Raw genomic sequence first — 69,602 nt, forward strand, 5'->3', positions numbered from 1 at the left:
GAAATAATGCGTGCTCGACATCATTGTAAATAGCATACTTTACTTTCATCAAACCCGTCTCTAGTGAGACTTAACTAATCAGCTTGGTGGTATATTCGGTATTCAAAAGGCTGCATTATGTTCTTTGTGGGCAACCTATTTAGGGTTTATCAAATAGAGACCCTTTAGGGGTAAGAAGAGATGGCCGTTAGAATACAACAAATGTGCCATGAACCCGCAAAGATTCCCCTTTACGCGGCACACTCTCATCTACAGTCTTTATTATTCGCTTCATCTCAAAACACAAGTGTGCAGAACTTTATACGTACGGGCGAGGAGTCTCTTTATTCACAAAGACCCAGGCAATGGCGCGGCTTATTGATGGCCAAGCCGGATACTTTGCAGATCGGATATTTCCGACCCAGACTATGTAAATTTTGAGTGTGATACATGTTTCGCGAAAGTGGTATTGTTGTTTGCAACGATGAATGGATGTTTCATAAACATAGTGTGAATAGTTTGCGTTAGCCACTTATTGGGTGCTTCGTCAAGAAGAAATAGAATGACAGAAATCTGACCACAATGTTTCTCTGAGAATGTTCCATTTCAAGCGCGTTCATTACATAGCGTGATACTAAAATTTAGGCATGACAACTACTAAAAGTGATCCATGGTACTCAGGAGAGCGGGTAGACGAATATACTATGGCAGGTCAGAGAGAAAGTTTGGGCCAATAACTTTAGCTAATAATCTAAGTGGTGATATACCTTAGGTCGCTTTTGAAATCGGCGGTTTGCTAAATTAAATCTAGTGAAGTTATTAGCCTAAATTGTCCCTGAGACCTACTTTACCTAGCTCATATATGTTTTGTTCTTTCTTCGTGACGTCGAGCCCGCCCAGATTAAAATCCCACATTCACAAACATTTCTTACTTGACTCCTATCATCCTATCCATAATACGCAACCCCTACTGATTTCAGCGCCACGAGAACCCAATCAGCTCTGCAGAATATTTCCGTCTAGGCAAACCTGCAATATGTTGTCGAGACTCACAAAGCTCTTGTCCGCCAATACCTCAACCTGGAAGGCTGATCAACCTCTCATCAAGTACCTGGGAGAGCAGATTTCCACCTTCTGGAACAAGCCAAGAGTCGATCCTCCAAGACTCGCGGCGACGAATCTACCAACTGGATGCAATCTCAAGGCGAATTGCGCCATTCACGTTACAAATCCGATTGCAAATGCGAATGTAATTGCCAAAAGCCAACGGAAACAGCAGGATTGCTTTTGAATACGGCACTTGTTGGTTCAGGACTCTTGTTGGCAGTAGATACTTGTAGCCAAAAGTACCGCTTATTGAGGTGGGCAAGGCAAGAATGGAATGCAAAGTATGAGCATGAGCAGAGCATGCCAAACACAGATCCAAAGAGGGTGCAATTATATTCGTCTGGAGCTCAAGGCTCTGAAAAATGTGGATGGAGACGACTCGGAGATTCTGCGTATGGAAAATGGGCTTGGATTTTGCATAGAGCTAGTGAGATGGAACAAGAGAAGAGGAGAGGAGAGGAAGAAAATGAGATGGGATTTTCAAGGATTATTGGAACAGGGTAATCTTGCAAAAGAAATATGGAACATCCCGATACAGAGAAACAATGGAATGATTCTCGGAGCGAGACAGACGCTGTGCGAAGTGGCTAGAGGAGGGAGTGAAGGGGCGTGAGAAAGTCTAAGCCAGAAAACTGTGATCATAAGCCTTTGAAACACGTGCTTTCTTCCATTTTTATCCTTTTCTAGATCCAAATCGGTATTGCTTTTTAGCCTATTGTTTATCTGTTTGTTTGTTTTATTCATAATCCAATCCAGGCCTAAAAGGCCTATTGTGAGGAACTGATAAGCAGGGTGAAGTAGACACTAGAATCGGTGATATGATAACTTCTAGAGAACTAAGTGAAAGAGGGTGGAAGCCCCTATTATACAATTTCTAATTTACTATACCTAAATGGTTACGAGTAGAAAGGTCGCCTGTCGTGGTGAATCTCCAAATGCGGCTAGCGCGGAAGGATCACTTGAAGCGCGGTGCCTTTCCGTTTTGGAACTCGAGAAATTTCAACCACCAACACTGCATACGAGATGACGCAGATTATGAAGGACAGCTTCCTCGATCTGGAGAGGCATCGGCAGCTGCTTGAGGAGAACGTAGAAAAGCTCCGCAAGTCCCTGCGGCATTGGCAAATATGGGAGGCAGAATATGAAGGGCTGAAAGAAGAAATTTTGGCAAGACAGCCTCCTCCAAACCAAGAACAATTGATAGAGCTTGTGCGTGACTACGAGGGCGAATTAGTCAATCAAAAGGAAGTCACTGAAATTCTGGGTGAGCCAACGCGATCACCAGCACAAGTTGTGAACCTACTCGACAGGCGGATCGATTACGTCGAGCAAAATGCGCGGAGCCTTCAGAAGCAAATCGAACTGGCAGAGAACAAGCTCGCAGCAGCGTCCATCATAAGTCAGCCAGAAGTCAGGAATGAGGAAGGTCTTCCTGTGACCGATATCGTGGAGGAGCTGGATGAGGAAGGAAACATCATCTCGAGTCACATATCAACGCCTGGAAGCGCAAAGCCACAACTGCTGGAGGTCTTGGAGAAAGCAGGTATCCATGATCTGCCAGAAACAGATAGTCCGCCTCAAAATGTACAGATCCCACATAAATACCGGTCAGAAGCCTCCCCAGCAGAGACCAAACCCGCAAAGAAAGGCGTCAAGTTCTCTGCGGATACAAAGATTGGTCCAGAACCCGAAAAGTCACAAACGGCGAAGAGGGTCGAAACCATCATGAATATAGCAAGACAGCAGGGTACAAGGCCACCAGAACCTCCTATTATACCCACCGATGAATCTCCAGAGGATGCCGCTCTTCGCAGAGAGATGCTAAAATATGGCATGTCAGAAGTTGGGGCTGTCGTGGCAGAGCTTGATGTTGAAGAGGGTGACTGGACTGATGGAGACTACGATGATTATGGAGAGGACGAATCAAGTACTGACGACGAAGATGAATTCGGCAGATCGACTGGAAGGGTCGTTGATGATGAATTACGGCAGCAAATGATAGAGTTGGAAGAGAAACTGGGAGTTAGGATGATGGAGAATGCTGGCCCAAAACCAGAAGACTACGATATCGTGAAGGAAGGCATCGGTCGCATCTCAATCAACGGGGAAGACGAAAAGGGGACCGAGAAAGCTACGGCGAAAGAGTCGATCCCTAGCGATGGCAAAGATCCACTGTCTACCCAGGCATCCAAAAAGTCTGTTCGCTTTTCAGAAGAAATCGATGTATCTACTGCTCCCACGCCCCCCTCAAATCTACCTAAGAAGAAAACGGCTCCTATTGGCGACATAGTCGAGCGGACTGCTCCTGCGCAAGCTGCTACGCCCAAGCCAAAGAAAACATCACGCTTCAAATTAGACCGAGCTGGTGGTGATTCTGCCAGCCATGCAAACATGCCTCATCGGCCCGCTAGCAATCCGATTTCAGCCCTAACCTTACAGCCGGCCAAACCTTCCACGCCGAAACCGTTCTCCGGGCCGATTCAATACCCACAAGAAAGAAGCCGAGTTACCCCTACTGGTCCCGAAGGCAAGACTTTGGCTTCTGCAGTAATCGAACGCGATATCCCGCTTAACACATCCGCCACTGCACCCGATGAGTTGGATCCCGATCTATTGCATCAGGAAGTTGCTATCGAGTACCACAAGATGCGTAATATCATGATTCAGCGGGAGGGGGGCTTTATGAAGGAGGAAGAGAGCGAGATCGTGCCGCGTACGGAAGAGGAAGGTGGTCCAAAGAAGATGAGTAGATTCAAGGCCGCAAGGCTAGCGAAGTCGTAGGCGTTCTCTCAGACATCAAGACAAGTCTCAATGTCATCATGATTTCTCGGATTCAGGTGTATCTGCCTTGTACAAGTGTTATACTCTTTTTCCACTATCCTGTCCCATTTTCCACCTCTCGTGTCCAGGTAGGTCTTGTTCTCGTCTTCATTTCTGCGGCGGAACGAACCATTCAACAATCGATGTGGAGCGGTAGACAATCTGCTTCACATTACTGTTCCGTTCCTAGATTAACAACAAGGGCTCTCTGACGCCTTGATCAAATATCAGTGATCTTGGGGCATTCGTTTCACCCTATACATATCACATCTCCCAATCGCGTACCTCTGATGACCGGTAAACAGAGCGGGTGTTCTTTTGACGTAGGGTAGATTATACGCGGCTCCATAGTGAGGGCCAAAGGGACATGTCTGCTGTACATACCTGTAGGTAGGTAAGAACGGGACAATTCTGCCATTCTAGAAGACTCATGCTGCAATTTCAGGCGTGGGATAAAGAAACCAATACATACCCAAACTTGACCTTTGCAATTCTTCACGCTTTGGTCTGCCTACCTATTATAAGCTCTTAAAACAATCCGAGGTCCACCTTGACCTCATTCGATCAAATATACGTACTTCTAGCATCTCGTTCGTACCCAAAGATATCTCCATTGTTGTTGCCCTCGCAACTTCGTGGCTTGTTGAACTTTGCCTGCTTATTGTGCATGTTATCTTGGCAAGGAGTGTCACGCTGCAGCTACGAGGCTATGCACACGACGTCTCGTACCTTATTCTTGTATCTGCCCGCCTAGCAAACGAACGCGATAAAACTTTACATCTTCAACTGGGTGAGTCCAGGTCCGGGTTATCGATGGAACCGTGACATCGGAGGTTGTTGCTAGAATTCGCGATAACCACCATGTTACGCTCACACCTTTTCACCACAACGTGGGCGACAACGGCCCCATCTTCCCCACGCTATCTGTGGTGTTGCCCATGTTATCATGATCGTCTCCGCAATTCCTCAAGTTCTCCAAGCAGGCCTTGCCGTGGGGCCGTTCTCCGTCTCTCTGTAAATGCTGGCCGTTGGTGCTGCTCTTTTCAAACCCAACATTGCCCCGACTATCCTTGGTATGTCAAGTCTCCAGCTCCATTCCTCTATTCCAACAAGCTCAAAAGTTGTAGACAACCCACCGTTCGGAAAACTACTATTATATCCCGAAATCAACAATTCTGGCATACAGGTCTCCAGATAAAAAACCCACACAGGAAACCCCATTTCATCACCAGAAGAAATGGCATCAAAGTGATCGCTGATCCTGAAGCAAGTTCTGAAAGTGTTTTGCTCTCATGAGTCTGTTTAAACTGTGGAACTCAAGTGAACAAGCCTGACAGGTTTAGGCTCTACCTCTTGATCAATCTGGGCGGTTTTACCGGTGTTGCTATTGCATACCTTGCAAAGCATGTTGGCTTCTGGGCAGCTTACATTATTCTTGGGGTGATCTACTTTATGCTCCCAATCTTGCTGTTCGTCAATAAACGTCTCATAAAGGGGGCTCCTATCAGTAGCACTCTTGGCAACTTCATTTCCATCAGCTTATTAGCCTTGAGGAAGGCTGGGATAAATCATTTTGGCCGCGCGGGATACTGGAATCGTGTGAAGCCCAGCGAGTTGGCCAAAGAACGCAAAGTACAACGAAAGATATATGTTTCCTATTTAAGGGTTTTGTTGTGTTATGGGTAATTAAATCACTACGAGAGATTGCAAAGGCCCAATAATGCGGTTCAAACCCTTGCTCCTCAGGGAAGCGCGACAAAAGGATGTTTTGCCAAAGAGTTTAGCCAGATATTGCAGATACTATAAGGAAATGCCTACCTTAGCTTAATAATGAAAATGGATGAGAAGAGTTAGGGGTATCAAGTTTTTGAAATTCATTCTTCAGAGCGCACAGCGCTACTGGACACTCTCCCACGTAGTTTCGCCCGTCAGAGCAAATGACTCGAATCTCATACCCTCCCCGTTCGTTCCGCCTTCCCTCTCCCATTTCCCCCATGCCCCCTCATCAATCTTCACCACGCTGTTCCAGCCTCTCACCAGACTCCTCCAATAACACACCTCGGCCGCAGGACTCAGCATTCCCTTATCAACGGTGCTTTCTCTCTGTCTGTTGGCAATGCCCTCCGCGAATTCAGGGTGCGCGCGAAGCCACTCGATGGTCTGGTGGAGATCCGACCAGTCTGGCTCAACGAAGATGATGTTTGCTGTTGATGGGGAATAGGAGTCTGGCCAGCGGGGATTGTGGGGTGGAGGTGCGGTCTGGGAGTTGTAGGATGGGGAAAAAGGGAGGGTGGAGGAGAAGAGTGGACGCAGCTGATGCGTGGTATGCATCATGTAGCTGGGTGGTGGAGTAAGGATAATGGAGCGGCAAGCTTGATGGAATGGAAGCCGTCCTGAGTAAGTCACACCCTATGACACTTTTAGTCAAATACTAATCCAAGAATGGAAAGGGCATTTACCTCGGTATAAATAATATACTTGTACTTGCAAAAGTCTTCGATCCCGATCGAGTTTTTTGCCTTTATGCCATTGGTCTCCCATCTCAAATCCTCTACATCTGCCCAATCCTGGTCCTTTGTCGCTGCTAGCAAATTCGGTCTCAGAGCTGTATTCCCAACAGAATTAAACCAAGCCGTTCCTCTCCAGATTGCTTTATCAATCTTCTTCTCCCACGGAATTCTGTGCTCGATGGTGGAAATTCCGTCAAGAGCTTGGTCCATAGTCCCAAGGAATGGTTTCGGCCAAGACCAAAAACTAAAATGCGGCATGACCCAGTAATTTCCTTTGATATTTGGATCATTCGATCGCGAAAAGGACCATGCGTCCTGCCGTGGGTAATCTATGATTGAGAATGCAAAGACCGTGTCTGGGAGGGGAGTTGGAGACGTGACGAGTGCTCGATGGATTTGATACAGCACTGATTGACGTTCCTGCGAAGCATTAGTTCCCATCCGCGCAACTTTGAAGTGCCGACCTACATGAAGCATATCTCTCGACGGTCGCCGTTCAACGGAAATCACGTAGAGCTAAAATTTCCTCCGAAGTCAGCGATGCTCTCTCTTCTCGAGGTCCAGCACATCGCACCTTTCCATCTTTGATCCTTGCCTGCACCAACCCTTGGTAATCATCGGGCTTCTTGTCCAAGATGAATGGTCCTCTCGCAACAGTATCATCAATCTCCTTTGTCAATCCCGGAAATGTAGCCCTACATTGTTGCTCATTCAGGAACAGCGACTCCGTTGTTTCTTTCGACGGGTATCTTGAAAAACTGCCCAGCACATTAATCGAATTCGTAGTTCCGCAAATAGTGCACGAGAACTGCCAGACCATCAATAGGACTACGCAGAACAAGACAAGGTGAACATTTCTTCGGCGTACAAACGCCATGGTTCCTGAATGGCGGTATCTTGCATCTCCAAGCAATCGATAAGGACAGAATTTTGGATACCGCGAACTTTCACGTCTTCTCTGAAATGGAGGGGTTCTTGTGACTTTTAAGTGCCCGCCGACCGAACAGCCTAATATACAACAAATGAGATATCATGGCGGAGATGATGCCACGCTGGCGAGATAAAGTTGCTTATATAGGAAATTAAAGCCGTCAAAGCCGTGGGGTGCTGGTGTCATTTAAATAAGGAATCGAGCCGTTTGAGAAATTATGAAGTGGACGACAATTTCCCCGCAGGAGGAGGGCAGGAGGGGTCTGAGATAAGGTACCGAAGTACTTAATCTCCGAGCCCTCACGTGATTAGTAAACCTGCAGGTACTGCACGTTCAATGCATTAAAGGGAGGAGATTTTCTGTATTTATTTATTTATTTGTTTAGTCCATTACAGTGCTGTACGAGTCAAAGGCTATGTAACACTTTTAGGTCCTTTCTGCCTAAGCTAGATACCTAATCCTTAGATAGTATATCCTCTAGTCCACTATAAAACTCCCTCTATATTAAAAGCATAGAGCCCTATAGATACCTATTTGGCGCAGTATTAAAGGGCGGTTTATCCCCTGATATTTCCATCCCACTAGCCATTTGCTAGCCTTTTACATATACTGCATTGCTAGGAAAACAAGAAAACCCAGGTTTTTAGGCCTATTAGGGATAAATATTTAATATGCCTCTATACCCCCTCTTACTTAAGTGATCCTCCCTAAGTTTCACCTCTAAGCCCGAGCCGCAGGTTGAAGTCGAGTCACGCTTAATGCTAGAATAACTAATCTTGCAAGAGGAGTAGATATTGTAGTATAGTAGCCGCTAGCCTAGCCTCTCTATCTCGTAAAGGGCCTAGGAGGCCGTAAACTCGCTGAAAGAGAGGTCCTCCTAGCTAGTAAAAGGGGTGCGTAAAGAAGAAGAGCGATAATCGCCCATATTAAATCAAATAGAGGGCAGAAGTTAGAGTGAGGGCTTATACTTTTGCGATACCCAAGCATGGTTTCACTCCCTTAGCTTAAAAATGATAGCAGATGTTAAATCTAACTAGGACCTCTATAACTGTTATTGCCACATTTCGTCCCTATGCCTCCTCCTCTGCTCCCTAGGAGCCTGTATAAAGTTATCGCGATTAAAAATGGGAGTGTAAGACCTTTGAAAATTCGGATTTATTCACCGTAGACAGCAGCATGCCTCGCAAACGCGTAACAGTAGCAGCGTAATAGCAAAAGCGTGACAGTCGAATAAGTCGAATAAGATGCAATAGTGTGGCAGCGTAGAGTGTAGGAGGCTCGTTGCCATTATCGTGACTCAATTTCAGCTCTAGGATCGTATTGCAACGTAGCAACATCGCGATAGCAAGGTCACCACGCCACTCAATCCTCAGGATAAGCGTACAAATACACTCATCCACAGGTTCGTAGAGGGCACCGCGTACAGGTGTTGAGTCTTCGCCCTCCGGAGATTTTCTGTAGACAGTCATGAACTGGACTGGACTTGATGTTGTCTCGGTAATTCCTGATTCCTTCAGGGACTACTAAGAAGCGAGGGCATTCCCATATAGGTAAGATCATGCGAGACCTGCAACATGCCGAGTAATCCACAGGCTCAGCACCACACGTGGTGGATCACGTGATCTTTCTTACCTTTTTACCCATCCCCAGATCAAGGATTGTTTGACTTCTTGAGGTTGATCTTTCAATATAGTATTAAGGTTAGTGAGCCGCATAAACCTTCTACGGTACGGTCTAACCAATTTTAAGGTTATGAAGGATCGGCAATCTTATTTCCCCACAGCTTTAACGTCAAAGTTTCAAACTTCCCATGAGGCTTGGGCATTGAGCATCCTGCGTTTGCGGCACTGCAGTACTTAGCAAAACTTCATTCGTCCATCCAGTGCAAAGGCTTTCTTTTACGAAGTACGGAGTCGAGGGATGATGTAACGTCCTTCTTTGAGATGGCATATACTGTACCCAGAAATAGCTTCACCGACCCGCTTTTCAGCAATGCCCAACTCAAGAATCGCGGACTCACCGAGTCGTGCCGGGGTTTGTAGAAGAGGTATAACTATGATGTGTTGGTCTGCTGGCAAGAGTCTATTATTTTTCAAGTGCGATTCTATAACCTGAATTTATCATGAAGTCTTTCTTTGCAATCGGCTCTGCCGCTCTTCTCCCTCTACTGTTCCAGTCCGCAACATCATCACCCATTGCAGAGCCAGGGCCCTCACTCATCCAGGAGAGAGCCATCTGCAATGTGAGCTTTTTACGTTTGACCAAGCAGGATGCAACCAGCTGGCTCGGTACAGTTGATCACAACATCAATCTCCTTTCCTGTAAGTCCCTCTAGAAGCCGGAAAGGAACATCCTCAGACTAATCACACATGATAGATCAAGCCGACAAGCCGAACGCCTACCAGCAAACGTCGTCGTGCTATGGCTGGAATTGGGGCGACGGATGCGGCTGGGCTGTAGCAGGAGAAAATAAGATCGACGAGGGCTGGACGATCCAACACGAAGGTTATACCGCATACGACGATTATGATGCACCCGTCCAGATCCACGGGAACGATTGCGAGGGAACAGTCCTCGAGTGCAAAGGCTCGCACGGCTCTTACACAATCCCCAGTAAGCCCATCAAAACGTGGATGAGATTATACATCATAAGCTGACTGACAATGACAATCGGCAGACCCATCAGGCCCAGCAAAATACTTTTACCTGAGTGACTCAAGGTGTGCTCTCAAGGGAGTGAACGTGGATGCGTTATTCGGAGCCAATAACGAGGGTACAGAGCTGAAACAGCTACTCGATAAAGAGGGCAACGACCAAGGCTTCACCGGAGACTTCTCGACTCTCAAGAGCGACGGTTCCGTGCCCGATCCGGGACCATACACCTGCACGCACTCCCCTGAGGGAACGTATCTTGTCAATCAAGAAACAGTGTGCCAGCAATTCTATGTAAGTAGTTGCATCAGCATCAGCTTCAATCAGCAAGCTATACATATATAGCGCACAGCCAGCTAATCCTGTCTCTAAATAGACGTGCGTCGATAAAGCCGCTAGCATCACCGCGTATTTCCCTGACAGCGCCAACATGCCTGCGACTGGAACCTCTCAGCCAACTGTGGACTCGCTTGGCAGTGAACCAGGTACATGCTCAAAGGACTGCAGCAAATGTAACGAGGACGGGTGCCCTGCTGGTACAGCTGGTTGCTGTGGTAACGGGACTTGCTGAGGTTGAAGACTGTGTGATGCAATGACTTATAGAGTACAGACTTATATACCCAACATGCAATTTTTGTAGCTGTACATATCTTAAAAGTGCCAGTAGAATCATCGTTGCGGCCTTTGATAAAATTACGCCATATCCAAAACGTCTTGAGTACTCGAGATGTTGTTGTACAATGGCATCGAGCTCCTCAAGATCATTCCAGGAATCTGTATCTTCCAATGTTAGGAAGATGACTTGTTCTTCTGAGTGGCGATTCTTGTACCTTTCCTTCCATTCGCCTTTGAAATGCTCAATGGTTCCAATTATAGCTCTGGTCAAATGCTGTGGACCGCAGCTGTTGCCAAAATTAATGATGTCCTGAAGGCTCAGAGGAAAGCCGTGGGTGGCTTGGGTTAAATTTTGGGCATTAGCTCTTCCATCCATAGCAAGAGTGCGCCTTGAAGCTTTGGCTTAAGTTTGATGCATATTTGCAGCAGTATGAAGTACTGATCGCGGTCCAAAAATGCGCTTAAACCGAGATTATAGGGAGTTAAGAGACTTGCAAGCTTTAGTACTACAGCAAGGAATCGTTCATCATCGGTTATCCATGTCGTACTTTCTTGTTTGTGTTTTAGATCATCCTGAACATACTTATTAGTGTGATAATAAAACAAGAGCACCAACTCATCATAAACGAAATTCTTTCTAAAATGCTCTTCTCAAAAAGGTGTTGGATATCTAGAGTAGCCATTTGTGTAAAGAGTTTCTGGGAACATGACCTATCTCAATGACTGCTAGAACGGGCTGCTTGTCCCTGTCCAAGAAGGATACTACAATCGATCGATCCTCTCCTTCGCTCTTGCAATATTATTCGGGAACACCTTTTGAGGCTTCCACACAATCCTCCGATCAGAGGATTTGCTGTCAAGACCACATCTGCTGTCATTTTCTCCTTTCCGTAGTCTCGGAACATGAAACAAGAAAACAAAATATTTGCGACGAAACACCAAAACACAAAACAAGATGTCAATCAGTAAATACTATACTTCCAGGGAGAATCATTCCCCTTTAATGGATCTCATGTCTCTTTCTAACGTCTTAAAGAAAGGTGAACCAAGGAAGATCCCATGGGAATCTATACCCCTTCCCCCGTATCTCCCATCACTTAAATACCCCCTACCACCAATACCAAACCCCACAACTACATAATCCCCCTCCCCTCCCTCTTGATCTCCCATCCAACTCATCTAGTCACATTCATGGCCCCATTCCATGGAGATGAAACCTAATTACCCATTCCTCCTTCCACCACCACCTCGACCTCGACCTTGCCATACCTCCTCACAATCACAAGTCAGTCATGAAAAACACAACTACTCTACCTATTTCGAATCAAAATCTTCTACTGCAAGTAGACGACATTACTGTTGTCAAGAACCCATTTGCTGTCAATCTCCTCCTCTGAACCCCGTCAATTCCAATCTCTCCAAACAAAACAATTTCCACCCATCACCCATCACACAAACGTAAACACAAAATCCGTAACTGACACCCCACACCCATCCGTCCCCTTGTGTTCGCTCTGAGGAAGTGAACATGATCTTGAAACCCCAAATTCCTCTCCAATGACCGAAAACTTGTACTCCATCCATACACTTATTTACTTACTCAAACAAACCACCGCATCACCTACAACAAGCAAATTAACCCCTCCTCACTCCACTTCACTCCACATCCACATTCAACCCCGCACCTTCCCTGCCTCCCTCCCTCCTTCCTTCTCCCCCCATTTCATTTCCCCTACCAAAATGCAACATCAACCATCCAAACAGACTCCTAGCAAGAGCACTACACCGTTGCGGGGAAATGTCTCTCATGAGCTAGGAACAGATAGACATATAAACCTTAAGCTGCTGGAGTAAAGACCCACATTGTCTTTCATAGTGTTCTTTGGCGAGGTTCTTTAAACCAGCACTTGAGGTTGACGTTTTATCAACACATCACATATCAAATATTACCATTCTCACAGCTACATTCAATATTTATTCCCATTCGTTCATTCATTGCTCTCTCTTTCTACCCCAACCTACTCCACCCCACCACACCGTCATCGGCCTGTGACCCTAATCCATGACCCTAGCAACACCACTTGTTGATACAAATACACTTCCCCTCGCTCGCTCAATTCCACATCCCATCCCATCCATGGGTACTCTTCGCTCTCTCCCAAACGCCAAAACAGAAGACAAAAAAGACAGCGTGAACCAGAATGAGAACCAGAACTAGATTCTTCCAAAAACCATGTTTTTTTCATTCTGTGCACATATAAGAGGGAATACGTTCTTTCGTAAGAATGCTTGGCTTTGAAACCGCACCATCATGGGTCTTGTATCCCCTAGCTTTCCACTATAGTTCATCATCATCATCTCTGTGTATATCCTCGAATCCGGTAATCTTGCACCTGCAACTGGCGTCGTCTCGTTCCTCATGGGGTTGTGGTATTGTCGTTCAAAGGGCAGGATTATACGCTTTGAGGATATCCGCTACCGGCATTCGGAGGTGGGCTATTGACCATGCTGTTCCTCTTGTTCCGACTCTTCTTCATCTGGCTCTTCAGTGCACTGGAATCCAAAGGCTTGAGTAGTTCAAAGCTACATAGCAACTCTGTCGAAACACTCATCACCGCGCCATAATTGTCAAACTCCCCGCAGTAATTCGGAGCCGAGAACACCGTGACCAAAATGCGATCCTCGAAGAACTCGTATCCGTCTTCTACAACCATGTGTGCTCGACATACGAGGTCGAAATCATGTCGCGCTAAAAAGTCCGATATGACCTTCTTCCCGAACGAATAACTGACGCCACGCTCGCTCGATTCCCAATCTTTCTCTTGGTCTGCGGGGTCGGCCCATAGGAGGTCGTTCAGTAATCCGAAGTCGGGTACGTCGGTTGGTCGAGCAATATTTCGGATGTCGTCCATATGGCTGAGGGCTGGTGATAATCCACCGTGGACGCAGAAAATCTTTCCTGCAACTATAGCAGCAATTGGCAGCTATAAAAGTCAGCAATTTCTTCTGCAGGATTAGGTGGAAGGACTTACGCAATTGAAGCTATCTACAAAAGTCTTCCAAACCTTCACATTGCACCTTCTCTTGCACTCATCGTAGAATCCATAGACACGGGTAACGTTCGCACATTCATGATTACCTCTCAACAAGAAAAAGTTCTCTGGGTACTTGATCTTGTAGCACATGAGAAGGAGAATGGTCTCGAGGGAATGCTTGCCCCTATCGACATAATCACCTAGAAACAAGAAGTTTGCACTTGGGGGAAAGCCGCACATCTCAAACATACGTATGAGATCCGAATATTGCCCATGGATATCACCCACAATCTTGACTGGAGCTTCTAGCTCAATCAGAGGTGGCTGTTCCAAGAAAATCTCTCTGGCTCGAGAGCAGATAGAGGTGATTTCTGCGTTCCTTAAACAAACACCTTTCGTGCTCTTGCCAGCATACCCGGCATCAAGAAGCCGTTTAATATAGTCATCCACATCCGAGTCCTTTATGTCGCTCAACGCAATGGATGAGGCATTTTGGCTGCTGGAGATAGCGTCTGTACTTGGGGAATGTGTAGATAAAGTATCGTCTTGAATAAGATTAATCGTGTCTGCTCTCTTGACAAGAATCGATTGCCCGGCCCGTTGCAAGTGTGCATGTGGATTCGTGGCCCCGGAAGGTGGTTGATCTGAGACGTGGTCAACTTCGCCACTCCTTTGCGCGGCATCTACATCATGATGTCCTTGGCGCATAGACGCAGATTGGATTGGAGATGGGGGCGGTTGAGGATCTTCAAGAGGGGAAGTGACATCTTCTTGAGAGTCTTGTACTGGGGATGTGGTTGTGGAGGGCGAATCTGGCGTATCTGCGCGGTTGCCCCGCGACATCGCTGATCGAGAACTTCTCCCAGACCGGACTGACGCCGCATCTGACTTATCGCCATTGGCCTCGCCATTGCTTAATCCAGCAGTCGAGTTGCGAGGGCTATCGGTCTTGGACCCTGGTATCTTGGAGCGCAAGGCCCCTCGGATGGATCTGCTGGATTCTTTGGTATCTGCCTTGGTAAACGAGGGATAAGACTGTAAAGGGTCTGTCGTTTTGTCCAATGACGTCTGTGATGCTGAGCCCTTGGGGGTGGTGGCCCCCGAGCCTTTCGAGGATTGGTTTCCCATGATTAGGTAACTTCGCTGTTTGGCGGTGTATATGTAATTGTAGTTCTCAGGTCGCGATTTTCGGTGGACACCATAGGATGATCCTTCTTTTGTGTAGTCGGCGTGGATCTGAAAACTAGGTAGGAGAGTAGTTCCGTGTTGTAGACGGAGTTAATGGAGGTGAATGAGGGTAGGTTCGGTCGGAGTTAGAGATTCGAAGGACCGGGTATGTCGGTTTATTGACTCTTCTTCTGCGAACAGATAACGGTCCTCGGAACCCGTGTCGGACGTAAAGGTAGTGTAGTTGCAGCAAGTGCTTGTTCGTGGTATCGCAGGATATGAAACTGGAGACTGCGGTTTGAAGGGAAGACCGGCAGTGGCCTAAGAAAGGCTAGATGCTTGAGTCACAGTTCGTCAGCAAAGCTTTATCGTACTCGATCTGAAAGGCAGAAGTGAGGGCGGATCGTATGAAGATGCTGCGCTTTGTCGGGGATCTTTTGCTTTTGAGGCTCAAGGAAGGGCTTCGATATGGATGTTCCTGACCGATTATCGCCAGCCAGCCCAGCTAGATTAAGTAGTTGCAGGGATGCGTTGGTGGATATATTCGCGCATGGGTGGGGGGATAGCAACGAACCTTCTTCAGTTGACAGCAAACAGTAGGTATGATAATTGAACTCGGACGTGGTTTACACCTGAGATAAAGAGACCAGAATAATGCAACGACAAGTGATAGTCTGCACAACAGCTGACGGTATTGGACCCGAGGGCAAACAAGGTTCAACAGCGTCGGGACTTTTCTCTTGTGCTTGTGTATACGATAATAAGGCTTAAGGTGGAGAAGACAGAGAAGATGGAGCAGAGGGAGGCTATGCCACCAAGTTGGTACAGTATTGTGGGGTTGAGTCGTCGTCACAACGAGGACGCTGTGTACCGTTGGACTGATTGGAAAATTGACGCCAATGCTTTTAAAGCCGGGGCTAGAAACGTGTCCGTCGATTGAGGCGACGAGGACGAGGACGTGGACGAGGCAGATACAATTTGATTGGCAGCGGCAGAAGATAGGGAGGGGTATCAAAAGCTTGGTGGACAATTTGTACTTGATGTTTTGGTGTTTGATGTCTGGAGGCTCAAATCATTGATGCTCAACAGATTGTATGTACCGGTACAGTACATGTATCGTCGGAACTCGCAACTTGCGCAAAGCAAGACATCTGACAAAATACCTAGCCTGGCAGCTCTTGGCGAACGAGCCAGCCCAGCCAACCATACCGGGCTTGATAGCATCTTCCGAAGGCATGGCATGCTCCGTGGCACTAATGAGAAAGATTCAAGAGCGCTCCAACATCTTTTTCTTTTTTTACTACCACTATTCAAACACAAGGAACATCTGACAATCCCTTGAAAGTTTTGGGGAATATAGCATGTTAAGCCTAAGATTTCTTGAACTGTATTATCTATCCGTTTCCTGTCTATTCACACATGGTACATCATATGGTGGTGACATAATTGATTATTTGCGGTCAGACTTGAAGCAATTCACAAGCAAAACCATATGTTAAGCCCTCTGCTGCTAAGCAAATCTGGTTATGGTTATTTTTTATGCATTTAGTCTAAATCATTTGATTGACTTTTTCCTTTTTCCATACGGGTACGCGCAGCCAGACGGTTTCTCACTATGGCATCCAGCGACGACGAGTCGTCTCTCATGGAGCTCGACGAGCGTAATACACGGGATGTCATAGAAGAGGGCGAAGAGGAGAGGAGGAAGGAGAAGAAGATTTCTATTAGTGGGATCTGGAATCGACTTCATACACAGTTGTCGCTGCGTCAAAAAGCCGGACCATCACTAATCGCAACCACGCTGAGCAAGCTGAGCAGCACAGCACACAATGTCGCCTATCACTCTCCTCCAAACCCACGACCCAGCTACTTCCGCTTCCTGGACCTTCCCGATGAACTCCAGCTCCATATCCTGAGCTATTCTTTCCAGGCACGTGTGTGCGAGATAAAGGACCCGGATGATGAGGACAAGATCAGATACAGACACAGTCCTAAACATACCATCTATGCCACACCTCGCATTGCCCTTGCAGACGTCAGTCACAAACTTCGCGCCATGACCTATGAGTTGCACCCTTACTGCTTTGAATACGAGTGGCAGGGTTCAAAAGGTCGTTATCCTATTAGGTTCAACGTCAAAACTCTAGTTCTCTAAAAAGAAGTGCTTAATATTCATGATATCTATGAAGGTTCTATCTATGAAGCAGAGCTTCCTTATATACACATAGGTATGACTCACACGTCATACCTCTACTCATTCACACACATAAAGACAAGAGACTCTAGAGTCCTGTGAATGGGGCACGTGATACATCACGTGACCTATGTTCAACAAAAACGGATGTGCTTGTCATGCCTCAAGTAGGAATTCACTTCCAGGTACCCAGAAATATGTTATAACCACATACTGATCAATCAACACAGTGGCTCCTAGAAAAGAACGACTTTGAAATGCCGATCCTAGCAAAAGTAAAAGACCTAATCATAACATGCCATAGCCCTCGCCCCCGCCATGTAGGCATCAACCGTCTCAGCCATTTCTCTTCAGACGCGATAATCCATCTCATCCACGCCGGCATCTGGAAATACGATTCTCCCGGCTATACTTTCCTGAAAGGAAGGGACAGCGAAGACCGACTCATCACTTCCAGAGGTCCGTACTGGGTAGATGATGCTTGGAGTGCTTCTCGTACACGCAGAGGCTTGAGACTGTTGAGTGTGTTAAGTGGTAGTTCGGTTCCGTTTGTCTCCGCGGCTAGGATCACAAGTATTGGGCATAGTGATAAGCAGACGGGTTGGAGTTACAGGATGGCTAAGCAATGGGAGTATCGGAGGGCTGTGAAGAGGTTTGAGAAGGAGGAGAGGAAGATTGAGCAGGAGGTGCGGAGACGTCATGTTTTAGCGCTACAGATGGTAGGGGAGGAGCAGTTAGAGTGAGCACAGGTAGAGTGACCAGTGACCAGTGAATAGGAGAGATTATCAATTTTGGACATACAGTGGACAAATGAGGGGTATCAATGTATCATACAATATAATTATTACAACCCCAGTAGCATACATGCGTGCTGGTTAAGAGTATACAGCACTTCGTCCAAAGTTACTTTACTAAACTATAATAGGAAGCCCTTTCACTTGTTTTGCCGTCACTAGACTAGATACTCATCATATCAAGCCCTTTCTTTAAAGAACAATCACATCACGTGCACCAACCCCCACAACGCACTAGCCACCTCTTCTTGTCTTGTTCACCAGGCGAGGCAAACCCCCCTCCCCCCCTCTCACTCACCTGAAACACCTCCATCTCCACCCACGTCGACTTCCACAAGCAACGCATTCACGAGTCACCACCCAGATCTTGATTTGTATGAGCCTCAACCGTCTGACGCGGATAAAATGGATACCAATAACAAGCTTAAATCTACAAAAGTAGAAGTCTCGAAGTCTAAATACGCAATGCCTCTTGGTCCGTAGGCGGGCGACGTACCTCTGTAAGGCTTTTCGTGACAAAAATAGAAGTCCGCCACTGCGTCGTGCCTGACAACGAAAAGCCGCTACTCCGTACTGAGGTCTGGTGTACTGTAAAGTGGAACAGGCAAGGCGTAGGGGTAACGGGTACGCCGTAACCACGTTGGTTATGCGCATAGGGAAAGGGATTGTTTGTGAGGTTAGAAGGAAGAAAGATATTAGGAGGATTAATTATATGGAAAATCGATAGGGATCCACAGGAATACTGAATTCTTTTAATGTTATTGTTATTCCCAGTTTTATTAGAAGAAAAGTCTTGTTCGTATTTACATGGTACTAGTATATTCAGTCCTATGGTGCGGCGACAGTGGGGACTCAGCCCCAGAAGCGGTCGATCCTTACGAGTCCCGGGCGCTGAGTCCCTGACTTGCTGACTGCGCCATTATTTCTCTCTCCTGCCACTTCTGGCCCGTAAATATAAACACGAAACCCGCATCCTCCTTTTCCTCCTCTCATCCTATACCCCATCTCACGAACAGTCCATCCATCCATCCATCCATCCATCCATCCATTTGTTCTCCATCCTCAACCAACATCTCGACGACATCCATCGATATTATCTCGATTGATCGTCAACACATTCGTTCCTCTACTCTCGCTCACGAAAGAATAAGCAATCCATAACCACCAAGATGGGCGTCGGAAGATTCGCCTGTGTGATCCTGCCATTCGGCCTCACACTGGCCAGCTTGATCTGCATCCTAATCGCAATGCTCGCCGGTATCACCAACCACAGCCTCGACATGTTCGACGTCGATACCAAGAACATGTCCATCAGCACCAACGACCTAGCCAACCTCGAGAACTTAGCCAAACGCATGGCTTCTCCCGAACCTGACACCCCCCTCTCCTACCTCACACAAGCCGCTCAAGGCTCAGCTACTACTCTCGCCGAGCACTACGCTTCCGGCACAAACCTCACAGCTACGGATTTGGGACTCGCGGATAGTTACAAAGTTAGCTTGTGGAATTACTGCTCCGTAACAAGCGGCAAGACAAACTGCACAAAGGGCAAATTCGACTGGGCAACCCACGCAACGAACATCACTCTCCTTGAATCCGTCGCCAACGCCGCAAGTGGCGTTTCCAACACCACATTGCCTAAGACCCTCGCTGACTCCCTCAAAACCTTCGCCAAGGTAACCAAGTGGACAGAAGTTGTCTACATCATCGCCATCATCCTCGCAGGTGTAAATCTCGTCTTAGGAATCTTCGCATTCTTCTCGCGCGTCGGTTCCTGCGTCACCTGGTTGATCTCCGGTCTGTCCACAACCGCAGTCATAGCAGCATCCCTCATGGCGACTATCGAGTCCTCTGTTGTCGTAGCCGCTGTGCGCTCTACTGCCAAAGCCTACAACGTACATGCAAGTCTCAACACGTCCTTCCTGGCCACCACCTGGTTGGCATGCGCCTTCAGTATCGGAGCGGGTCTATTCTGGGCATTCAGTATGTGCTGCTGCGCGAGTGATCACCACAAGAGCAACCGCAAGAGCGTGGGAGATCATGAGAAGCTTATTCCAGGTGGAACTGGATATCAAAGGGTCGATGATACGCACCATTTCAACAACGGCCAGCAGACGGGTGTGTTTAACACCGGTGTGCCATTGAGGAATGTGCAGCCGCAAGCTCACGGCGGTGCTTATGAGCCTTATTCCCATGCTGCTATCTAAGTGTTTGAAATTTACAAAGGCAAACGGAGTGCCAGAGCCGTGGAGGTGATATGACGAGGAAGAAAGGAAAGGAAAGGATATCGGACCTGTCGATTTAGCGTGCATTACCCGGCGTTATTGGATGGAGGGGAGGATATAATTTCTATGATGAGAACAATGTATGAGTTGGATTTGGAATCTGAAACCCGTCAGATGCTAGCTATGAGTTGATTTAGAATAAAGATGACCATTATACCCTCCACCACCACCTCTTTTCATCATCATCATCTTCTTCTTCTCATCGCCCCCTCGCACTCTTTCCCATCCCCTCTCCTACTTTCCATTTTCACTACTGTACCAGTACAAGAAACCCACCAAGCGGCGGCGACCCAGAAGTCTAGGCCGTACTGTATGTAATAAGTAAGCACTTGCAGCCGTTCGCAAAACCCAGCAAATCATCTCACATCCATACCTGTTGGTATCACATAGTGCACTTTGCTGGCCTAGTAACCTGTCTTGTATTGCCTTCGCTCTGTTTGGTGGTTTGGTTTCTGGGTGTCTAAGTCTAAGCGTGGAAAGCAGAGCGAAGAGGTGATGTGATGCCTCTGCGTCGCGTAGTCATTCACGCTAAGGTCACATGACTGTACCGTGCCTCCCGACAATATCCATATCATCATGACCCCCAAGCACTTATCGCATCCCGATTCCTAACTATTCCAACTATTCCAATTCAAGCCAAGGCAATCCAGGCTAAGGTAAGCTAAGACAAAGAAAGCGAGATCTCTCCGGCCCCAGACCTTCGGGTCAGATTATCCTATCTATGTACATACAGGAGTACTGTAGTGGCTAGCGTACATGTACGATTTGTGTCGTTCCAGACTTCCAGTTGTCCTGGTACTTGTACGGGTGAGTGAGTGGCTTGAATCACGGTACGGTACTAGGCTTTATGTTGGCATAGGTAGGTAGGTAGGGAGTGTATTTTAGATATGCATGAGTGAGGGTTTGTGTTGTTGTGTGGTGGGGTGGGGTACTACTTACTATACTGTGAATAGAGAACTTGATATAGGATATTGGTATTTCTAGCATGTATATATATGTATATCATCTATAGTCCGCGTTACTTTGCTTGTTTTTCTTGGGGTTTACTTGATTTATATGATATAATCAAGTGATACACCCTCTTCCTACCTACACCTGCTCAAACAATAACCAATCCCTCTGTTACAGACATTCAACCCCCTTCCTGATATCCATCCATATACTATCTCTCGTACCCCACACTATAACTCTCAGCCTCTTCAGCTTCAACGCCCATTTCCCTAAGCAAATTATCAAAATTTCTCAAGGCATCAAACGTATCCTTTCGCACTTCAACGTTCATCTCCCTAAGCATATTATCAAACTCCCTTAAATCATCAAACGTATCCTCCCGCTCCCCATCTTTATCCTCGCCAATAGATAACTTAGCCGTGCCTTCATCAAGAAACTTTGCTAGTAGACGAGGAAGGAGGGGCTTGAGGTACGTGAAGCTGTAGGTTGTGAGACGTGGAGCTTGTGTCTGCTTGGGGGTAGAGGATGTAGTGGTATTAGAGAGTTGGATGAGGCTGGCGCGGCCCGACAGGGGTTGAGTTTCGTTGGCTGTTATTTTGTGCTGTGGGAGAGTCACTGGTGTAGTTTGTGTAGTGCTGCTTTGGTGGTGGGGTGCGCTTGATTGCGAATTCTTGGTCTGGATGCTGGATTCAGCTAGTTTTTGAGACAAAGCTTCCTGTTTGGGCTCAATATGCAATTTATCGGCTTGTTCTTTTGAAGTAGTGGTTGGAGTCACTGCATTACTGCAAGTGACTACCTCAGCTGGCGTTCCTGTAGCTGAAAGCCTTCCTTTTTTCTCGTTTTGGGACCAACCAACGGGTTTTCCCAGTGGTGTTGAGTCCAACAGATTTAAGGGAGGTGGATTGAAAGCATTGTTCTTACTTCGAGACGGATCTGGAAGAAGGGCTTCTCGTTCAGTCCTTGGTCGTCCCTCGTCTTCTATTATTCTGTCCGATGCAGCGGAGGTATGTGGGACAGCAGTAGCAAAGTGGCTGCCATTCGCTTTTCCTGAGTTGGCGGATGTTGGTTTCTCTCTGGGTTCGTCCTGAATAGCTTGGTTGCTTTTGTAGTTGATGGCCGACTCAAGGGGGTTGCGAGTGGCCTTCTGGCGTGTTTGCTGTGGACGGAAGAACTTGAAACTGATTGGTCGCTTGTCGATATTTCCGCTATTGGTTTCCTCTACTGTCAAACTCGGCGGATGAGCCTTCACTTCCTGGTCAAGACAGCATTTTCCAGCACCAAGAAATACGGACTCTCCAATTGACGCTTGCGTGAAAATCAACTTACCCTCTCTATTAACGACCGGTTCCAATGGGTTGCGCACTGTTTGTTGGGGCACCGATTGCTTTGTTTTGGAGAACTTGAAGCCGTATTTTGGCCGAGTGGATCGCTCTGGAGGAGAAACAAGTTCTGTCTTTTGATTTGCCTGGACCGCAATATCACTCAAACTTAGTCTCGAGGTAGGCGTACCGGCATCAACGCCTGCTTGTTCAGGAAGAAAAGTATCAGGGGGCTCGAGGGACGAAGCGGGCCGGTTTTTGTTGTTAATATCCTGCTTGAGAGAACCTGGTGGACCACGAAGGGAGTACGAGAGCAACCATTCTGGTATAACGACCTTGTAACTGAGCTTCCGCAAAGGGGACACTTCTGCACGATTACCCGGAGGGCTGAATTTATTTTTTGCCAAAGCTCTGGATATAGCCTTTTCCAACGCTTCAATGCCTGCTGACTTTCGTTCGTTGGAGTGAAGCCTCAATTTAGCAGGAATGGCTGGCTCCCGGGGGACCTCGGATCTTGACTTGGGGCTTGCTAAGGCCTTTGACACCACCATCTCCGCAGCTGAGGTAAGGTGTTTTGGGGGTCCAAGTGCACCTTGGATTTCGTGTGCTTTGCGAGTTGCCCCAGGTATTATCTTCGATGTAAAAGGTATCGGTAGGGGAGGATCTTCCCTGGCGACTTTTGCTTCAAGAGGATTTTCAAATAATCCCACTTGCTTCTTCCGAGATATCGTGAACTGTACCTTAGATGGCGCTGAATTGATAGCTCTCAAGTTCGAATGAGCTTCTAGTTCTGCGTTTGTGCTGAAGTGAGGAGACACTCCCATGGCGTCTGGTTCCCATGGGCTGCTGAACGCGCGTGCTTGCTTTTGCAGTGGCAGCTTGAATGCTAATTTTCGAGATGGAGCTGTGACAGTTGTTTCATGGTTCAATGGTAGATCCTTCAGAAGCTGTGTAGAAGAAATAGCGACAGGGATAGATCCGAAGCTGGGTGTGGAGGGATATGTAGATTGGTCATAATCCACATTATTGCCTCCTAGGGGAGGACATTAGAAACACACATATTTAGATCTAGGAATCAGTCAGTACTCACCTTCAGAGTCCAATTTGGACAAGAACTGGTCTGCAACAGTGTTTGCGTACTCGTCGACCTAAGTGATAAACCATGAGTTGAAGGGACAAAGACACCTGGATTCAAAAGCATACTTCAACTGTCCCACGGCCTTTGGCGGCCAAATTGTTTTGACATGCTCCATTCGATTGAAAGATAGGGAGGGATCTTTGATCTGTAGGATTATCATGATGTGCATCCATAGCCTCCATCCTCCCGAAACCCCTTGAGTCATATCTATTCCCATCATCATCTCGGTCTCGCTTTCCCTGCTGATGCTGCCGGTTTTCGCCTGGTCGTGGCCTAGTGGACTACTTCTTTTCTCCCTGGCCGCCTTCCTCTTCGTAGTCTAATTCTCGGAGACTTCCACTGGAATCGTCTTGGTGGAGTCTGGATCGCTTCGCAGATGTGTACCAGGAGTCACTCTCTTCACTGGAGACGCGTTTGTATCGGCCCATCATCTGTGAGTAGAGACAGTGTTAACATGAAACGAAAGGATTCCAAGAGAGGATGCAAAGCCTTATGGAGAAGCACGAAGCAATTCAACTTTTACGCTAGAAGGAAGAAAAGCTTGACAACACACCTCGAACACCATCTCAAAGGCTTCTTTTCCGTTGAAGGTGGGTGGAATCACAATAGACAATGACAGGAATAGAATCGAACACCCGCGCATCGAGACATAGCGAGACAGGCAGAACAGCCCCAGAGGTGCTTACACGTGATACTATAAATGTGTGAATACAGTGAAATTATATGTGGACGTGCTAGTGAAGTTGTGTCCTCGTAGTTGTGTGAAAAGGGTTGCGGTTAGGCGCGATTGCCCCTTTTGTTTACTTTGCGTTAGCCGAGTTTTGCATAGCTTGAACATTACATTGCTTGATAGCACTATATTATAAGAGTGGTGGATACAAAGAGAAAATACGTTGCAATTTTTTGATATGTCGCACATCCTAATTATAGTATGAATATAGAATTTTGATATATAATGTATTTCTGGGAGAAGTCAGCCCGATGAGATCGAAAAAAGAGCAAGTGCCGGAAGATGATCAGCGATCCGGGGCCCATTGTACAACGTTTCTTGCATTTGACTACACAATTACATATAATTTTGTTACTTCAATAAGAAGCAAATTTTACACTTTTGCCCTTTTCCGTTTCGCCAGCCCCTTTTCCTTGCCCCCTAGATTTTCCTTTCCCCCGTATCCCTATATGCCCCACTACTCGCGCCCTCATCATCCGCCTCCTCATCCCCACCACCCTCAGCCTCATGGTCATCATTGTCCACCACCACAGGTGCAGCCCTCTTCTTCCTCCGCTTCTTACCCTTCTCAGCCTTCTCCTTCTCCCTCTCTGTATAACTCAAATCATTCTTCTTCGCCCACTCCGCAGCCTGATCCCCAAAAGTCTGCGAGCCAAAGCCTCCTATCTGTTTCTTCGCCTTCAGCTTATTAACAGCCTCCTTCATCCTCTTACTGCCCGCAGTTTTCTCTTTACCATTCGCGGTCTTTGCACCAGCGCCAACAGCGCCCTCAAAGAATCGTGTGATGTTGCTTTGTGTCCCCTCCGTCTCGCGACGATTCATGTCGCGGATCACAGGGACAAGCACTTCATCGGTGCGTTCTTGTGACCAGCCAATCGTCGCCATGAGGAAGTCGCGCAGGCGGTCGAGATCGGGGACGCCCCATTGGAAAGCGTCTGGCGTTGAGTCAACGTCTGGCTTGAGGTATGCTTCTGTGACTGCTGGAGAAGGGAAACCTGGTGGTAAGAAGAGCTTCGTGCCTTGAGCGCGGCGGAATTTCTTGCGGAAAACGGTCGGTTCTTTCGATATGGCAATAGCATGAGGATTTCCCTGAGTAGAGGTCCACCAGTCTCTAAATTCTTGGATGCCGCTGGCGGTTGGAAATTCGGAAATGATTTCGAGGGCCGTGACGGGACCTACGCCGGGGAGGCCTTCAGTGTAATCCGAGCCGAGGAGATGGGCGATTGAGATAAGTTGGTCGCGAGACAATGTGAGTTCTTTTTCGATGTCATTTGAGAGGTAGCATTCTACGAATTTGTTGCTGTTGAACATGTTTTTGTAGACTCGTGTGCCACCAAACAGGAAGATATCACAATCGTCTGTAACGACTCCATCGACGAGACCAAGACGAACAAGCTCGGCGCATTGTGCTTCTGCCTCCATTGGAGCAGTGATGTAAGGGATGCCGAACAGACGTAGGAGTGCCTGACATTCGGTGACCATGATTTGTGATACCTCATCGGCGTCTCTGCGATCTTTCTTCTGTTGATTTCGAAGAGCTCTGAGTTCGCTCTCGTACGCTTCTTGATTTTCACGCTCGGATTTGTTGTTCAATGTGCTTGCGAATCGTGCATGCTCTTCTGCCTCGATAGCTAATTGAGCAAGCAGCTCCTCATCATCAGGATCACTAAAATCAAATTCGTCCATTTCGGAATCGTGCTGCGATCTATCCTTGGTTCTTACTTGAGTGGCAGAGTCCAAGTTCGATGGAGCTTCAATTCCATCTGACATATTGCCATCCTCTAACAACGCACTTAGACTCTTGACACTGTCATTGACGAGCACATGGTTCTCTGGCGTTCGATTTGGAGGTGGCATTTCCACATCTTCGAATTCAGGCGAGGCAGATTTGGATTTGGGAGAGCTAGCATCTGTTCTGCCGCCAGGTGGATTTTCGGTATCGACCGTCTTTGCCGATTTAGTGGTTATGTCTCCATACTCGCTCTCTGACCAGTCCATCGCCTCATCTTCTGGCTCGTTTGCAGCAGGTCGGTGGGGGTTATTCTTGTTCGACTGCTCCTCAACCGATGGCTGTCTATCGTCCGGGATATCGGAGACTGGTGGGTTGGCCCTGAGACCCTCAGCAACATCTCCCATATTATCTCTAAATGTCTCCGCTAGTGGCGGCGCATCAACGATTTCCACGTCGCTGCCATCGTCTGACGATTCGATCTCAATAGGCCCATTGTTTTGCTTAAAGATGCGTTCGTCCTCGAGTGCTCTCTGCCTATCCTCTGCATTGAGCTCAAAATCCCGCTCCTTTTGCTCCTTCACTTGTGATCTGATATCACTAGTACCCACAAGCCACGGTGGTAGAGGCCTGGAAGCTTCTTCCTCTCCATTTTCAAAACCACCAGCGAGATCTTCTTCAGCCGACTCATCATTGTCAACAGCCGCTTTTTGAGGTTCAGTTTTCTTGCCAAAGATCGAACTTCCCAAATCGAGCTTCTCGAACGGCAAGGGGCCATCGAAAGGATTCTTCGCATTGGAAACAACAGGGGCTACTTTCCGTCGTTCTATCGCCGGAGCTTTCCCCTTTCTTGCTTTTGCAAGTGCTGCTTGAAGGTCCATATCGCTATCGCTGTCACTGATGTCCGCTGCCTTCCGCTTTGGAACGGCAGCGTTGGCTCTGTTGTTGACAATATGCGCAATCATTCCTCCGCTAGAATTCGTAAGCGGTTTGGAATTAGGGACCGCTCTCTGCTCATATTCTGGCATAAGGACATCTTCAAAATCTTCCTCCTCATCAGCCTCGGATTCATGAGCATGATTTTGCTGCATCGATAGAGCAATTGCTTGCTTAAGATGTTCCTCTTCATCCATCCCATCAAATTCCTGGTCTCTTTGAAGTGACATTGCAATCGCAAGATTCAAGTCTTCCTCTTCATCAAATCCACGGCCATTCCCAGCCGATACACCAACAGTTGCCTCATCGTCAACGAAAAGCGAATCAGGTTCTATCAATTGAACTGTGGCCTGTCTCGAGCTCTCCCCATTTCTTGAAGCATACACTTGTCGCCTCTGATCAGCCATTTCTTGCGCTTTGAAGTCTCCATATGACAAATTTTGTTTCTGGGCGCCATTTAGTTTTGGCAACCTATTGAGACCCTCCACAGGAACATCTTCAAACTCATCCTCTGACTCGGATGGTTCTTCGTCCCTTTTTGATTTCTGATGCAAAGCGTCAATATCGATTGGCTTTTCCCGCTCTCCCACGGATTTGTCCAGGCTCACAACACCCAAAGCCCATCCACCTTCAACACCGTCATTCTTAACCAACACGTACTCTCTATCTCTTTCGCCCGCAATCCTCGCACCTCCTACGCCAGCCATTCCATCCTCTCCATTCATCCCATTTAGATTCATTAGTCGTTGCGTTAATTCATTTCTTTCTCTCACCCTCTCAATCTGAAATCTGCTGAACGCCATTCGATCCGGAAACATATCTTCTAATTGATCCTTACTTAGGCCCATACGCAACCTACTTCTCAATCTCGCCGCATTCAGGATATTGTATCTGTCGACGGGAGGCAGACTCATAAAGAATTCGCCATTGAAATCGATCTTGCTGAAATCATAGAGATTGACATCTTCTCCATTGTGAAATTGCCTCGCATAATCTTCCAGATCTTCCGCGCTCATAATCCGAGGGTCATTCGGTTGACCCATACCTTCAATACCATTATCCAAATCTGGTAGATGATACGCGTCCGTTTTCTTGAACTTTCGATTTGCGGTTCGCTGTTGTACATTCATGCCCTCTTCGCCTACGTATACAAGCTCCTGCTCATCCGGAATAGCCTCTTCTTCGTCATCAAGAGGTCTCATCCCCGCCTTCTCACGCTCCCTATCTTTCTTCCTTCGTTCAGCCTCCTCCTCCCCCCTCCTCTGCATCTGTACAGCAAGCAGCTTCCCCGCCGTCCTAACCGCATCTTCTCTCCTGCCCTCTCGCCTCTGTTTTCGCCCTTGTATAGTTTGCCTCTTGAGAATCGGTGCCCCGCCATCGAATACAAATACTGGCTTAATACCGAAGAACAGAAGCTTGCAGATCCTTCTGAAGAACCCGACAACGTGCGAGTTTCGCAGCGCGTTTCCTTCCTTGTCGCGGACGGCTTTCAGAAATTGGTAGATCCAGATGGAGGCATCGACAGCGAGACGCTTGCGGTTGAGGGTTGGCAGAGGGGTTGGGCGTGCACAAGGATGTAGGATAGGCCAGAGGCCAGTGACCCCCATGTTGGAGGCTTCCTAAAACCCGCAGGTTTGTCCTTGAAGATTCGTATCGTCGATGTGGATGACGCGGGAGCTTAAGGTCGCGGTTTTGCGGATAGAGCGCGTTGAAGGGCGCATTCCACCATTTTTGTTGCAGTAAAATTCCGTAGCTAGTTTTCACTTCGGAATGCGTGTTGAGGATATATTATAGAGAGAGAAATGTCCCATCGTTGCCTTCAGTGCTGCAATTCAATGACTCTTCGCCGCCAGAAACCTCGTCCTTATCTAATCGCCGCGGGTCAAAAAAGCGCGACGTCGTGCAAGCACTTCCACATCACACAACTCCAACCCCTCCTAAGAACCGCCCCTCTCTGCCTAAGACCTTCATAGCCATCTCACCATGGAGCAAGCCCAATCAAAAGATTATCTAACTTCTCTCCTGAACAAGAACCTCCGCATCACCACCTCAGACGCCCGCATGTTTCTAGGGCAATTCAAATGCACAGACTCTGTACTTCCACCTTTCCTCTACATCTTTTTACAGCATGCTTATACGTTCTGAAGGACCGAAATATAATTTTGGCCCACACATTCGAATACCGCATCCCACCTCCTCCCAAGGATCTCGACGAAAGCAAAAAGCCAGTCACGCTAGATTTGACGAGCAGATATCTGGGTCTGGTGGTTGTACCTGGGGAGTATATTATACAGATTGAGGTTGAGGAGTTTGCTAGTCAGATGAAGGGGAAGAGTTTGAGCGGCAATCAAGCTGCTTTGAGGGAGGAGAGCCTTGTGTGAAGAAGGGCTGAGAATTGGTAACGGATACAACAAACTCAGTGCCGCTCTTATGGAAGGAAGAAAGGAGGAAATGGTCTAGAATCGCCAATGCTAGAGGCCAGGAGCCTGGGAATGACTCTAGAAGTGGATGCGGAGAGCTCCAATTTACAAAGACGCGAAGCAGGGGAAGTCATATGGTAGGCAAAATGGAGGAAGAGATTCAGCTTCCTGGCTCTGGCTCTTGAGCCCAATGCTAGTGTGTCTCATGATCAGTAAGATTGTCATACTGAATTGAATGAAAACCGGGAAGCTTTACTTAGGAGGATTATACGGGTAATGCTGACTGTGCTCAGCTTCACAGTTCAAGTTGACCACTTCATCGACAAACAGACAAACAGGTGCTCATCACTTCTCCTATGCAACACTTAGTATGATCTATCTGACAAATCTTCAAACCTCCCGCTTCGCGCTCCCTTCGATCATTTCCAGTCACTGTGAGCCCAGAAATCCACATTTGTATTTCTAGAGAGGAGATTCTGTGACTTGCATCGGTTATTACACTTATTCCTTGGCTTTGCTTGCTCTGCTCTGGCGTCATAGTAGTGACTATATTTGATCAGCCTTGAATAGTAAGGTACTGTATGTATTTGCTTGAGATGACCAACTCATCCTCTGCTATACCAGATCCCTATTTCAGAATCGAAATTTTCGAATGCTGCTGTGTTCTTTTGGAATTGCCCCGCCAAAAATTTACTCCATTGCAGACCTTCCAATTGAAAATCACTTGCTTTACAGTTATGAAATCTGTGGGCAACCTGACATACTCGGTGACTGCCGCTCTTTCTGTTGAGAATGTCTCAAGGACGTGAGCCAGAATCTAAACACTCAAAGACTAATACGGCCACTTTATCATTTGGAGTTGAGCTTAATTTCTCATCGCAAAATTTGTATTGAATGTCGCAAATACGCTTCAGAAACGTGGAGTCTATAACGGTTAGAAATGCAACCATGAAACCACATACAGATTACCGGGCCGACTAGTGCACTAGTGAAACCAACAATAGCTAAAGGCATCATGTAAAAGTCGTTTCAATTGAAGTTCAACACTTGAGTATACTACTAAGTCCCGGACTAGATCCGATGAGAATTAAAAATAATAGAAATATGTAAGGAAAAGTCGTCTCCAATCTCTCTCCCTCTATATTATAACTTCCTCTCCCCCTACTTCTCCATTGACATTGCTATTGCTATACCTCTAATAATAAGTATTTCCAGGGGTACCTTTTTTGCCCTTACGCTGCCGGTTTCGGAGCTCTGTGAGGTATGGCAACGCGGTATCTTTCCCTGGTAGAGTGTCAGGCTTATTAAATATATGCTTAATCGGGTCCCTAACGTTTCGGCATTTAATAAGTCCTATCCAAGGATGACATTCGTAAAAGGGAGGACGCTCCCATGCTGACTGAAATCCTGGGTGATTCGTATGCTGCAAACTTGCTTTCCAAGCCTCGTAAACCGGTGCCATATTTATAACGACTTCTTTCTAAAAAGTCTCTTTATCCATTTCAAAACTAATATCTGCCTAAAGTGAGTCTGCAATCTGACTGGTTTAAGGATTGCCACAAATTAAAAATCGCCAGCGTTTAACCCACCAGGGATAATATCCAGCCATTTCCTAATCTATAATCGCTTCTATCTTATCATCTTTTACAATAATATTACTGAAATTCAAATCTGCGTGAGTAAGAGTATATGGCTCTCCTTTCAGGAAGTTGGCTTTAAGTTCTTGAAATTTATTTTCAACTAAATGACGTATTAGCATAGTAAATAGCTGGGTTTTAAGATAGATCCTAAGAGCGTTGGAGCTGTTCTGAGAGCTTGCATATCTCCTGAAAAAGCTATAGGCTCCTCAGCTCTAATGGAGGAAAATTGCTTTCTTGCATAAAAATAAGCTTAAGCTCACCTAGTACTAGGTCTTTTGTTTTGTGAATCATGGAAAGTCCAACTCGGAGTTCGTCGGCTATACTTTCAAGCCATTCATCAGCTGTACGTCCAATCTTCTTGCATGTTAGCGGACGCTCTATATAGCAACTAGCAATTAGAATATCATCGAGTGGGTTACCATCAACCTTTTGCGCAACGCTATTTAGTGATATGAATCGTCGGAGTTCTTTAATTGCATCACCAAGTTAGTCTTTATAAGCTCCTTTCTTTTCTAGAGAGAGAGTATTCCAGATTGTATCTAGACGTACGCCTTAGGCCTAAGATATTATCGTAAAGTGTATTAGATCCATAAGTTCGCTTACTTGTAGATACTTCTTTGAAAGAGGAATAGTCAGATTCGGCTGTTTACGGAGAAAAATCTGGACCTCATGCTCGTTCCCTTCTCTATGATTATTTGGCTCGTCTCGAATCATTAATTGAGATCCAAGCTCCCATAGACTGCTTAACAAATTAGCATAATTAAACCGCTTTGAATAGCTAAGGGACTTGGGAGCTGTTCTAGGAGCAGCAACCCATATACTATAGAACGTCCTTTCTTTGCTCATAACACAGCTGTTGGCTCCAGAGCTCCCACGGAAGATATAGCTTTTTTAGATAGGAACTTGGCTTACCCCATATTACCACGTATATAAAAAATCCTAATCCGTGACCCATAAGATGAAATAACTTGGTGGTAAACATTCCAGCCGCAAGACTAGCATAGTTCAGGATAGCTGCCATCAGGTAGCTTAACATCGTCTATGCGAGATTTGCCTCTAGGTGTTAATATATCTAGACGCTCGATGGATTTAAAGAAAAGCTGCGTAGCTTCTCGTCCTGCAGGTAATCTTGACTCAAATTAAGGAAAATCTCTAGTAGGTTTATATATAAGATCTTTATATACATTTTCTGAATGATTATAATCGCGTTCCATGATGTTAAATAGAGTATTAATATATCAAAACTAAATATAAAGCTGATTTTATTAAAAGCTAGAACTCCTAGAAATAATCTTTGGTTTTATAGATTTCCAAGTTCTTTATTGATATCCCTTTTAATAAAGGGTATATAATTCAGTAAATATTACGTGATATTTTAATTACTTGATTAGTTCGCTTAACTTTCTTTATCTCTTTTCCTTCTTTATTATTTAATAAAGAAGGCCTAGAAGCTAATTGATAGTATCACAGGTTAATACGTGATGACCGAAACAGTACTTTTAATGAAACCTGGAGATATCTTCTGCTTGCGCCCAGAGGCTGACCTTGGAAGTCCAAGCAAGAAAATATGGAGACACAATCCCTTGGAATACCGTGGGAAGACCAATTCGAAGGGCAATCCAAAATACAAGAAGCCGGTATTGGACGGTCGAATGGAGCCCCATGTCTTTGCCCGGTTCGAACGCATCGAAATACATGTCGACCTGGACTTATCCGGCGGAGACTTGGTGGTAGCACAGATCGAAATTGATGAGAATTTATTAATTGATGCCGACGACATCAAGAACTACAAATCAATCATACGACGCACGAACTTGTTTAAGGATTTGGCTATAGTTCTAGCTAGATCGCCCATGTTAAAAAGTCTCCAACTGTTTGTGTCTGTTGAAGTGGATGTAGACTATCCCATGGATATTCCGGAAAGCGAAAGCGAGGACGCGGATGAGGAAGCAGATGCTATCGAAGACAAATACATGCTCAAAGTCAACAACATGGCCACGGATATTCTGATAGAGAGTGGCTTGCTCGACCCGTTGAAATTGCTGTCGAACATCGAGAAATTTGACCTCAAAGCTTCTGATATGGACAAAGTGAACCCTGACTGGTCAGGCAACATGTCTCGTAAGCTTGGACCTAGAACCGCGAGGGTAGTTCAAGAATTAAAGCAGGCGATTGAACGCAAGCCGTGAGCAACACGATGCTTACTTTACGAGCACCCAATGCATTTTTTACCCTCGACTATATCTGAACTTGTTACTTGGGCGGACACAGAGGCTTTGTTGGTTTGAGAGAAGGAAAAAAGGCAGAAGGGAAACATAGCATTGGTCAACCTTCTGTTGGCTCTGATGGAAATAATCGGCTTTCACATGGAAAAAAGTGATTTGGCGATCACCTATTTATTGTAAAAGACTGAGAAACCGGGGAGCTGAATGAGAGTTATTGGCCGTTACTTCGTATTCTTATAGAGAATTAACCAATCTGGTCCTGAAAAGAACCTAGGACGGTCTCCGCAGCTTGTTATGAATCTTGGGGAAGACGCGGTCCGCGCTGCAACGAACCTTAATGAGCCTTCAACCAGTCGATGGGACGATCGGCGATCAGGATTCAGGGGAATCAGGGGACATTTCAGGATGGCTACCCCTATTACACGTGATATTAATTCCATGTTGGGTTAGCGTTAATACAATCAAACACCAGAAGCGCCATTTCAAACATCATCTTATTCTAACTTCAGCCCCTCAGGTGTCTCTACGCCCACGCATGCCCGCACAATCAGCAGTCAGAGTACTTCGTAAGGATTTGTCAGACTTAAAGCTGACGATGAACTCTCGAAATCTGGGGGTGGTCTGAACTGTTACCCACGGGGATGGATTGTTGATGATCCGAGGAAAGCAATCTCTAGATCCCTTCACGGTGTCTCAGAGCTCTATTTCCGCGCCCTTGGCGATCCACTTTCAAATACTTATCCATGTCTTCTGGCCGTATCAACGGTCTCGATCCCAACCGTTGCTAGGGTAGCTCAGAGGTACCCGGCTGCTAATCGTCAAAATGCAGACCTTATATTATTTGATCATGGCTGTGCTGGATCTTGTTCTTGGCAATTTATGGCTCGTGAAAGAATGTCGTGTTTCCTCTCTTCTACACCGTAGGTCAACTTCCGTTTTGGCCGCGAATAAGACGCTCGTTATTGAAAGAAAAGTATTTCGAATCCTTCTCTAAACGTGTTTTGGGCCCGTTCACTCGTTATAAGTTTTTAATTCAATTTCCCTTCGGTCTATGTGTAAATTGATTGATCTTTTCTCCTTCGACATACACACCCAATCCAAGTTATTATGTGGTTCAGCTCTTCACTTGCCTATACGGCTGCCATCTGTACGCTTGCTGGTCGAGGTGCAGATGCTGCCATTACACTAGACTTGACATCAGATGCGTCGATAAAGCAAGCAGCAGCGTCCGCAGCGTACAATATGATGAGTTATTATACTGGGAACCACACAGGAGACAACCCGGGGAATTTACCTGCACCGTATTATTGGTGGGAAGCTGGAGCGATGTAAAGTTTCCTATCCTGCGAAGGCGAGACAGTCATGCTAACGTTGCTTCCCCCCAGGTTCGGAACCATGGTCAATTATTGGTACTATACGGGCGACAAATCCTACATTGACGTGACATCACAAGGCCTATTAAGTCAGATTGGAGAGGACTATGACTACATGCCGGAGAATCAAACGAAGACAGAGGGAAACGACGATCAAGGGTTCTGGGGATTGGCAGCGATGACAGCGGCGGAGACAAAATTTCAAGATCCACCTGATGGGCAGCCGGGATGGCTCGCACTTGCCCAAGGTGTTTTCAATACACAAGCAGCTCGGTGGGACGGAGCGAACTGCAATGGAGGACTCAGGTGGCAGATATTTACCTTCAATAACGGGTACGACTACAAGAACAGCATATCGAATGGTTGCTTCTTCAACCTTGCTGCGAGATTGGCTTTATACACGGGGAATTCAACGTATGCGGATTGGGCTACTAAGACTTTCGACTGGGTCAATAGTGTGGGGTTGATGGGGTCAGATTTCAAGGTCCATGACGGTACACGAATTGGAGACAACTGCACAGCCAAGGATAATAATATGTGGACGTACAACTCAGGTGTATATCTGCTCGGTGCTGCAGCAATGTATAACTATGTAAGCTTCTCGCAGCTCGATTATGGACTTTCAGCTAACCGAATCTTAGACAAACGGCAGCACGTTATGGCAAACCCGCGTACAGGGCCTTGTCGATGCCGGGCAAGATTTCTTCACTGATGGTGTCCTGTTCGAGCCCTGCGAAAGCAGTAAATGTAATATCGATCAAAAGTCCTTCAAGGCGTACTATAGCCGGTGGACGGCAGCAACTACACAGATCGCACCCTTCACCAAAGACACCATCATGAAGCGGATATCTACTTCAGCAACAGCAGCAGTGAAGACTTGCACAGGAGGGACTAACGGCAATGGCTGCGGCATGAGTTGGACAACGGGTGTAAACGATGGAAGTCTAGGCGTAGGCGAGCAAATGTCGGCCCTCGAAGCTATCCAGAGCAACTTGGTAGGAAGTGCTGCGGCCTGGGTCAGTGCCGTGAAAGGTACGGGTACCAGTGAAGGAAATGCAGATGCAGGTTCGGACCAAACGCACGATGAAAGCAAGGTTACTTCGAAACCAATCACTACAAAAGATAGAGTTGGGGCGGGGATTTTCACGGCTTTAATTTTGATTGGTGTTGTGGGGGGTTCAGCTACAATGATGATTTCGGAGTGATTTTGGGATGGCATATTTGGGGGCCCAGGTCTTGGGTCTCATTGAATAATTTGTAAATACCACGCAGACAAAAGTCTTCTGCTTTTCTGTTTCTTCATTAAGGGCCGACGTCGAGCTATGCGTTCCTTTGTACTTTTTCCCTTGTTGCCATCACTTAGCCTAGCTTCAGAGGCATCTTTAGGTACAGTATCCCAGAGTTGGGCAGGGGGCTGCTGCTTCCCGGCGTTACCCAAAGGCGTCACAATGTCACTTTCATCAGCGAACAAAACTGCATCAACGCAAAGAACACTCCTTAATTCTCAACCTCCATTCTTCACGTTCTAAATATCTGGGTTCTGCTCCACCCAATCCTTCCCCAAGCAAACAGGAAAACGATCCCAAACCGTCTTGCACCCCGGCGGATCATCCACCTTTACGACCTGCAACGTCTTCTTTAGGTCGCCTTTAGAGAGGTACTGGATTTCGTATGCCTTGTTGTCGCTATCGCTCTTTGGCATAAGGACGAGGCGGTCGAGTAGGGATTCCTCGATCGTTGTGTAAGGGCTGATGGGATTGATGCTGGCGAGCCCAGACCATGCTCGATTGCGGATGCCGTAAATGATGACGTTTATTGTTTCGAGTGGCATTTTGGTTCTCTTGTCTGAGGGTAAGTCGGTAGCGGGTGATTCTTGCATTTTGGAGCTTGGACGGAAATGGGGATGTGGATGTGGATGTGGATGTGGATATGAGGGAGGGGAGTCGTGAAAACTGGCAGGAGTGTATAGGGGTGGGGGGGATTTGAGTCACCAAACGAGGAGGGACATATAGGTAAGTGAATGGATGTCCTCTATGAATGTTCAGTTATATATATGTAGTGTTAACATTCACTATAGGACTCCAAAACCTAGTCAACACCCGACCTGCACTTCAAAACTATAGTTGCGGGCGTTAAGCTCAGCAGTTATTGTCTTCCAGCCTAGTCATGGATGAAGTTTTTCTATCAAGCTGGGCAAAACCATACCAAACCAATTACAATTTTAGTGCTGCTCAGGCTAAATCAACTGCATTTCAAAGAGCATGCGCTCCCCGAGCAGCAGTGCAAGGTCATTGTGTTTCATGGCATGTCCGACACATTCATTCGAGTCTGCAGCCCATACTAGAATTGAATGCTAAAATTTTGGGATTTTTTGATGAATGACTGGAATAGTTGATTGTTCATTGCTACCAATTAGTTAATCTTTTGTTGCTTGGTTGGTTGGCTATGAGTAACAAGATGTCTCGATTCACGTGTCCGTCGAGTTTCTCTTTCGGGGTGAATGTCATGCAACCTCATAATTAGAGACCGTATCATACACGGTGACAACGATGTTAGCCACTATGCGTTCTTAGAAATTGTGTTGGTTTGCACAGCATACCTACCTAGGTAGATAGGTAGGCAGTAGCCGCAGCGTCAACTGCTGATGATAAGCGAGGCGAACCCCCTAGTACCCCTTTTTGATAGATTGGACAATGTTTGCGTTGGAACAATTATCGCCTGCTTAGAGTTATTAGTTGAGGTAGAAACTAGTGAATGGCGAATGAATGACATGAATGGCCGTGGTCCAAAAATAGGTTTCCTTGTGCTAGATTCAACGGTAAATTTAATGCCCGCTTTCTCTTCTTAAGAACTACTTCTTGTATCTTACTTTCAACCTCAGAGGTCCAGAAATAATCATATCCCATCTGACATTCAGCAAACCACCACAAACACCTCAAGATGGATGATCCAAAAGTTACTGCGATTCCCCTCATTCTCAAGGAGCAGATGAAGGCAGTCCTGGACAATCCCGAAACATGTGCGGAACACCGTCAAGAGATCCTCGACATGAGTCGTCAGTTGACAGCCAAGTTGGAAAGTTCGCTTGAAGCAAGATATAACATTGCTTGCTCTGTAAGTTCCACACCGTTGAGCTTCTTTTTCCAATATCACTTCGTCATGACTGACTGTTATAGCCTATGCAACTGGTTGTAGCTTGCATTGGCCTCGATCACGGAATCTTCAAAATAATCGCTGAGAACGGAGACACTGAGCCAGAGAATGCTATTGCATTTCATCAGTCTATGACCGGACACCATGTCAATATTCCAATCTGGCTTAAGGACTACCCCTTCGATGCTAATCATGGCATTGCTAGTACTCCTGAGACTATCTTGTTCGTCGATATTGGAGGAAGCAATGGTCACCAATGCGACCTCCTACGACAGCAGTTCCCCACACTGCCTGGAAAGATCATCCTCCAAGACCGATCGCTTACTCTGGCGAAGGCAACAGCAGGAGAGACGATTGAGCGGGTGAGCTATGATTACCTCACTCCACAGCCAATTCAAGGTATTCTCCAAAAGTCTATGATACCATGTATAAAATACTAAGATGACCTACAGGAGCACGTGTCTATTACTTCCGCTGGGTTCTCCACAACAACACCGACGAGACATGCCTCCTCATCTTGAAGAACCAGATCTCCGCGATGACTTCGGAGTCCGTTATCATCATTGATGAGAAAGTTCTTGCTGAAGAGACAGTGACTGGCGTCGCAGATGCGGGGAAAGGCATGTCGGCCACTCTGAGCTTGATGATGTATGCATTGTGCGATGCTGAAGAGAGGAAGGAGTCCCATTGGCGACGTTTGTTGGACGAGGCTGGCCTGGAAGTCAAGGAAATCCATCGATATACTGAATTTGGAGATGCGGTTATCGTTGCCGTGAAGAAGTGAAGCCTTTGCTGATGCTTTTCGACAAGTATGTTGGCAATAGCAAGCAGAGAACACTTGAGCGTACCGTTTCTATCTAGGCACTGCAATTAACAGCAAATATTTTGGAGAACAATCATATTATGATCTCCTGATAACATTCGCTAGAATACAATCTGGATACTTGAAATTTCCCACCAAACATCGAAGTGATAGATAGCTAGCTCCAAGTAATGCCAAATGGGGTCCGCACAGCAATTTTTAGCGTACATTGGCGAATGGCGCAAAGTAGTTTGTAACTGCTATCTTCCACTCGAAGAAATCTCCCTAACTTGAAAGATGTATTTTGTAGCTTTGTTCTTGCCCGTTTTCAGATTCCTCAGTCCATCACCCCCCGCCCCACTTCCAGCCCTCCTGGTATAATTTCAGATGGATATCTTGAGATCAAATCATCTTTCAAAGCTTTTCCAAACGAACGAAGCTAAACAAAGCATTTCTCAAACATACTCGCCACAGCATTATAAGATGTTTCAATATAACTTGGAATACTGCTGATATCAATATTTGACAATACTAGAGTCATCTTAGAACCTCTTGTTAGGACCCTCCTGATATTTTGAAAGTTGTCATTACTAGAGATCGCATCTGACGACTATTGTACCACATGGTCAAATGCATCTGTGGTGCCGACTTGGTCCAAATGATATTTTATTTTGTACCAAGATTCCAATTCATCCTTTTCCTCTTTGAGAAGCCCTGTCGTTGTCATTGACGGGAAATGCACGGACCTTCGTCGCGTCTCTCTTGTCGCGTCTTCCTTGTTGCATCTCCATTCTACTTTCTGTCAAGAAACCCCTTTTTATGAGGCCGCATCAAAAAGATCCAACCCTTGACTTTCACCTCGACTTTTAGCCTACAAACTTGAATGAAGCCTACCTTTAGGGACTGTCGAGATGGCGTCTATTCCTAGTCAGCAGCCTGCTACCAAAGAATCCGACCACTTGGTGGACCTCGGTCCGCAAGAGCTCAAGGAAGGCCTCGAAGAATATCTCACTAGTATTGAAGGCGATGGTTCATTTGCACTCTTCGAGCCTCTCCAAGACCCACCAAATCCTGGAATTCACCTCAAAGAAGGTGGATTGGTTGGCCTTCCCTTGTCCAACCGTGATGCCGAAGCTATTATTGCCGCCAGTCATCAAGCACCGTTTGGAAAGGGCGAAGAAACCCTTGTCGACACTAGTGTGAGGAAAACGTGGGAGGTATCTCCAGGCTATTTCGAATTGAAGAACCCAGCTTGGCAACCATTCATCAAAACTGTCGTGGCGAAAGTGAGTGCTGGGCTTGGGGGTGGATGCTACCGGCAATGGCGTATCCGCGGAGCTTTACAAGATGCTATTGTACGATGAGGGGGCTTTATTCAAACCCCATCAAGAGTAAGCTTTGGCAAAAAATGTTCCCCAATGTGATCATAAGCTGATATACATGAAAGCTCAGAAAAGGCTCCCCGTATGTTTGCGACACTAGTCATCGCTCTGCCATCAAAGCATGAAGGAGGAGAAGTTCGAGTTACACACGCAGGGAAAACAAGGGTGTTTGAGACAGCAAAGTTCTCCGATTTTGGATCATCCTTCCTGGCGTGGTAAGACTATTACTAAAGTTATCTCTAAATTATGATTATTGACTGATCTGAGGTTTTCGGACGTTACACACGAAGTGAAGCCCGCCGTCTCGGGTCGGAGAATTGTCCTCACGTACAATTTAGTCCATCAAACTCTTGGGCCAAAAGAGTTGGGGGCAAATACAAATGTGGCAATGTCCAAGTTGAGGTTGCTCCTTGTAGCATGGATAAAGGGACTCGAAGAGGATGACACATTCCCATCTACTCAAGCCTTCTTATTTGAGCATCAATACACCGATGCAAGCCTTTGCTATGATGGCCTCAAAGGCCATGATCGCGACAAGTCGCCTCGCATCTACGTGAAGCTTGCAACGAACTCGGGTTTATTCTTTACCTCGCTAACCTCGATCATACAGTCACCGGCGGCTGCGATGGCTCTGATGTTGACGACGGTTGGGGTTACGGTGGAGGGGGAGGAGGAGGAGATGGAGAAATACATGAAATTACCGACGAAATTGAAAGAGAAACGTCCTTGAAAAGAGCGGTGGAATTGGATGGAACGGAAATCGCTACGGACTTACCATTCGACGAGGAAACTTTTATTCAAACAGATGCCCTCGCAGACGTAGACCCTGATGATGAGGACTACTCTGGTTTCACGGGTAACGAAGGCGTATCGACGACTCATTTTTACCATCGAACTGTGAGAACATTTTTCTTTTGTACCCTGAACCTCTCGTGATCTAACTACAATCAATAGGTGGTAATTTTGATACCGAGAAGCTATAGGATAGAATTCTTCCTTGGCCCATATAGGACTACAGATGAATATCCCTATAGCTTTCACTTGAAGCAGGCTCGGAAGCAGAAAGTGCTAGAGTGGATCGATCGACTCTCTGCGAAGAACATCCATGATACCAGCGATCAGTCGAAGAGAGAGGATCTCGAACAAATTTGCAGAATGGTGATCCGTCATACGAAGGCATGGATATCAAAGCCGGCACCAATAGCAGGCTGGCGCGCCGATTTGCCTCCATTCCCCGACAATGTTCTGATGCGAGTCGTAACTTTGTCTCTTGAACTTGACGAGAAGTCTCTCTTTGTTGGAGCTTACAGAGCTTGGACCCAGAAGTCTTCTTCGACCCCTTCTTCGACCAGACCTGGAAATACATCCCCCGAAGCCTTTCAATCGGTTGGAACTGCATTTCTGCGGTATGGCATGGAAAGTTTCCTACCAACGTAAGTAGTTCTTCGACATTTAGAGAGAGGAGAACCGGTTGCTGACCAACTTCGTAGACTTTCCGTACAGTGTTCTGAGATTGTCAAACTGGCTGATCGCTTCCAATTGATGAATGCAGTGGAGCTTGGGTTCGAGACAGAGGCTCAAAACTCTGGCAGAGTATATACTGTTTACAAGGATTGGATCAACTCGGAAACTGACAAAGCCCTGGCGTCTCCGAATGTTTTGATTGAAACTACGGAAGATGGGGCTTTACTTACACATCTCGCCGAGAAGGTGCCATTGCAAGATATATTCAATAAGTAAGCTCCCTGCTTCATGTTCACATCAAAAACTAATGCATTCAAGAATCTTGCCTGTTGTGAAAAGAAATGTACATCACACACTAATGGCCACGGCATTTTTAATCCGCATCTTTGACGCTGGCATTACTGGCAAAATCAAAGAAAAGGCCACTCAAACCATCTTCATCGATGTCATTTCAGACCTAACCGATCACTTTAGTCTGCGTTGGCTTGGTGACCTTGAAATATCCAAAAAGAGGGTAACAGCTTATAGCTGGGCTGCGCCCCTGATCACCCAAACTATAGTACCAGATGACTACAACAGCGTCAACATTAGCACGTTAATCTGCAATTGTGTGACTTTAGAATTGGATACTGAATTAAATCAAATTCTTACTAAAATGGCCAAAGAAGCAGAGACAGCCCCCATCGAGCTCTACGAGACAATATATATGCCCACCCTTAAATTATTGAGCACATCGTCACCAAAGGAGAACTTCACTGGCCATGGCTCGTCATTTAAGCAATTCTCCCAGTCAATGCTTTCAACCTACATAATCCGCTATGTCCAAATGGAACCCGCCAAACCGGCTAGTTGGGCACGACAGCGAACTAGCTGTGGCTGCAATGACTGCCTTTCGCTCAATAGATTCCTCATCGATGAAACCCAACAGATTGGCAGATCCCCAGTCGGCAAGGCGCGCCGTGCTCACTTGCATTCCCAACTCAACGGGCGAGCTGGCTTCACGCACGAGACGGAACGAAGGGGCAATCCACAGACTTTGGTGGTAACTAAAAATATAGGTGCCTATGAAGCTTCTCACAAGGCTTGGACTGAGCGATGCAACGTTGCTAGAAAGCATTTGAAGGATTTGGAGGAGACGTCTCTGAAGAACTTACTTGCAGAGAAATATGTCCCTATTATGGCATTATCGCCAAGTAAGCTTACACCCACATCGAGACAGCAACAGCAACAGCCGCTGTCTTCGATTGTTAATTCGTCAGAATCCTCTTCAAGGGGTGCGCTTCCGCCAATTACGAAGAGAAAAGTTCCAACCAAGGTTGTTGTTATCGAAGACTTGGATTAGTAAATGGATGGCTTCGTGTACGATTGGAACTTGGCGTTTCTGGAGTTCAGGTTATTGGATAGTAGAGTCATGGAAGTGTACTAAGGGGGTTTATGTAGCAACAACAGTTCTGAAAGAAACACAGCACCTGTGGTACTTTCACGACGTAACCTATATTTTAATTAAAGCTAATCAAATATTCTATTGATATCAAAACGGATCTACATGTATATAAATTATAGCCTTCACTGCAGTTTCTAACATATCCCAATGCCTCGCAATGAATCAAACACTTCAACAAACAATATATATACGACACATGGAACACACCCACTCGCCTCATCTACTCCTTAAAAGTATCATACAAACTCCTCTCCCTCAACACTTTCCCCTTCCACCAAAACACCCACGGCACAGGCGTCATCGCCAATCCCACAAACGCAAATACGCTCCCTGCCCAATGAATCCCCATACTCTCGTACATCTGCAGCGTAAATAACGGAAACGCCGCACCCAATCCGTACCGCAAAATCCCATTCGCAGCGACCGCACTCGCACCATTCGCAGCTTGGTACACGTCCACAAGGTAGGTAGTAGCAGCAATGAAGATTGAGAGACAGCCCCAGCCAAAAGGAATTCCCGCGAGAACAGGGACGATCCAGTGCACGGAGTGCGAGGGTGCCCACGCGAACCAGAAGAGGCCGATGGGCAGCATGATCGAGCCGAGGAGCGCGGCGTAGAGGCGGTGTTCGGGGGCTGGACGCCCATTGGCTCGCTTGTCTGCTCTGCGGTAGAGTGTAGCGTCGAAGATGCCGAATGAGGTGACGGCGAAGAGGAAGCCGATTAGAAGGCCCAGGAAGGTGAGGCCGATTTGGCGGTTGTTGAAGCCGTAGACGCTGGCGAATACATAGGAGTAGGAGCCGAAGAATGAGAACATCATGGCGAAGGCGAATCCGGTGTAGATGGAGAGGAAGGCTACTAATGGCTGTTTATTTTGTTAGTCTTAGATAAAGGGGAGGAAGGGGAGGGGAGAGACGTACTTCGAAAAGCATCATGTTGATCGGTCGGAGGCATGCAGTACGCAGCTCCCGTAACAGGAGACGGGTATCGCCTGTCTTATGAGGAATCTTTTCCCCACGAGCTTTGTTGCGGAGATATAGAATGCGCGGTTTGTAGGTTTCTTGCATGAAGAGGGACGCAACCAGGATCGGGGCTGCGATGAACATTATAACCCACAAAGAGAACCTCCAGTTTTTGTTATACTCGGCGATGATGTAGGCCCCGATCAGAGGCCCTAAAGATGGGCCTAGAAACGGCGAGAGGATAAAGAATAAAGCAGCTCTGCCTCTTTGATGATTATCCCACATGTCTGCGATGGTCCCTGGAAATGTGTTAGAAGGGCAGTCTATATGTTTAGGGTTCGCATAGAATTTACCTGCTCCTATTGCCAGCGCCCCCGACCCTCCAATACCTGCGAGCAGACGGAAAAGTATCAATTGTGTAATGTTATTGGCAGAAGCTGCAATAGCGGTGAATATCAAAAGTAATGGCATGGTGATCCAGTAAATAATCCTTCGCCCATATATCTCTGAGAGGGGTGCTGCGAACGTGGGACCGAGGCAGAAGCCCAGAGTGTATAATGATAGGGGAAGAAGGGCCACTTCTCTAGAGATATCGAACTTCTTCATCACCAACGCGAGAGCTGGTACATATGATGATGTTCCCACGGTTCTATTGTTGATAAGTACAGTTGTAGATGGGGTCGTATAGTGGACTTACAAAACAAAGCCAATCAAGGCCGGTATTGCTGTATGGAAGACCTTTTTCCAATTTGACCATAGCTGCGGGTTCCCTGGATCTTCTGGCGAGTCCCAGTCCAATTGATCTATTGGTGTCCCAGAGCTTCCACTCTCCACAGTTGGAGTGGCTGATTCTGTTTCTTCATCCTTTAACTTAAAATCGTCAACTGATTGCGAGCTTCTTTGGGCTTCCTCGTCAAAAATTCCTCCGCGTTGGATTCGGTTTGGTAACTTCTCAGGGGTAGTATCGAGAGCCATGGGGGCGGCAACTTTCCTCACGATAGTTATACCCTGTAGTAAGGGGTATGGACCCGAGGCAGTATAAAGTGATAGAGGTGGGAAAACTCCAGACGGAGATCTAGATACATAAGTAGTTCCACAGACCTTTACTAACATGTAAGCAGGAGGCGTTTGTGCCAATCACGTCGGCCTGGGTCTAATAACTTGTCTCCGCGTGTCCGTTCGAGGAGACATGATCAGTAAATAACGTTGCTGAAGCCGCATAAAGCGGCCTTATACCTTAAGCTATGGCCTATAGGAACAATACGAGCCATATTAGGGTCATTATAAGCGGGCGATAAAGCCAGTGTCGATATAATGTATTGAGAAGCGCATAAGCCAAGAGTACTTACTCCCTTTGCCGTGAAGATATCATCATGTGAACGTCCAATTGAGTTGGACGACTCGGACGAGAGACTGCGCCGACAGTCCGATGGTCATAAGCACTAGCATGTAGACTCGGTGAACTCAAAGGTAACGCCATATATATATTTTTGGTTACGGACGAAAGAGTAGGTCGAATAGCCAATTGCATAGATTTCTTGGTACGCGTGGTGATAATAGCCGGGAAAGATCTTGTCAAACCTCGGCCCCGCGATCACTAATCTTCGGTCACGTGTGGAATAAGACGACCAGTTTCTAGGACTCTGGATTAGAACAGAATCGGGTTAATACTCATACTCGTACATGCAACGTCCTGTTACTAGGAATATTAACTAGTTAATTGATAGAAGTACCTCTACATGCAAAATGTTGACTTTAAATCCGTGTCCGCTGATTGGCCAATCGGTATCTCCCGTAGAAGTGGTCTGAGAGTGAGAGCTTCACAACCTCAACCTTCAATAATGCGTCCACGGCCTCCAAATAGCAACAACAAGCAATGATTATACGGTATTCAGCAACGAGTGCTTTTCGATCCAATGGCCTCAGTACCGTATGCCTGTCATGCCTTCTGCAGACAGCAAAAACAAGAACACCCTCGAGACCGGTGAAGAGAAATTTCTCGACAGCTCCAACTCGCACAGCTGCAGTAAGCGGAACAACACCACGATTACGGGCTGAATACTTCTCTGGAAATACCTTACTCGAGAAAGCACGCGCAGCATCAAGGAGAGGAGCTTTAACATCTTCAGCTCCAAACAATGGTTCAATTGCAGGACAAAATGCAGCTGCTCCCAAAACCGAAGCTATACACACCACCTCCACCTCAACCCCTCCACCAAAAGAAGACCTCCTCCCCCCACCGCAAACGACAAGCCGCCCGCCGCGCAGCATCCCAAGCAGACCTCGTCCTGCCTGCAAATTCCTCCTCAAATCTCACCTCCAAAGCCTCAGCAGCACCGGCCAACTCTCTCCGCCGCCTAGTCCCCATCCTCCTCTCGCTCTCCAAGCCACGTCTGTCCATCCTCGTCGTGCTAACAGCAATGGCATCCTACACCCTCTACCCAGTTCCCGAACTTCTCTCACAAACTGAAACTCCCTCCCTCTCAACCCTCACCCTGCTCTTCCTCACGACAGGCACAGCGCTCTGCGCCGCAAGCGCCAATGCGCTGAACATGTTATACGAGCCGAAATGGGACGGAATGATGAGCAGGACTCGGAACCGGCCTCTCGTACGAGGTCTTATATCTACACGCGGCGCAGCACTGTATGCTGTCCTAAGTGGCGTGATAGGAACAACATTGTTATACTTCGGTGTCAATCCGACCGTTTCCTTCCTCGGTGCCCTCAATATCGCCCTCTACGCGGGTGCCTATACACCGCTAAAACGTATCTCGGTGCTCAACACATGGGTCGGAGCAATCGTCGGCGGTATCCCGCCATTAATGGGCTGGGCTGCTGCGGCGGGGCAGAGCGCGACCAAGGACGGAACGTGGAGGGAGTTGTTGCTTGGGGAGGGGAACATTGGGGGCTGGTTATTGGCTGCCCTGCTTGTTGCGTGGCAGTTTCCGCATTTTATGGCGCTGAGTTGGTCGATTAAGGATGAATATAAGAATGCGGGGTATAGAATGTTGTGCTGGGTTAATCCTGCGCGGAACGGACGCGTAGCTCTCAGATATAGTCTGGCTTTCTTTCCTATTTGTATAGGGCTGTGTTATGTTGGTGTGACGGAGTGGAGCTTTGCGATAGCAAGTACGCCGATCAATGTGTGGCTGGTGAAAGAGGCAGTCAAATTTTGGAGGTTGGAGGGTATCAAGGGGTCCGCGAAAGGCCTGTTTTGGGCTAGTGTGTGGCATTTGCCTGTGGTTATGATCTTGGCGATGGTGGAGAAGAAGGGATTGTGGCAGCGGGTGTGGAGGGCTGTTGCGGGGGACCCAGACCCGGATGATGATGGGGAGTGGATGGACGAGGATGAGGAGGAGGCTGTGTTGGAGGCCAGCAAGGTTTCGCCGGAGGCCAGAAAGGCGGCCATTGCAATGCCGAGCAGATGAGTTGAGGTGATTGCAAAGGTCTGTTTAGCTCGACTGGATAGATATGTTGGTGTAGATCTAATGTATCATACGGAGGGCGTTCAGGTATAGGAGCTTGTATTGTTGTATTGTAAAGGTATGTAACTTCTGTATCTCTGGCTGAAGAGCTAAATGCAGCCATTGCTTGCGGCTGGCTATGCTGTACTCGTACAAACTATTCTACACATCCTCATAAGCGTCATAACAGGCCAGAATCTTCTCTGGTCCCGTCATAAATGAATGTCGTGGTATCTAAATATCCTCAAATTAAACCGCCCAAAACTTATGGGAGTCTCAAATGCCAACACAACGCCTTTACCCAAAAACAAAACCATCCTCCCCCGCTACTAAAATGTATAATTATACGCTTATTTCAACCCCTCCCCCCCCCAACTCTATTCCACTTTCTAACGTGCATGTGCATGACCACCATGTCCATGACTAGGACCATTAATAATCGCATCAATGCCCATATCCATACTCGGCAGTCTCTGCCCATGCGGCATATACCTGCCGTCGCCCACACTGCCATTGCTATGACTATGATAATGGCCATTCTGCCCGCCATACACAGACGTACTACGATCGCTGCCAGCGTCGTATTCAGCTTCCAGGTCCTCGATGCCAATTCCGCTGTCGTCGGCGTGCGCGTCCCGCCCGTAGCCACTGCTCAGCATGCCAGCGTTGGTGTCGAGCATGCGTTCGCGGCGCGCGTGGGCGCGGGAGGCGGTTTGGAGATTTTTAAGTCCTTGGGACATGCACTGTTTGGGATGGTGTTAGGATATGTAGGGAAATTGAGTGGAAGGGGTAGTGGGGAATAGGAGAACTAACCTTTTGCTCAACAACGTTCCATTTTTCACCAGTCTGCTCAGCCAAACCCTGCCAGATCTCCTTCCGCATCCCCATATAGCACTTGGCCATATTCTCCAGCTTGATGCCGTCCCAACCGTCCGCATTGCGGCGCTCCATCAAACGCTCGTGGCGTTTGCGGCATGCGTTGGGGGTTTTGTTGGGGAAATATGCTTGTTGGATTGGCGCCCAGTTCATTCCTTGTGAGCGTGCTTGCATGAGCGTGTGGTCGTCTGTGGAGTTCCAGGCGCCGCTTGAGGGCCGGATGGATGGTGGTGGTGCTACGGGCAGTTGCACATATTGGGAGGAGGCCATTGGGTGTTGTACTGGCCCGCCTTGGACGTAGCTTGATGTTGACTGTGGCTGGTATTGTTGCTGGGTTATGCTATTGCTGCTCAGGGGCCCTGAGGAGTAGTATGTATCTTGAACTGGCATGCGGGACGAGCTGATCGGCATTGGTGCGGCGTATTGGTTTGTTGGTGTAGAAACGGGGGAGAGATTGTAGTAACCGGAGGAGGTTCTAGCTGAACGATGACGATCCCCTTTAGGCATTGTAGGAAATAGAAAAGAAGAGTATAGAGAGAGAGGATTAGGATTAGATGCCTCGCCGGGAGGACTCCGTATCAAACGAATGAGGTGATGACGGGATAGGAGAGTTTGGAAGAGAAATAGGTGAAGAAAACCGACAATCGATAAGGAAATCGCAATGAGGGGTATCGTAAAACAATTGGAACTGATCTGAGAAACAACAGGCCGTGTTAAGGGGCTGGCGGGCCCAATCTTATATGATTCCGCAGCTATGCAGAACGAAGCGGGTTGGCAGATAGATGGGGGCCAAAAGAAATATGTTTATAGCCTCATGGACGCCGGGTGTCCTAAATCGAGACCAGCCTGGAGGTTGAAACAAGCAGGGGGGGCTTCTTTGACTGCTTCTGTGCTGTGTAACTGAGCATGCCCACCCAGCATGTTGGTTCAAGACAACAGAAGGGGCCATGAAACCCCCAAACAGTCTCCAACTCTGAAGATACGGAGCGGTAGAAGCACGCATATTGGTTGCAGAGACCCAGCCGGCGGTTGTCTCATTTGCGACCGCGAGACTGAAGGTCGGCGGTTAGGATGGGTCGTGAAAGGGGTTGTTGGGCGGTTATCACAGCAGCCGAAGAAACAGAGAAGGGATGAAAGAGACGCCAACGCCTATATAAAAATAGCGAGAACTATCTTGGGCTAAACAAGACACAACAATATACCTAGATAGGTATAGTCACTTACTAGACTCAGCCTTACCAAAAATTACCGTGTTTCAGAAGACGCTCCCCTGGCCCTGTCATGGCTGTGACTGGCCAAACAAAAGACAAGAGCGCGCGTCTAGACGAACATGGCATCATGGTACTACTGTATGGCTATATTTGGGGCCATTTGACCACCATCTTGGTGCAGGATGGATGCACTGCACGGCACTTTCAGATGAAGCTTGGACCCCACCGATAAGCGCCACTAGCGATGAACGTCACGTGTTTACTCAAAGGGGGTTGATTTGAAACTCTGGTTGACACGTAACGACTGCCAGGAAGACTCTTCGGGAAAAGAACTGGCGCTTAACTGTGCAGCTACTGCATTCAACTGATCGTGGAGTGAGTTTGTTCTTCAGCGACCAAGATTCACTCGCTATTGCGGTCCTATTGCGGTTAGTCCGTTTCATGAGGATGCTAGGCTAGCCTCAGTTCACAAATCACCGCAAATCTATACTTACATCCGCACCACTATAAGCGTATCTTGCAGCATCAGCACGCAACGGCATTCATAGTCAAACCACAACGGATCCAGGGGTTTGAATAAGAATATACGACGTACACAAGGTTTAGGCTGAGTGCTTGATGAATGTTCCACAACCGCTGGAACCATCACAAAGTTTTCACTATCAAGGTCAAACACCAACAAATGCGGAGGAATCCCACGACTGCAGACTGGGGGTCGTTTATCGTAGATCCCCAGATGCTGGCGCTATCTATGCAGTTCGGCTGGTTAATTGATGCGAAGCTCTCCTATTTATCCATTCTTACACTCATTGGTGCGGGGTTTTGACTACCGATATCACGGGCTCTGCGGAAATCGCGAGATAGTATGATATCCACTGACCAAGTATCGTGAGGTCTCTCTTTGGATGTTCAATGGGTGGACTGATGCGTGACTTATGCCAGACTTCTGTGTCTGCACACTAGGTTTCTTACCTGTGTACCTGGGTATACATCATACATTCGTCCACCACTTTAGCCGGAGCTGTATAGCTCCAAGCGAGGTTGGGATGCTTTTCTGGCTCTCTATCTACCAGCACTCTAAAACAACGTCAGTCTCCTCCGCACAATGAAGCTTTCTCCCTAGTCCCTTTGTAGCTACTGCACTCAAGTTTTTTCCGTAGTATTTGATTGCTGAATTATGAAATTTGTCTTTTCTCTCTCATATTCGATTTTGAATATAGTTGGGGGTCCTTGCGCGTGGATGATCTTGTCATTGCGGAGTTTGGCCATTGAGTAATTGACCGTATGGTATTGCGCTGGACGTGTCGAGTAAGTGGATGAATAGTTGTATCGTTGGTCGGGTTTTCAATCTCCCCACTTTCCCTTGTTTTCAATTTGCTAGGTGTGCAGCACTTTCTGATGTAAGAAAAGTATATGCAAAGCCAGACACGGTCTTCGGCATCTGCTACAACACCGGCACTTACCTCATTTTTGCATTCCAAAGTCTATCTCCGCAGGTTTCATCTACTTCATAGTTCCTGAAACCAAACGTTTAATGCTGGAAGAAATAGATGAATGCCATGTGAAGGTACGGCGCAAGCTAACTTTGAAAGGATGGGTGAGATGAACAAGGATATTGGAACATTTTATGAAGAGTGCGGCACATCAGGGCAGTTAACATATGCATGAGAAGAATGAAAAGGAAATGTTGCGGAGGAGTAGTAAATAAAATTGTGAAAAAAGGAGATCCGATCACGTGAGGAAGGGTCATGGAGGGAGTTTTGCTTGGATCAAGAGCGCAACGTCTGAACTGAGCAAAGAGATTATGTTGAGTGATGCAAAACCCCTCTTTCATCATTGCGTCTTTTCCCCTCCTCTTCTCTCCCTACAATAAATGAGTATACTAGTTCCAATCATCAGATCCCCAAATTCACCCACGCGGATTATCACCTATATAAGCATACAAATCTCACCTAATAAACAGTAAACAAGTATCCGACTCCCCTTAAATTCCCCCTTACTATACTAACGTCAAAAATCCTTCACTGGAAACAAATGTACGAAACATCTTCTTCCAATGCTGACACGCATGTCAGCACTGTATTATGATCCTCGATTAGGCTTGTTCATCCATGTCTATAATTCGAAAATAACGGGGTTATCATTCTTGGTAGAAGTAGAAATACAAGTAAACGATTATATTATTAGACCTCATCTAATAATGAATTGAAACCGATTTAATATTCCGAAGGTCATCTAGTACATTTGTCCACTGTACTATATGCTTCTGATCCTGGCTATTGCAGCCAATAGATGATAAAAAAGCTCTAGAAATGCCATATCTAACAGACATATGATATACTCTAAGACTGCCGATGTACTATGCTTCCACCGTTTTCCGGAATATGGAATCCTTCTGCATCAGCTCTCCAGGACCGCCAAGTTCAACCAGGTTACCACCTTCAAAGACAGCGACTTGATCGTAGTCGAGAAGGGTTACCACTTAGTGTTCTACGCAAATTGACAACGCAAGCTATAGGCTAGTTACATAGTACAATGCAAACTTTTGTAGCAAAAATGAATAAAAGAGTCGTTTTAATCCGTACATCGTACTAAGAGACATAGCCTGTAAAGAAGGCGGTAGATTTGGGTGGAAAAGAGGATACAGTGTCTAGGTTGGAGAATCCAGAATGGAGACTTGATACCCAGATAACTGGAAAGGCCCGAACGCCCGAATAGAACTGCGCTAGGGTGGCGCTAAGGCCCCCTCAGCTCAGTACGTATAAGCTGGGACTAAAATAGTTTAGGAAGGGGAATGGTCTGTAGTTAGTCTAGAGGCGGAGTGGGCTTGCAAAATTCTTTGCCCCTATTCTAGTCAAAGATCTAAGAAACCTCAAAGCTGATTTCTCGAAAAGATATGAAATTCTAGAAATGATATCGTAAAATCATCGATTGAAAATCTATGTTGAGGCTCTTCAACATCAAAAGCAACGGCTTCTAAGTGAAGTCAAGATCAACGCTTTATAAGTTTTCCCAATACCAGCGCGAGCAAGCCGTCTAATTTAGATGAACACATCCAAAAGCTAAAGCAATTGTTCCTCTCCCATATCGCCATACCAAAATCACGCCTCAAGCATTCCCGTTAGCTGTCCTAGCAACCATCGCGCCCCACTTCCCCTTCCCATCCTTCCTACCCGCCACACTCTCACTATGCACAACCCTCCCCCCCATCGCCCTCGTCTGCACCGGATTGTCACCAAAGTCACTCCCTGGTCCAAAGTCCGGTGTTCCACCCAGAGTACCAAATATATCCCCGATATAATTCTCTGCCTTTACGCCATTCTCAAACGTGCAACCCCATCCCTTCATAATCCCATCAACAACCTGCGAGCCAGCGAGAAACAAGTTGTATAGCGAAGACTGGAACGCGCCTTGCGAGGTGGAGAATAGGTTATCGAGACAGTCAATTCCAGGCGGCGGACGATCGAAGTTCGTGCCTGCGCGCATGACGATCACGCGTGCGAAGTCCATGACCTTGGCTTTCGCGCCACGGACCATGGCGCCGAGGATCGCATTGTCTTCTTGGGCCGTCATGCAATATGTGGCTGAGCCATTCGTGAATAGCCTTGTTGTGTTCTCGAAACCCTCCGCGAGCAGCTGGCCGGAGAAATAGACATCTGACGTAACGACATCACATTTGATGACTGACGGGGACCGGAGGCCTTTGGCGTAAGGACTCGCGGCTGTCTGGTTACCAGCGTACTGCTTGCGGTATGCTGCTGTGACGTTCGTGTCGATCATTTTGGCACGGCTGGCGAGCTTCACAGCCATGTCGCGGAGGGCCTCGTTGAGTTCGAAGACCTCGGTGCCGTAGATGCTGCTAGGATAATCGTCGGGGAAATGCGAACCTTGGGGTATATAGCCAAATCCGTAGCCACTAGGCAGTTCCCGGGCGTCGATTTCGTATTGCAGGGCTACTTGCACGGCGTATTTGGAGAAGGCGACGTCATTGAGGGTGGCCTGCTTGGGGTTCACGCCTGCGATGCCTGAGATTAGGAAGTAGGTTTTGCGGAGGTCGAAAAGCGGGGAGAGCATGAGAGCTGAGATGGTTGCTGCGGCGTTGATTTCGGATTCACCAGTTGTGAGGAGGCAGACTGAGCCATCGTGTTTGCAATGTGCATCGGGGTAAAGTGGTGAGAAACCTGGGACGGTGATGTTTTTCTCCAGGAGGTGACTTCCAAAGCCGCTAGCTGTATTGGAGCTGTTGAGCCAGGTATCACGCTCGGGAGGGAACTGAGCAGTTTAGCGGGACTATAATACAGAAGGGTGGAGGGAGGGAGAATATACCAGAGCGATGATGAAAATTTGGGGTTTTGTGGTGTCTCTGTCGTGGAGTACGCGATTGTCTTCCCTCGTCGAGATCAGTGGCGATGCCATGCAGACGCCAGCTGCCCAAAAGACAGCCATGAAGCCGGTGAACTTCATTGTCAAAAACGGATGAACGAAATAAAGCAAAGAAGTAAGACAATGCAACGATTAATGATGGCTATTCGAAGATATGAAGGGGTAGGAAAAAAGAGAGAGGGAAAAAAGCTGGCGGTGAACAAGTTGTGGAATGGAGTGACAAAGTCGCAGAGCGAGAAGGACAGAGCCTTTTGTAGGTGTTAATATTCACTCCTCTGTGACTCACATGGTCGTTGGTTCATTCGTTTTTCTTTCCACAGAGTGACTGAACGTATTCACTAAGACTTCCTTACTTGAAGAAGCCCCAAATCGAATATGCTTCCGCTCTATCCTTCCGCTCTGCGCCATGCATGTTCTCAACTTACAGACACAGACGGTAAAAGTTCTTCAAAAGCTCCAAAGAGAGTATCATTCACCACGTATGATAAAATGATGTTGACCGTATGTTTTTGCTTGAGTTGTTGAACGGCCGGTTGCATTTACCGGTGACTTGGGTGTTATGCTTGTTGCGCAAGAATGTGGACGGCGAAAATTCTCATCCCTGTAAACAAGGAGTTGATATTTTCTGTTGCTCGTTCTACGTTACCATGTAACATATCACACTTTTGTCTTTTTCTACTTTATGGAAAAGACGGGTCAGCTACCCCTGAAAGAAGCTGCAGCGCGGGTCTCTTCCCCGGACGCCACATAACGCCAACATCTTGCCGGGTCCAATACTCTTGGCCGCGGACAGCGTTGTAGTTTAAGGGTTGAGCGCCCCCAAGAGCCCCGAGAGCTTACAAATTGCAATGAGGTGAATGATTATTATCCGCATTGGCCATGGGTGATGAAAGAACCAGAGAAACAAATTGCTTATTCCAGTTTGCAGAAGCATGGCTGAATAACCCTAAATGTGACATATCATGAGGGCGGGCAGCGGCCCGGCAGCCTTTGCAGACGCAAGGAAAATCAACGATAGGCTGGTCTGACTGAAGAAGATTAAAGCTTTGTGACATGGTCTTGATCTGCGAGATCATGCACCCACCCACGTACGCCACGAAGAGAGTCCGTACCGTAGAGACACTTTTCACCAGCTCTGAAGAATCCCAACTCCGTGTTCCCGGAACTATTATAACGGTAACGTGCAGCGTCTAGCATCGTTACCCCAAACAATAGTCTCGGTAGCACAAAATTCCAGTGCATTCGATTCAAATTTAGGACCCGGGCTATGTTTAATCAGTTTTCATGGGTCTCGTAGAGGTGCGCGGTTTTCGTAACACATTCCTCATGACTTGCTTTTCCCCGCCTACCTCCCACACATAATGCGCCTCCAGCCCATAAATGCACGAAAATCTCTCCGCCCAACCTATGCAGTGCTAATGCAAATGCAAACTCCAAAGCAAATCTGTGGCTCCACAAAGCAAAGAAATTCAGTTGTCACCAAGCTCCCATCTCTCGAATCCCATCTCCGAGCACAAACCTCTTCCAAACCTCACGACGATAAACAGAGTGATAACATGAACCATGGCCAGTAAACCCATCACTCTCCAGCGGATTTTGTTTCCCAATGCTAGATCTAATGCCGCTATGCCAAGCAGTGGCCACCAAATCGTTTCCCTCGGCATCACAGGTAGACAGGGTTTGGTGAGCGAGAACACCTTGGTTCCGAAAATGCTGATTCTGAGCAGCATATATAAAGTTTGCTGGTTTAGAGATGCCCATGAGACAACATAATGCTGATAGAGGGAAAGTTGGTGATTTAACGTCGACATGCGTGAGTAATGTGGGGGCATTAGAAGTGGAGTTGCTATCTTTGGCTCGAGTGAGGACCCATTGGTTTGAATTTCTAAAGAAGCTTGCGCGTGATCAGATTCAGTTGCCAGTTGAGTGCCCAGTGATGACTCTGGAGAGGCCTCCTCTGATGATGGTGCATCTTCTAAGTATGCACCTGAATGATCACGTTTACTGGGTTCTGCTGAGGGTTAGCATAAGGTAAATATTGGCTGGGGGTTTCTCACCATGAACAGGTGTACTTGGCGGCATTGGAGAATCAATATTTCGGATCCGACCGCCAAGACCCGAAGCACTACTAGGTCTCTTACGTGGATTTTCGAGTCCCTTTTCCGTTCGAATAGCATGTAAAATGTCGCTAGCACTCGGTCTTTCCGCAGGGTTGATAGCCAGTAACCGTTTCAAAAAGTTGTAAAGTTGGTTTGGCAACTCTGGTCTCTCGCGTCGCTCGTCTTGAAATCCTTTCCATGAACTAATCTCGGCCCTTAGAGTATCGATATCTTCGAATTCTTCCAGGATGCTGTCTGCACTTTTATACGGAAGCCTTCCAAAGCACATGAAGTACAAAATCATCCCAAGGCTGAAAATATCAGATTTGGTTGTAAAGTTTCCATAACGATTAAGATGATCCCTTTTCAAGACTTCCGGGGCACAATACGAGATTGTTCCAGTGGACCCAGTAGACTTGCGAACGACATTCTCTGGTTGTACTTCTCCAAAATCACTAATCAAACAACGTATCTCGTTTCCATCTTGGTGCAATAGACAATTGCTTGGTTTGAGGTCACGATGGATGTAATTCGAAGAATGGAGATGTGCAAGGCCAGATGTGATATCTTTGAAAAAAGAATATATCTCCTCAAATGAGAGCTTTCGCTGTTGAGGTCTCGCATCTCCCATAGTTTCTCCTTGCCCACGTGATACTCTCCGCTGCGCCTTGAATCGCTCCTTTGTACTTACCACAGACGGTGCAGATCCGGCAATGTAGTGCAAGAGATCTCCCGAATTGCAGTACTGTTGTAGAATGAAAGCGCACGGAACCGAAGGTCCAAATCGATTGAGCTTGACATCTTCCAGCCAGACATGTCGATATGAGACCAAATTTGGATGGGACAATCCTTGGAGAAGCTGTACTTCAATAAGGACTTTCTCCAACCACGCATGATCGTCCCCAACGGGTACCCTTTTGCAAGCAAATTGTCCCAATGACACTCCATCCAACTCATGTTTCACTAACAGCACCACACCTTTTCCACCCCTACCTAGCTCCTTCTCCTCCGTGAAGAACGTCTTGAAATAGTTCGGACTGAAAGCTTCCTTTTTTATACTATGCCCAGTATTCGGATCAGGAGTACTGGTGACAAATTCGGCATTCGAGACCGACGCTCCTACATTACTGGATGGCGAAGCAGCCCCCGGTTCTACGAGTCTTCGGATTGGACTTGAAGGAGGATTGTACTCGTCGGTTCTGCCATTCGCAGCCTGGAGCATACGAAAGTATTCAGGGCTAATGAATGGCTCTGGAGTGCGATGGGGGGAGGATTGGCGCTCTGGAGAGGAGCTTCGAAAGGGTCGGTGGCATGTTGGACAGTCGGAGAAGGAAGGGGATGGGGTGGCGCCCCGAAGAATCAGCTGTTGCGTCTGGGGATCACGAATGACGATGGCATCATTATGGCGGCTTGTAGAAAAAGAGTCAGTATTCATGCCGCATGAAAATATTACTGGGACTGGATTACAGCAGGACTGCGACCCTAAACAGAGTATGGGAATAGCTCTTGAAGGGATACTCACAGCACGACTTCGCGGCTGTCCCGCGATGAATATGGAACGAGGGACATCAAGAAGATGGGTGTTTAGACAACTGGAAGTAGCATGTTGATAGGAATCTTCCTCTTATCCTCTTATCCTCGAGCCTGGAGCGTAGAGCAAGAAGATACCGCAAGTTGTCTGTCTGTCTGTTTGTTTGTTTGTTTCCGACGTCAAGCTTGCATCAGCTCGGAACACCTTCCTTGTTGCACCCCGCCTTGCTCGTGACACACCTGGTGACCTCCACTTTACATGACCATTTGGATATAAAAATGGTGAAATGATTATCTCCTTCAATGCCTCAAAGTATCAGCATTGCAAAGTCAGTCCAGTGCCTCTCTGAAATTTCTTGGGTTAAGTACCATATATAAGGTAGTCACATCTTAGTGGAGGGGCAAAGCTGTTCAAATGAGGGTTAGCGAGAGTGAGTACTGTGTGGGGAATGTTCAAATCTCCATGTTTGAGATCGCTATTTCACAGATAGACATGTATACTTCACAAGAGAATATCCAAATAATGCTAATCATATTCGCACCTAGAAAATCTTTCAAACCCCAACTTCGCAGACAACTCAATTATTAATTCACTCCAAGCCCCTCGAATTCAAGCTAATTCCGAAGAATCAAAGGAAATAAAACAGTGTTGCTAAGACATATTCTCAAGAAAGAACCCCCAGATATCTCATTTCTCTCCCTCATCACCCCTTCTTACCCGGGCTCCGTCGTGTCTCCCTCTTGCTAGGACTCGCAAGATGCACCTCACTCTCCTCCTCCTGCTGCTCAGTATCCAAGTCATCCTCAGCTTCCTTGATAGCAGCATTGCGGCGCGGTCTGCCAGGGGCTCTCTTGATCGTCTTGGCCGCTGGTCCATCTTCAGCTCCCGGCGTAACAGACGTAACACGCATCCTCTTGATGGCTGTGGCAGGTGGAGCTGGCGTCGCGCTAGCACTGCGTGTGTTCCTGACTTTGGGCGGCTGCTTCATGGGGGATTCACTCTTTACAGCTGTGTTATCGGAATCCTCTTCATCTTCTTTACCTGCCGTTTCATGCTCTGTGTCCTTCTGAAGGCTATCAACAGTATCCTTTATCGATTTCCGGATAGTTTCAGTCCGCTTGTTTGGAGGAACGTTCTTGAGAATGGCGTTCGTTCCTTTGATAACCCGCTCTAGGGCCTGATCGTATGAATCCCTGCTACTAATGCTACTACTGTCCCGAGGTAGATTCGTACGCCCGTCAAGCTCTTTTTGCAGGGCTCTTTTGATCTCCGTTGGGGTTTTCGCATCATCTAGCGGATCGTGATCGTTCGAGGGATCGCCAGCACCACTTATCTGTTGCTTCACATGGGTGTTAAAGTGACGCCACAATCCTGCCTTGGTCTTGTCGTGTAGAACCTCCTCGCATCCCTGGAAGGGGCAGGCCATGGAAGTTGCAAGCGGTGGGTCAAGTCTGACTCGGACATTCAGCTCGTTCTGCAGTTGTTCATGATCTTGTCGAAGACTTGCAATTTCTTTTTCTTTGCTATCAAGTTGCCGTTTGAGGTGATGTTGTGCATGATTATTGGTATTGCCGCTCCCTGATTGCCTTTCTCTCATTTTCAAGGCTGTTTCTCTTACATCATAGTCTTTTTCCTTTCTTGCCAACTCTCTCTGTCTCTTGTCTAAAGAATCCTTATTGGCATAGTTTCTTGCCTTTGCTTCGGCCAATTCTACAGTCATTCTTTGGAAAGCCAGTTCTACCGCAAATCATCAGTCAGTCATTTGTCAATGTGGGTGGATACAAGAAGTAACTTCTCAGAGCTATCTAGACTATACTCTAGAACTCTCGAGATGGCATGGAAAATATAATGGCATACCTATTTTGATTTGCTGATTGGTATTGGGTCCTGCATCACGGTTGAAACATGTTTGCTTATGATATGCGATGCTGAAGTCGTCCATAACCCCAAGATTAACTCCACATCTGGCGCAAAACTTCCTGTCGAATCCACCAGGTGTCGTACAATGGGACCTGTGCTTAGCCACACCATTTTCGCTCAATTCGGTGATTTCCAGCCCGCAAACATCGCACCAGAGCCCTCGACCAAGACGACAGTATCTCCGGTGAGCTATTTCCTCTTCATGAGAGCGCACTGATCTATTTTTGCCACACGTATCGCAGAATATTGGGGTTCTAGCGGTGAGGTCCCTGTCTGGTTTCAGGATGCACTCTTGGTGATGGTAATCGATCTCGACTTGGTCGCAGCTCTTGAGATGAAGACCACATCGGTCGCAAAATTCTAGAACTCCTGGCGTGTGCTCAGCCATGTGATACAATATAGCTTTGGTGTTTCCCAGGTCGTCCAACTGTATATCACAGACTGGGCAGAGAAGACTGTCCCAAAATGTCCTCGCTACCTCGCTATCTGCAACGCCAGCGTGAGTGCTCAAGTGCAGCTTTCTTTCATCAGGAATCCACAGTGACCATTGTTCTGTCTCGCATATGGGACAACTGCCAGCGGATTGTATTTGCTGGATGTGTTTGTTGAAATGATCACGAGTTTCGTCCGTTCTGTATTTTGCGATGTTCGTATCGCAGATGGGGCAGGCCGTCTCTCGTTCGAGTACTTGATTTTGCAGGTGTTTTTTCTCATCGAGGACCCGGGAGATATCTGTTGGCGTAATTCGTTCAAAAAATATTGACGGCAAAGCATCACTGGTTCGATGGTCGATCTCTCTACTCTGGCCATAGATGGGTGCTTGGGGTTGATGGCCAGGCTCGACGACGGGCCGATCAACAAGGAAAGAGCGTATTTGGCGACCATTCTCAAAATTCTGTTTCTCTGACCAATCCTTGTATTTTTCTGTCTTGATTGGAGCCGCTCTCGGAACAATTATTCTCGGTTTGTTGAATTTGGGGCCTCGTGAAGCAGGAGGCCTAGTGGTCTGGGCAGGTTTATAAACAGGAGGTTTAGGAGCCTTTGCTGTTACACCCCACGCTGTATCACCAAGGTCTGATTGTATGGATTAGAAAAATAATATAAAATGGGAGGATAGAAACTTACTATAGGCGATCGGGTCTACTTGATCGAGAAGCTTTACTTCAAGCTTAGAACCATGAAACCAGTCATAAACATGCATTCGCCATTCAGTATCCAAATTGGTCACTTCATCACCGTCCCAAATATCTCCGTCAGCCACATGAATATGAAACTTCAGCTTATCGTGCGTGTCCACGATAGCAAATGAATTTTCGCCGTCGTAGCCAAGTTGACCCAATACATCTTCTTGGAAATCGGACAGCTTACTACCGTGAGCGGGGTGCCAAGCAGCATTGGCTTTGCCATCTTCGGCTTCGAAGACCTCGAATGTCTCCCATTCGGGACGAAACCATACACAAGTCGTGCCCTGCGGGTTCTTGGTGAATAAACCCTTGAGAGCATTTATTGCCTTAGCCTTAGGTTGGAGAGCAATGACCACGGGCTTTTCATTCTCGATCGCCAGTTCTTCCTCGACTTCACGTGAACGAGCTTGCTTCCATACTCGAACATTAGTAGGCATCGAGGCAAGCTGGGTACCTGCCAGACCCGCGATCTCATTGTAAATTCGGGTAAAATCGCCCTCGTCCGCCTTTCCTGAGCGCTCACTCCCAACGAGCCGTATGCCTGTGCGGATGGTCGCTCCATCATCATCATCGCCATCAGCTGGTTCGAGTTTGACATCATAGAACGTCTTCCCGGAAGCTTGTACGTCAGCCCATAGCTCTTTAGTCGCTTCCATTCCGCCCCAGCCAATGGAGAAATCTCCAACACGAATGTTCTGTGCTGGAGGATCGAACTTGTGGCCTTTTGCTGCTTTGGCTTTGCTAGTGGGGAACAGCAGTTGCATGGCATCTGTAAAACCTTTTTGACATTGATTTATTCCGTACGCTGGAGATGCGTATGCTGGAATCTTCCAATAAGCTGTGCTTAGTGACTCTCTCTCAAGTTTGATGACATTCTTCCATGCCTCTTCAGGTTCTAGACTTGAAGGCACCGGCTGGTCATTGAATCGAAGGAAGAGTGCGCCCTCCGTTGTTAATGACGGCTTAAGTAATTTCGATATGTTCTGGTCGAAAAATTGTTTATTATATATTGATGCGTCAACCCTTATCGATCCTGAGTGGCCAAGGGCAACATCAACAGTGAAAGCCCAGTCCGGACCCTGTTTCAGGCCAAGCAGCTGACGCGCCGTCTGAAGGAAAGATGTTGTGTTGATGCTGGTCGAGACTTTGCCCCTATATCCGCACACAACCACTCTTTCGTCTAGCAGTGTTGCTTGCTCTACTCTCGTACGCGCTTTGCGGACGGCGACTTTCCATTTCTCGGCGCCATCACAGAGATAGGGTCGTATGTTGTCAAAGATTTTGGTAAGCGTTGCCCTCGTAATAATATGAGTGTCATAGGCTTTGCTTGGGTCGGTCTTCTCATTTGAGTGATAGAGGTCAACATGGAAAGTCCAATGGGCTTCATCCTCATCCAAGTCCAGTAGCTGCAGAGCTCCACGCAGAAAAGCCTCAACATGATTCTCCACAAAAGTCACATCCCACGTGCCATCTGGGTACTGTGCGAACAATGTCCAATTGTAGTACTCCCCTGGAACTGGTGGATCTGGCTCTTTCTCTGGTACTGGTGTTTTCTTGAGTGGCGGCGGTGCAGCAGCAGTCGTTTTCACTGGAGATGTAATTTTCGCTAGTTTGCCTTTCTTTGGTGACACCTTCTTCGGCGACGAAGCTCTCGTGGTAGTGGTGTTAGGATCTTGAAAGGGGTGCGTGGGTATTGGTAGTGAGATCTTGAGGGCCTCTGAAGTGGGATTCCCTGTCGCTGACTTCGTTGGTTGCGTGACTTTGACGCTATCAACCGTTGGTAATCTGAATGTCGCAGGTGCCAATACGCCTGGTGGTCGTACATGGTTGACCACTAGGGGCCAATCCGAATAAACATCGCAAAGTCTGGACTTGATCCAGGTGTCCCACACATGTTGACCGTTGCCTTTGGTCACGGTGAAGGTCCTCGTAAATTTTTTCGATTCATTGCCTTTGTTCAATTCCTGGTTGTTGTATTGATCAACCACGAACTCCCAATCCTTATTTTCATCTAAGCCTAACAGCTTCAGTGCCTGCTTTTGAAATATGGAATACTGATCTTTGATCTTGCTTGGACATGTTAATCTCGACCCATTAGGCCCATATAAGTAGATCTTAGGTCTGCCAGGCCCTGCACCACCGCGCATATGGACACCACCACCGTGTTGGTTATTTACGGGCCTACGCAGCATAGGAAATCCATGGCCCCTCTCGCTATATAGATCCAAAAACTCCAATGGTTTTTCTGAAAACATGATTCTCTGAACGCTGGGAATATCCTCTGGTGAATCTTCTTCATCATCTTCATCCTTAATGCCTGCGTTGAAAACGTTGTTGAGCGTCATGCCCTCAATCGGAAGGCCAAAAGACAGCATTGCCAACTTTGTCGTTAAATTGTTTTTCTCTCCATGAAAAACACCGCCAGGTGCCAAAGCCTCAGTGTACCTCCTCCCATTCTCCTTCTGAATTTTGAGGGCTATGCTGTCTCGATGGGGAGGCTTGAGTAACAACTGCTGCGGTTCTTCAAAGTATTCGGTTACAACAGCCAGCACCGAGCTATCCTCAAGCTTTTTGTGGATTTCAGCCCGGATCAATCTATACTCGTCATCCGTGGGTTTGATATTGATGTTCCACTTGAGTTTTCGATTGGGGTCTTTCAGGGCCGCTTCTGCCTCTTTCTCGTGTTTATTGTCGAAATATTCGTCCACGAGCTTGGCTGTCCTCTGTTGAATCTCAATTGCGCTGGGTCGCGGCGGGGAAGCAAAAATAAGGTTTTGATCTGGACTTGGAGTTGGACTTGAACTTTGATCTGGGGGCGATTTGTCCCTGTGAAGATCTTTACTGGGTGGAGATAAGAAGTTGCGAAACATGCCAACAAGACTAGAGGATTGCTTCTTGGGCTCTGGCGTAGAGAGGTCATCCTCAGCAGGCCGTTTAAAGCCGGCTGCACCAGTTTCTTTCGCCATGATTGCTGGAGAGAATAGGTGGGGAGACGGGAGAAAACTTTATTTGGGTGGAGATATGAAAAGGCCAGAAAGAGAAGAGTGAAAGTCTGGCGCACTGCATTCTTAAAAAGTCAAGGGTTGACATGGAAATTGGAATACATTCCTGAAAACCACCCGAAGCCTTTGGCAGGACAAGTCTCCAACCTTAGAAACATCGCCTTTTTTTGATAATTGAAGTACTTGTGACCTTGTAAATGAGATATATACACATCATGGAATCTTGAGATTGTAGAGCAACTTTCGGAAAACCTTTCGAGCTCGTGAAGCTTTTTAAGGCACCCAAAAGTTGGTTGGCTTCATTCCAATGCTGGCGGCTTTCGGGATTCTGAGACACATCCAATGTGTGACTGCCTCGCAACAAACACTAATATTTGTCACGGTTCTGATAAGCTAACAGAGATACAGGAGGGGGCGCTGCGCTGACAGGCTGATTGTTGCAAGAAACATCGGAAAGATTTCTCTCACTTGGCCGGCTTCTTGAGGACCACTCCTCTCAAGGATCTTGTGCAGTTGTTGAGCCTGGTTCTAAGATTTGCCTTAGTTATTCACACCAAGTCGATGTTTTTGGAAGGATTCAAGCAGCTGAGAATAAGCTGCAGCAGTTGTATATTCCGCGGAAAGCTTGGGCCGTACTCGATTATAGGATTATTAACCTTAAATAAACATTTCCCCTAGTTCAGCCAGGGCTACTCATTGGTGCCCTTATTTCCAGTGGGACCTTGGAACGTAAGATAGAGATTCAGGTCGTGAACTAGGCCTGAAGCTCTTGGTGCGGCTCAGCCTGAAATTTAACCCTTCGCTTAATACTCGTAGCACGCCACGCTTACACCTAACGCCCCCAGAATACTCACTGGACTGGCTCACTACCTATACATAGATCCCAAAATGAACTGTGACACTTTTGGTCACCGCACCGTAGAAGCGGGGTATTGCGTGGAAGGATTTCCTGAGAATGTATGTAGCGACTTGAACTTTGGAAGCTTTGCCTTTCCTATTCGATGTGAAATTCTTCTTTCTCCACTTAGTCTGAATTTGGCATCTTGGTACATTTTCAGCGCAAACTTCCCGCATTGGCAACGGTTTGAAGAGATCCGGAGGATGCAAGGACGCCTTCTAGAAGAAGGTCGAAGCTTGTGAGACGTGAATAGTTGAAACAAATTGTCGACTAATGATTCATGGTTCACATTATCATACACGACTCAGTTGATCTTCCCGAGACATCGATGGTTGTGCGCTCTCTTGGGAGAGTAAGATCTTCCCTCAATACCAATTGTGACCTTTTTCTCCCAATTTCGTATTCTCTGGATTCAGAGAAAGCATCCTCTGACCTGGAATAGCAACCCCAGATTGAGCCTCAAAAATTCCTGAAATGCCTCTTCTCCCGATGGTAGCGAAGGAGTCGTAATCCGTCTCCCGATCGCAAGCAAACCATTCCCCTGATAGCGGTGTGGTCCCATCCCCCAGATCGCTCCACCTAGTGACAACAATCGATTGCTTGAACTTATTGACCGGATCGTTCTTATCCTCTTCGAACCTAATTTCGATGAGATATTCCGTCGGACAATCAGGGCATCTCCGCATGGGTCGGCATTTCCCGCACAAACTGACGATAGCATTTACATGGCGGATAGCATTGTTGATCTGCGGTCCAGTGCGCAGCTGCTGTGCTATTGTTTCTTTCGGCTTCGGTATGTGACTCAATGCACATTTGCAGTTGTTCATGAGCTCACCATCTCTCCAGTGAGCACAAGCAGAAAAGTACGGAAAGTAATCTTCTCGCGAGTACAGAAGGTGCCGCAAGCCACTTGGTGGAAGACATGGCTCAGCAAAACTCTTACTGACGACTCGAAGTAATAAATGGCCCTTATCGATATAGTATCTTGACTGATGGGACCATTCACTCTCGCGGCTTCTCCAGCGTCGACTGAGGGACTCTGGAGGAATTCCATATTCAGGTCCATAGCGATGAGCTCGCATGACGAGTTGAACGAATGTAAATGGAAGGGTATGACCTGGAGTTAGGCGCATCCGCAGTGGGATTTGGGTTGGTTCTGAAGCCCAAGGACAGATGAACAGAGGATTCGTGGTCGCGGTGGCTCTCAGTTGCTCGTGCCCCTTCTGAACTCTGCGGTGGTAAGTTATGCATCGGAAACATAACAGATGGTCCGGAAGTTGGCTGTCCAAGGAAACCAAAAATTCGGTCTTGAACTGTTCATTTTCAGGACGATTGAGGGCGATCCAGGCTTCGGGTCCAAGGCGATATCGAAGTGTTTTGCTTGCGAATGCAAGACTAGCAACACCAGAGGGTGACAAGTGCCTACAAATTCGATTCCATAGTACTTCAGATAGACTAGCTACCCTGCGATCCCCTGCTTTCGTATTGGGGTCTAGCCTCTGCGGATCTAGCCTAGAGACAGATTTGAGCGAGTCGAACGAGCCTTGGTGGCCTAAGCCATGAATCAAGGCGGTATAATCCTGGCGTTCTCCGGTTTGAATGTCAACATTTGGAGAAAACTCATTTTGAGCCTGATTATTTGTCCGAGTGGAAGAGGTGGAGAAGGAATCTTTCTTCAATGGTAAATCCTTCGAAACGGCAGCTTCTCTGAGGTTGACGGTAGACTTTTTCACCAACCGTCTCCCGGACTGCTTTGGTCTCAGCGCAGTCGCGAGACGTGACCCAAGACCTGGTTTTCTCGGAGGAGTATCGTCCATTTTTAAAATTACAAATTCTTAGGGATTTAAAAGAAAGGAGTCGTGTTTTGATGAGAGGGACTGAAGGATTGAGGGACTTGGACAGGACCCGCATGAAAAGTTTTCAACCGAGATCTTAAAGAGGTGCCTGTTACCAAAATAAATATTCAAACATATATTTTCAAGAAAACGAGATGCCTTTCAAGCTGGGGAGATTCTCGACCACTAGATTATGTTATGTTGATGAATGACGATGTTTATGGTTCAACGGCAAGTCTCGACTTCAACCGGCTGTTCCGTGGGCATCGTGCCTGCATCCCCAAAGGGGTGTCTCGATCACATCAACCTCACCTCTGGAACTTCTATAGCCTTTAAACCAACCACACCATATCACACCCACTCTGTTGCATTTACCGCATTGTTTTCGTTCTCAGAATCGACGCATGAGACACGTTCAATCGTTGGTCCAAGTTAGCAGGCCAAAGAAGTGGACAACTGGCTCACCGATAGCTCTTTACGCGTCCAACATCACTGCTAGCCAAGCCGTAAGGCACCTTGGCTCTGCGCCTCGCAAGGGCTTCGACTTCCTATCACGAACCGCCAAGCTACGAGACGAACTATCCCAACCTTGAAGGGATATGAAAGGAACGCGTGTTCGAAGTGACTGAGGGTTGTTGTGGAAGCAAGAAGCAGATAGATTCGAGTGAAATTTGGTCACTTTTCCTACTTTTTATGTACCATTCCATGCAAACCAGCCTATGCTTTCTCCTACCATATATATTACTATGACTGTCACCGTTTACTCTCTTCAGGTTCTTCCCCACACATTGCCAAGATATGTTCTGCTAACACCCACAAGGCACGATGTCCACACCAAAATCCTCGATCCTGTCTGCTACGTCGGTCTTCTCTTGCACAATGGCTTTAAATGGACATGGGCTATGAACTCTTAAGATGGCCAAGCTCCCACCCTCCGTTATTGCTCGAATACTCAACACTATGGTGCTACAACCTGCTCTACACCCAAATCTTGGACCGATGGGGAGGATATTAAGTACAGGATACAGGCTCGATGAATGAGGAAAGGAAGAAGTCTACAATGCGATGTTTCAGTTGCTAGATAAATTCAGAACACAGGACTGAGGAGACGAATCGATACCGGTCATAGTGTTGGCGGACATGGAGTTCAGGCTGGAAGAGCAAACTGCGACGCTGGATGTGGCCTTTAGAAGGTAATAATCCTAAAAAGCTAGGTTGGTCTTGCACTTTAAACATCAGGTTGATAATACATAGGTGAGAAAAGACGGGGAAAGATAGTAAGAGGGCTTCATGAGTACAGAGTACTTCTGATGATATAATTTGGCTTTTGATAAGTCCACAGAATGGCTTGACCTGCTGCATGTCTATCTGTTATGTCCTAACATCTTCCTGATCCTCGACTACCTCGATGTAACAATTTATTTATTTATGGCCCGCTCATTTGGACCTAGTGGCGCATGATTATATTTGGGTCTTCTTCCTCCGCCGCTAGAAGACTGCGAAATTTGACAAACAATGATCCACCAACTTTGCGACCTCATCCCGGTATTCTTTTTTATGTCATATTTTAAATTTGGCTCCTCCTGTGTAGCTTGTGTAGCCCCCGCTGGTTCACTATCGATGTTGCTATTGCCGTTCTTCATCGCGTTGGCTCTTGCATTCCACTCTCCCATCTGGTTGTATACCGTTTTGCGTTCGCTAGCATGCATAATGTACAAGCATCTAGGCACTGCGACTCTCCAGCTCTCAGCACGTATCTGATGTTCTCTATCCGTTTTGGCGTGCAGAATCAGTGCAACAGCTTGTAAACAGCAGCCGAATTTACAAACAGTTCTCGATGCCAGCTTCTTGGTACCGTTGTTGGATGTCATGCCGAATATTTGTGGTCGACCATGGCCTGCCCTATATAGCGTAGAATCGTCACCCGGGACAGAACTCATGTCATCCTATCAAAGCTCTCTATAGGTTGTTGCACTATTTCTGGTGTATCGATTATTAGAGGCTAGCGTCAAGTACTGGATAATATGGCCCCAGATGCACCGGTTGCTGCTAGGGTCGCGGTAAGGAACAATATATGGCGTGGAGCGCCTTCAGTAATTCTAAAAGAGGGTTAAGATGGGATTGAGTCTTGGAGCGGATTGTTTGCCAAACGTTGTCCTGTTTGGCCTAGTCTTTGCCGCTGCGCTGCACGAATGTCCTATACCCGGTTGACTAGACTTCCATAATGCCCCTTACATGCCATTTTAAGTCTCCTGAAAAGCGAGCTAATGTTTGCCAACGCCTGGACGTTCTCTCGCCAGTCTAGTATTTCACCTTCTATGACCCACGTTAGCCCACCGTCAAGCTGGATGACGTCTAGTCTTGGGATATTGATCTACAAAAGTTGTAATGAGATGCAAGTGTTGTCCAGCGAAGTGAGCACACCAGATGCGGGTGTACAACTCTACTGTATCCTAGGGAATAGTCTCGAGGATATCATGCAGATCGGACATGCTTTGTCTGTTCAACAGGTAATGCACTAGGGATCGAACAACGACAGCCAACCAGTGGAAAACACCGGGAACCTTTTCGGAAATATCGTCGATGAGCTTGGCCGTAACTACCTGGGAGATAGCTCTTCGTTCGTCGCTCAAAGTTGCTGTGAACTAAACCCACCATGTCTCCTTGTGTGGGATTTCTCATGGCGAGTGAAGGACTCTAGGCTAGAGCCCCTGTGAATCCTATCCATGATTGACTTGGCTATGCAAATTTTGACGTCGTATTGCAATTTCAGCAGCTGTAAAGAGGCAATGCTATCCGCAAGGTTCTCGTCGAATTGGTCCAGGCCGTTCGGCCAGCCCGCTCGTTAACTAGCAGTGTCAGGTTGTAAGTCCTACCGCATTCTACCGCTACGAGAGATGAAATCTCATGCAAATCTTCCACGTCCATGAATAAAGTGCGAATGAGATATCCAAAGAACACTATACAACTTCAAACGGCGCCGGGAGACGGCTGGAATAGAAGACCGCTGTGCATGTATTGTAGGAGTTCATGCGAAAGAGTCATCATAATCCCCATCCTAGAATTTTTGCCTTGGATTGATTGAGCTGCGCCTCAGAAGTAGCAACCTAGTCATAACGGCTTGAGTTGCCTAGGTGGCTGCACTAAACGGCATCGGGGTATGTATTTCAACGTGGGCTTCCCCGAGCCAGGCTTTCCAATGATACTGTAGATGGAGTGCGTATCAATTCTCCGCCACGCCTGAAATACAAACAAGTTGTCTTCTGGCTCCTGTAGGAAGAGCCTGTGGGATGTGTCGAAGGAAGATGTTGGGACTATTGTACCGTGGTTATTCATGCTTATGATCATTAGGCTTTCGAGAATGTTCTTTGAGCTGAGGATCGAGTTGATAATCTCTGGGCAATCGAGTTGAGTTTTGACTGAAACTCCGCGCCTGGTCAAGTTG

The 69,602-nt window shown here is 47.1% G+C and overlaps 15 protein-coding genes across 15 annotated transcripts; 6 read left to right on the top strand and 9 right to left on the bottom strand.

Moving 5' to 3' along the window:
• Positions 1 to 2,109: 2,109 nt before the first annotated feature.
• Positions 2,110 to 3,867, top strand: LHYA1_G003244 (uncharacterized protein; the record flags this gene model as incomplete). Its single annotated transcript, XM_031148218.1, has 1 exon — positions 2,110 to 3,867. One exon carries the CDS (start codon positions 2,110 to 2,112, stop codon positions 3,865 to 3,867), a length of 1,758 nt encoding a protein of 585 aa, XP_031007076.1.
• Positions 3,868 to 5,802: 1,935 nt separating this feature from the next.
• On the bottom strand, positions 5,803 to 7,293 carry LHYA1_G003245 (O-glucosyltransferase rumi-like protein; the record flags this gene model as incomplete). Its single annotated transcript, XM_031148219.1, has 3 exons — positions 5,803 to 6,315; positions 6,366 to 6,880; positions 6,927 to 7,293. The coding sequence occupies 3 exons, from the start codon at positions 7,291 to 7,293 to the stop codon at positions 5,803 to 5,805; spliced, it is 1,395 nt and encodes a 464-aa protein (XP_031007075.1).
• Positions 7,294 to 13,067: 5,774 nt separating this feature from the next.
• On the bottom strand, positions 13,068 to 14,885 carry pzh1 (Serine/threonine-protein phosphatase PP-Z; the record flags this gene model as incomplete). Its single annotated transcript, XM_031148220.1, has 2 exons — positions 13,068 to 13,598; positions 13,647 to 14,885. Coding segments are annotated over 2 exons (1,770 nt in total), but the record flags the coding sequence as incomplete, so codon positions are not given.
• A 4,088-nt stretch (positions 14,886 to 18,973) lies between these two features.
• Positions 18,974 to 20,011, top strand: LHYA1_G003247 (uncharacterized protein; the record flags this gene model as incomplete). The annotated part of the gene is made up of 1 exon (XM_031148221.1): positions 18,974 to 20,011. The coding sequence occupies one exon, from the start codon at positions 18,974 to 18,976 to the stop codon at positions 20,009 to 20,011; it is 1,038 nt and encodes a 345-aa protein (XP_031007073.1).
• A 4,636-nt stretch (positions 20,012 to 24,647) lies between these two features.
• Positions 24,648 to 28,499, bottom strand: rad13 (DNA repair protein rad13; the record flags this gene model as incomplete). Its single annotated transcript, XM_031148222.1, has 1 exon — positions 24,648 to 28,499. One exon carries the CDS (start codon positions 28,497 to 28,499, stop codon positions 24,648 to 24,650), a length of 3,852 nt encoding a protein of 1,283 aa, XP_031007078.1.
• Positions 28,500 to 28,866: 367 nt separating this feature from the next.
• On the top strand, positions 28,867 to 29,273 carry naa38 (N-alpha-acetyltransferase, NatC auxiliary subunit; the record flags this gene model as incomplete). The annotated part of the gene is made up of 2 exons (XM_031148223.1): positions 28,867 to 28,986; positions 29,040 to 29,273. Coding segments are annotated over 2 exons (354 nt in total), but the record flags the coding sequence as incomplete, so codon positions are not given.
• Positions 29,274 to 30,473: 1,200 nt separating this feature from the next.
• On the bottom strand, positions 30,474 to 30,774 carry LHYA1_G003250 (uncharacterized protein; the record flags this gene model as incomplete). The annotated part of the gene is made up of 2 exons (XM_031148224.1): positions 30,474 to 30,499; positions 30,549 to 30,774. The coding sequence occupies 2 exons, from the start codon at positions 30,772 to 30,774 to the stop codon at positions 30,474 to 30,476; spliced, it is 252 nt and encodes an 83-aa protein (XP_031007039.1).
• A 3,510-nt stretch (positions 30,775 to 34,284) lies between these two features.
• On the top strand, positions 34,285 to 35,755 carry DCW1_6 (Mannan endo-1,6-alpha-mannosidase; the record flags this gene model as incomplete). Its single annotated transcript, XM_031148225.1, has 3 exons — positions 34,285 to 34,505; positions 34,563 to 35,142; positions 35,192 to 35,755. The coding sequence occupies 3 exons, from the start codon at positions 34,285 to 34,287 to the stop codon at positions 35,753 to 35,755; spliced, it is 1,365 nt and encodes a 454-aa protein (XP_031007040.1).
• Positions 35,756 to 39,416: 3,661 nt separating this feature from the next.
• LHYA1_G003252 (uncharacterized protein) lies at positions 39,417 to 42,693 on the top strand (the record flags this gene model as incomplete). The annotated part of the gene is made up of 7 exons (XM_031148226.1): positions 39,417 to 39,860; positions 39,963 to 40,102; positions 40,155 to 40,462; positions 40,498 to 40,784; positions 40,842 to 41,320; positions 41,378 to 41,623; positions 41,670 to 42,693. The coding sequence occupies 7 exons, from the start codon at positions 39,417 to 39,419 to the stop codon at positions 42,691 to 42,693; spliced, it is 2,928 nt and encodes a 975-aa protein (XP_031007041.1).
• Positions 42,694 to 43,015: 322 nt separating this feature from the next.
• TPO4_1 (Polyamine transporter) lies at positions 43,016 to 44,729 on the bottom strand (the record flags this gene model as incomplete). The annotated part of the gene is made up of 4 exons (XM_031148227.1): positions 43,016 to 43,657; positions 43,713 to 44,053; positions 44,108 to 44,403; positions 44,452 to 44,729. The coding sequence occupies 4 exons, from the start codon at positions 44,727 to 44,729 to the stop codon at positions 43,016 to 43,018; spliced, it is 1,557 nt and encodes a 518-aa protein (XP_031007042.1).
• A 1,163-nt stretch (positions 44,730 to 45,892) lies between these two features.
• COX10 (Protoheme IX farnesyltransferase, mitochondrial) lies at positions 45,893 to 47,182 on the top strand (the record flags this gene model as incomplete). The annotated part of the gene is made up of 1 exon (XM_031148228.1): positions 45,893 to 47,182. One exon carries the CDS (start codon positions 45,893 to 45,895, stop codon positions 47,180 to 47,182), a length of 1,290 nt encoding a protein of 429 aa, XP_031007043.1.
• A 431-nt stretch (positions 47,183 to 47,613) lies between these two features.
• On the bottom strand, positions 47,614 to 48,601 carry LHYA1_G003255 (uncharacterized protein; the record flags this gene model as incomplete). The annotated part of the gene is made up of 2 exons (XM_031148229.1): positions 47,614 to 47,961; positions 48,032 to 48,601. Coding segments are annotated over 2 exons (918 nt in total), but the record flags the coding sequence as incomplete, so codon positions are not given.
• Positions 48,602 to 52,413: 3,812 nt separating this feature from the next.
• On the bottom strand, positions 52,414 to 53,769 carry NUP_0 (Purine nucleoside permease; the record flags this gene model as incomplete). The annotated part of the gene is made up of 2 exons (XM_031148230.1): positions 52,414 to 53,577; positions 53,632 to 53,769. 2 exons carry the CDS (start codon positions 53,767 to 53,769, stop codon positions 52,414 to 52,416), a joined length of 1,302 nt encoding a protein of 433 aa, XP_031007045.1.
• Positions 53,770 to 55,157: 1,388 nt separating this feature from the next.
• iksA (putative serine/threonine-protein kinase) lies at positions 55,158 to 57,356 on the bottom strand (the record flags this gene model as incomplete). The annotated part of the gene is made up of 3 exons (XM_031148231.1): positions 55,158 to 55,699; positions 55,746 to 57,196; positions 57,310 to 57,356. The coding sequence occupies 3 exons, from the start codon at positions 57,354 to 57,356 to the stop codon at positions 55,158 to 55,160; spliced, it is 2,040 nt and encodes a 679-aa protein (XP_031007046.1).
• A 7,331-nt stretch (positions 57,357 to 64,687) lies between these two features.
• On the bottom strand, positions 64,688 to 66,139 carry LHYA1_G003258 (uncharacterized protein; the record flags this gene model as incomplete). Its single annotated transcript, XM_031148232.1, has 1 exon — positions 64,688 to 66,139. One exon carries the CDS (start codon positions 66,137 to 66,139, stop codon positions 64,688 to 64,690), a length of 1,452 nt encoding a protein of 483 aa, XP_031007047.1.
• Between the last annotated feature and the right edge of the window lie 3,463 nt (positions 66,140 to 69,602).

This window comes from Lachnellula hyalina (genome assembly GCF_007821495.1).
Source record: "Lachnellula hyalina strain CBS 185.66 chromosome Unknown contig00034, whole genome shotgun sequence".
In the NCBI taxonomy this organism is placed as follows: domain Eukaryota; kingdom Fungi; phylum Ascomycota; class Leotiomycetes; order Helotiales; family Lachnaceae; genus Lachnellula; species Lachnellula hyalina.